General features: G+C 36.3%; 2 protein-coding genes and 1 pseudogene across 29 annotated transcripts; 2 read left to right on the forward strand and 1 right to left on the reverse strand.

Annotated features, from left to right (window-relative positions):
* Window positions 1-43,901: 43,901 nt before the first annotated feature.
* LOC107007522 (factor of DNA methylation 5-like) lies at window positions 43,902-56,684 on the reverse strand. Of its 14 annotated transcripts, none has more exons than XR_003575616.1 (6): window positions 54,644-56,681; window positions 53,633-53,892; window positions 53,254-53,298; window positions 45,713-45,826; window positions 45,233-45,393; window positions 43,902-44,090 (listed from the first exon to the last, which is right to left on the reverse strand). XR_003575616.1 is itself a non-coding variant. In XM_015206172.2 (4 exons), the coding sequence occupies exons 2-4, from the start codon at window positions 54,812-54,814 to the stop codon at window positions 53,011-53,013; spliced, it is 279 nt and encodes a 92-aa protein (XP_015061658.1). In that variant the 5' UTR covers window positions 54,815-54,864; window positions 56,342-56,663; the 3' UTR covers window positions 52,703-53,010. The 14 variants fall into 14 exon arrangements, 1 of the variants encoding a protein (XP_015061658.1); XR_003575617.1 differs by having other exon boundaries at window positions 45,233-45,350; window positions 45,799-45,826; window positions 54,644-56,680; XR_003575615.1 differs by having other exon boundaries at window positions 45,799-45,826; window positions 54,644-56,680.
* LOC107007521 (protein TPX2-like) lies at window positions 45,847-51,992 on the forward strand. Of its 15 annotated transcripts, none has more exons than XR_003575602.1 (11): window positions 45,849-46,671; window positions 46,806-46,865; window positions 47,982-48,023; window positions 48,128-48,252; window positions 48,444-48,685; window positions 49,427-49,984; window positions 50,678-50,797; window positions 50,890-51,056; window positions 51,145-51,253; window positions 51,340-51,393; window positions 51,485-51,992. XR_003575602.1 is itself a non-coding variant. In XM_027913511.1 (8 exons), exons 4-8 carry the CDS (start codon window positions 50,971-50,973, stop codon window positions 51,741-51,743), a joined length of 369 nt encoding a protein of 122 aa, XP_027769312.1. In that variant the 5' UTR covers window positions 48,697-49,520; window positions 49,810-49,984; window positions 50,678-50,797; window positions 50,890-50,970; the 3' UTR covers window positions 51,744-51,992. The 15 variants fall into 15 exon arrangements, 3 of the variants coding, with proteins under 3 accessions (XP_027769312.1, XP_015061656.1, XP_015061657.1); XR_003575608.1 differs by having other exon boundaries at window positions 51,666-51,992; XR_003575601.1 differs by having other exon boundaries at window positions 45,848-46,671; window positions 51,145-51,393.
* An 8,387-nt stretch (window positions 56,685-65,071) lies between the features above and the next one.
* LOC107006180 lies at window positions 65,072-71,334 on the forward strand (annotated as a pseudogene).
* The last annotated feature ends 755 nt before the right edge of the window (window positions 71,335-72,089 follow it).

Consider the following 72,089-nt stretch of genomic DNA (forward strand, 5'->3'; position numbering starts at 1 on the left):
TCTCATGAGACGGAAACCCCACATTTAGAAAGTTAGTGTTTCTAGTAACAATATCCTTGACCCTTAAATATGTGCCCACATAGGACTCTAGCTTAGTGGATCCACCTAGATATCTATGTACGAAAGGTTACACTTTAGGCAAGTATTAACCCTCTCTTTTCAGTGTGGGAGTAGAAAACCGGATTTCATGTAGCTTACATGGTCTAATGTCGGTTATTGGAACATTGTTTGCTAATGTAAAAGTAAATGAACAAGTTAAATGTATGAACTCTTATTAGGGCTTTTGTTGAGGGGTTTTCTACATAGTGTGAGGGAGGTTATGGTACTTCTCTTACACATTGCACTTGTGGGATCCTAAGGGAGGGTCTTCGTAGTGTTCTTTTATGAATATGAGATTATAAATACATGTATGAAGTAGGTTGGTCATTATGATACTTGGCTTAGACTAGGATTATGGGGTTCTATTCTTTGCATTACACAAGTATAGCTTCAATTGTCTACATGTTGGGTTTACTTATAATGATTATTTTATGAATATAGTGTATTTAGTTGGTAAAAATCATGCTTTTGACTAAAAATTCCTTTTATGCATGCATTGATTATTTTATGCATAAGAGTCATATTTAGTACGTGTGATGTACTAACCCATGTTTTCTTCTGCTTTTCCCAAACAATGTAGGTTTGGGCCATTTAGTAATCAAAGTTTAATATCAACGATACTTGGAACATGCTTATCCAACTTGGTGATTCCTCAAGTCCGAGGACGAAGCCGCATATTCTAGATTTATAGTTTTGTTATGTTTTAGAGTCAATATTGTAATGTCTAATTAGAGATGTTCTCATTGATATATGGGCTAAGTCCCAATTCTCTAAATTCCTTTGTTTAGATGGTATGAAGTGACAAGTTTGGATTCTATTTTCATACATGAAGCAAAGTTGAACTTCCAAAGTAAATTGTTTTAAATTTTTCATATTTTTATAGTATGATACATGCTATGACGAATGCTAAGGGTTTGTCTAAGTCCTCCTCAAGGAAGAAGATGCCGGTAACGTCTAGAGGGTCCTTCGCGATCGTTATAAGCTTGGTATCAGAACCAGATTGAGAATAATGTAGTATTGATGTAACAAAATACCACGTCAAGTAGAGTCTTGTTCATGGGTGTGAAGCGTGCTTTACTTGTGAATAGGAGGCTATGAGATGCTTAATAACTTTTACTCTTTTGATTATTCCTTAGTCGTGCCTAAGTGTCTTAACTCTATCTACGCCTTTTCTTTTAAACCTTTTCTTGTTCTTATAGGTGATAAATACAAGAAGGAATAATGCTTGAAGGCCGAGGAGGAGAATGTGAATAAGGCAGTTCCCTCTCAAGCTCCTCAAAACCCTCAAATTCATATTGAAGAAAGGGATATGTCTAATTTTGAGATTAGGGCGACTATTCATTGCTTGACTTAAGTGTTAGCCACTAAAGTTGTTAAGGATACTAGGGTGAAAGTGAACCCCAATTCTAATACTACCACTTCTAGAGTTAGGGATTTCACGAGGATGAATCCCCTACTTCTTTTGGCTCCAAATTGGAGGAGGACCCGCAAGGGTTCATTGATGAAGTGTTCAAGGTTCTAGATTATATGGCGGTGTCTTCTAAAGAAAAGGAGGACCTAGTCGCCTATTATATCATATATGTGGCTCAAGTTTGGTATGAACAATAGATGGATGAGAGACCCGTTAGAGAAGGTCCGATTACTTGGGCTTCCTTCAAGACGACCTTCTTTGATAGCTTCTTTCCCTTCGAATCAAGGGAGAGGAAAATGCAAGAATTCATCAGTCTACGTTAAGGGGGTATGAGTGTGAAGGAGTATAGTCTCACGTTCACTCAATTGTCAAAACATGCTCCTATTAGGGTGTCACATACTACGGCTAAGATGCAAAAATTTGTTATGGGGATATCCGATCTTGTGGTTAATGAATTTAGGTCGACTATGTTAATTCCTAGCATGGAAATTTCTCGTCTCATAGTTCATGCCGAACACTTTGAGGAGCAAATGCTTAAGAATGTTTGTAGGGAATTGAAGAACAAAGGCAGAAGATGGAAATTATTCCAAGGATAGGTTGAGGTGCAAGATAAGCAAAGGTTCAAAAAGTGGATTTCCAACCAAGACCCTCCTAACATTCCAAGGGTCAACAAAGATAAAGTGGCTAACCCCAAGCCTATGTTGAGAAACATAGTTGTGCTAAATGTGATAGAAAACATGAAGGCAACTGACTAGTCGGCACAGGAAATTTCTATGGTTTTGGTAAGAGTGGACACATGAATAAGGACTACCCTATGATGAAGGCTCGAAGGAGGGAAACTTCTCAAGCACAAGCAGGTGATCCCAATTTCAATGCTCCTAAGAATAATCGCTTCTATGCTCTACAATCCTGAGGTACTCAAGAGAGATCTCCGGATGATGTGACCATTGTGTTGCAAGTATTTTCAATTTGTGATTATGCATTGTTAGATCCTGGTACCAACTTGTCTTTTGTAACCCCTTTAGTGGCCATGAAATTTGATATTTTTCCCGATGTCTTAGAAGAATCCTTTTCAATTTCCACCCCAGTGGGTAATTCCATAGATGCTAAAAGAATCTTTATGAGTTGTCTCATTTCATTGTACAATAGAGCCACGTTGGTTGATTTGGTAGAACTTGACATGTTGGAAATTGATGTTACTTTGGGGATGTATTGGCTACATGCGTTTTTTGCTTCCATTAATTGTAGATTCGAGTAGTAAAATTTCAATTTCTTAACGAACCCGTTTTGGAATAGAAGGGGAAAACTTAGCTCCAAAGAGTTGAATCATTTCATCTCTTAAATCTTGTAAGATGATTGCTAATGGGTGTCTCTATCATGTTGTTATAGTCAAGGATCTTGAGTTCGGGGCTCCTCCATTAGGTTCGGTCCCCGTGGTGAAGGATTTCCCAGAAGTATTTCCCGATTACTTACTTGGAATTCCTCCCAAACTGGAAGTACATTTCGGTAATGACTTATTAGCGGATACAAAACCCATCTCAATCCCTCCTTATCGAATCACATCGGTTGAATTGAAGGATTTTAAGGTTAAACTAAAGGATTGCTAGGGTTTCACTAACCATGAATATCTCCAGAGGGTGCCCAGTATTATTTGTGAAAAAAAAAGATGGATCTCTGCAAATGTGTATTGACTATCAATAATTAAACAAGGTCACTATAAATAATAAGTGTCCACTCCCTAGGATTGACGATTTATTTGATCAACTCCAAGGAGTGATCTTCTTTTTAAAAATTTGACTTGAGGTTGGCTTATCACCAACTTATGTTGAGGGATGTCAATATTTTGAAGACGTCTTTTTGCACTAGATATGGTCATTTTGAATTCCTAGTGATGTCTTTTGGTCTTACACATGCCCAGTGGCTTTCATGTACCTCATTAATTGAGTTTTTAGAAGTTATCTTGATTTGTTTGTGATACACTTCATTGACGACATCTTGGTATACTCTAAGAGTGAGAAAGAAAATATGAACCATTTGAGGATAATTTTGCAAGTCCTCAAGGACAACCAACTCTTTCCCAAATTAAGTAAAATTAATTTTTGTTGAGGTCAGTTTCGTTTATTAGTCACATAGTCTCTTGTGAAGGTCTGGAGGTTGATCCAAGGAAGATGGATGCGGTCAAAAGTTGGCCTTGACCTTTGAGTCCTCCGGCATCCAAAGCTTTTTGGGCTTAGCCGGATACTATAGGAAGTTTGTTGAGGGACTTTCATCTATTACATATTCATTTATGGCCTTGGCCTAATAGAAGTCCAAGTTAGAATGGTCGGAATCATTTTAAAAGACAATATTCCAATTGTTGAAAGACAAGCTTACCACTGCTCCGATTTTTGACCCTATCGAAGGGTACCAAAAAATTTGTTGTGATTGTGACGCTTCTCGAGTAGATTTGAGTTGTATCCTCATGCAACATGGTATGGTAATATCCTCATGCAACATTGTATGGTAATAGCATATGCCTCTAGAAAACTCATGGTACATGAGATGAACTACCCAACTCATGACCTTGAACTAGCGGCCGTAGTGTTTGCCTTGAATATATGGAGACACTATCTCTATGGGGTACATGTTGATGTGTTCTCCGTTCACAAGAGTCTCCAGTATGTGTTTAATCAAAAATATTTAAATTTGCGTCCATGAAAGTGGTAAGAACTTTTAAAGGATTACGATATGAGTATCCTTTACTATCTCGGCAAAGCCAATATAGTTGCGTATGCTCTAAGTCGAATGTCAATGGGTAGTGTAGCCCATGTTCCCGATGGTAAGAAGATTTAGTGAATGAGGTACATAGATTTTCTCATTTGGGTGTTTGGTTAGAAGATTCTCCAACAGGAGGATCTATGGTACATCGTGATTCTGAATCATCTTTAGTGTTGGAGGTGTAATAGAAGCAACACCTTGATCCCCTATTGATCGAGTTGAAGGAATTGGTTCTTAGTAAGTGCAATGAAGCATTCCCCCAAGGGGGTACGTAAGGTTGTGTCTGCCAGATATGGATGACCTAAGAAGTCAAATTTTTGATGAGGCTCATGGTTCCTATTTTTCCATTCATCCGGGTGCCAGCAAAATGTATCTTGATCTCCAAGAGGTCTATTGGTGGAATGAGTTGAAGAAGGATACAAAGGAATTAGTGGCCAAATGTCCGAATTGTAAATAAGTCAAGGCCGAACATCAAAGGTCGGGAGGGTTAACTAAAGATATAACTATTCCTAATTATAAGTGGGAACACGTAAACATGGATTTTGTTGTGGGTTTGCCTCGTACACATAGGAAAAATGATTCCATATGGTTTGTAGTTGATAGCTTGACAAAATCATCCCACTTTATTCCCGTCAAAGGTACTTATTTGGCGTATGATTACTATAGGTTGTACCTTAATGATATTGTGATTTTGCATAGGATTCCTTTATCCATCATTTCGGACAGAGGCGCCCAATTCACTTCTCACTTTGGAGGTCTTTCAAAAAAGGGCTAGGTACTCAAGTGAAACTTACTACAACTTTTCACCTACACCGGATGGCCAAGAGGATCATATCATCAAAACACTAGAAGATATTTTTAGAGCATGTGCCATTGATTTCTAGGGTAATTCTTATGACCACCTACCCTTGATATAATTCTCTTACAACAGTAGCTACAATTCGAGTATCTGTATGGCACCATTTTAAGCACTTTATGGTAGGAGGTGTTTCTCTCCGGTTGGGTAGTTTGAGGTTGGTGAATTTGAACTTCTTGGCCCCTACATAGTATACGGGCAATGGAAAAAGTTCAAATGATAAGGGATAGATTGACAACCTCCTATAGTCGGCAAAAATCTTATTCCAATAATAAAAGGAGAGACCTTGAGTTTGAAGTAGGTGATTGGTTTTACTTGAAGATTTCACCCATGAAAGGGATGATGAGGTATAGAAGCTAGTGGGGAACGTCGCTTATGAGTTGAAGTTACCAAATGAATTGGCCCCGCTTCAACCGATATTTCATGTTTCTATGCTCAAGAAATGTATAGGTGACCCGGGGTGTATTCTCCCATTAGAAGGTTTAAGGGTGAATAAGAACCTTTCTTATGAAGAGGTTCCAGTTGAGATCTTAGATCGTCAAGTCAAAAGATTGATGAATAAAGAGGTTTCCTCCTTAAAAGTCCTATGGAGAAACCAGCTAGTTGAGGGTGCAACAAGGGAGGCCGAGGCCGACATAATGACCCGCAATCCTCATTTCATTCCTTTTACTCCTAGACAAGATTGAGGTTAGTAGTTGCTCTTAAATAATTATAAATAGAGATTCATATGTGATGATGACCATGACATGAATTCCTCGTATGTGCATATCCTTGTAGAAATTTATGCTTAAATTGACTTTTCTTGACCTATGACTCATAGTTAACTTGCACTTGTAGGTAGTGTGCCATATTTTCTTCATGAGAATCGTATTGAACATTCTTGATGTCGTTTTGAGAAGAAATTTCTTGTTAACTCTTTTATGTTCATATTGAACTCATATGTAATTTGAGAAGGTAGTTCCTCCTTATGTGATGTGAATAGTGAGTTTTTATATATGATGCATTGTGGATTTAGTTCCTACTTGTTTATGCTAGGATATTGTGTTGAATGCATTTGAGAATTACTCCTATGAGTTGTGACTCATTATTGTAATGTTGTTGTTGGGCTCCTAGTATTGAGTCTCTTTGTTTTCCCTATAGGAGGTTTAAGGTGTCATTAAGGGATAAATGTTCCTAAGGGGGAATCGTAACACCCCGAGAATTTGATGACCTAGACTAGAGCCTCACCTATTGAATCATGTCTAAAAATAATCTTTCCAGACTAAGATTAATGTAATAAATTTGAGTTGGAAGTATTCGCTCCTAAACGCCAAGGGAAGACCATGACGTTCGATGAACTAGCAACCTAAACTAGTGTAGTGCTAATGGTGTTAGGATGCTTAAAACGGGTATCTAAGAAGTTGATCATGAGAATATGAAATGAGCAGACATAGGTGCTTAAAAGAGGTCCTAAGGATTAATTCCAAGGGACGAGCGCCCACCTTTGAGGGACAAGAAAAATCCAAAAGCCCAGGCTGCCCCAAAAAGGGAGGCTACTACCTCAACCATCACGAGCATGACAATGGCTCGTGGTGATGACCACGGCCACGTGAGAGGCTCTTGAAGATGCCTTAAACATGAAAAGGGATTCCATATTTTCTTAGCTACTGTACAAGGCATCAAAATCCACTTCACGACTCGTGGTGCTCTTGACGGAATGGAAGGTTTGGTTGTAGTAATGCCTTTAGAAATTTTGGGAAGAGGGGCATTTGGAGAGTCTACTTCCCAAAGCACCACGAGCCACTTGATGGTCCATGTTTCATGTTCACGGGCAATAGGGCTTGGTCGTAAAGGTTACCGAGAACTTTTTTTTTATGGAAAGTTGGCGGAGCTATTATCGAGCACTTCACGAGCACTACCATGAGCCTTTGAGCTTTTCACTGCTCGTGAAATGGGATGTGAAGGTGGGACGAGTTCTTACATTCATGTTAAAGTTGGACTTCCTTTTTTAATGTCCAACTTAATGAGGGGTATTTTGGGTATTTTGGGTATTTTGGGGGCTGCCTTATGATTTTAAATTAATTATCACTCATTTCTCACTTCAAAACCAAATCCCAAATTGAAACACAATTACTCCCACTTCTCAACACATTCTCTCACTGCCTCAACCTCCATTAAAGACATATTGAAGTTCAAAAAGAATACCCAAATCTCTAAAATCTTATTCAAATTTTGTAGATAAAGTCTCTCTAAGGTGTGGTTCCTTTCACTCTTGGGATTTCATTCCAAGAGGTCCCTCCAAAGGTGTTTTCAAACATCCCCAAAATTAGGGTTTTCTCCCTATTACGAATCAATTGTGACGATGTATGGTTAATTTATTTTATTTATGTATATATTAATGGTTAATTCTTATTATTCACTCAATATTCCCATGGAACCATGTTCTTCCAAATTTCATGAAAACCTTGAATTGATATAGTGGTGAAGATGATAAATATGTTATTTGACTACATTGATGTTAATTACATAACTCTTCTTGAATTACCTTGTTTGTGTATTGATTATGCATCATTGGGTGATTGAAGTGTAAATTCCCATTAAAGGGCAAGAAGGTATGAATGTTTGTTCCTTCTTGAACTCAATTATGTGAGATGAATTACTTGGATAGTAATGATGTTGTAGAAATGTGTTGTGGTGGTGCTGATGCCAATGTTTCCTCATCCTAAACCCTATATACTTGAATTATCTATGATGTATGAATCTATGGTGTGTTAGGTTGCTTATAAGATTGAAAGGTAATTATCATGATTATAATGAATTCTTTAAGTGAAAGGTTTACTCAGTTTCTAGTGTGTCTAAAGTGAAAGGACTATTCTAACGTATGATCACATGTGATATATTATGATGACATGTTCATATAAGGGTCTAGTAAAGGCTCATGTGAACCTAATTCATTACTAAAGGGAATAGATGCGTAGCACCAAAAGGTCATGTAAATGAGATAAGGGTCTCACATTTAGTGTTCGCTCCCCACTTGGATTTCCTCACGTTTAGCAAGTCCGAGTTCCAATATAGGTGTTATGTCATGATAGTGAAACCATAATGTTTGACAAGTTTGGGTTTATAGTAACAATCTCCTTGACCGATAACCATGTGCCCAGATAGGACACTACCTTAGTTGATCTACCTATATAGCTATGTACAAAAGGCTACACCTTAGGCAAGTGTTAACCCTCTCTTTTCGATGTGGGAGTAGAACATCGGATTCCATGTAGCTCACATGGTCTAATGTTAGTTATTGCAACTTTTTCCCTAATGTAAAAGTAAATGAACAAGTTAAATGCATAAACTCTTATTTGGGATTTTCTTGAGGGGTTTTCTACATAATGTGAGGGAGGGTATGGAACTTCTCTTACACATTGCACTTGTGGGATCCTAAGGAAGGGTTCTAGTAGTTTTCTCTTATGAATATGATATTATGAATGTATTGCTCGGGTTGTCAACATATTAGGTTGATATCATGTTAGGTTGGTGTAATACCTCGAAAATGACTTAGGTAAAGCTAGAGCCTAAAATGGTTGTCATGATGGTCTAAGGTCATAAAATGGTATATAATGTGGTATTGAGGAAGTTTCTAAATATTTAGGTGCATTGGAAGTCAAACGTCAAGGGACGACCAAGACGTTCGACGACTAAGTTATCTATGTTCCTTATACGTTGTTATATGCTTATATGTGTGTTTTATGAATTAATGAGTTCCTTATATGATTTATTATAGTTTTTATTAAAGTTTCGTGAAGTTTGGAGGTTAAACGTCCAAGAACATCCATGACGTTTGAAAGGTTTGCCTTGAAATGACCTTGTGCTTCTTGACATGTTTTGTTGAGTTTTACGTGTTCGTTTTGGATGAAATTCATGTTTGTGGTCTTAAACTCATATATGAAAATATTTGGGTTGGAAACATCTGGGTGAATGTCCCCAAGAACCAACCATGGGTTCTTGAGGAAGGACCTTTTCCTTGAAACCAAGATTGTCCAAGTCAGCCCAAAACGACAGAGGCAGTTTACGGCTCGTGGGCCCGTCGAATCCCCGTATATAGGTGTATTCAGTTGAAAATTAGGCATGGGAGAATTCTATTTAAGGACCAGCCTCAGTCCCAAACCACGGACCAACAGAACGGTCCGATTGTTGAGGGATAGTTTGTTGGAGGCCATCTTTCAATGGTCTCTCTCTTGTGCGTAGCTTATTATTAACTCTAGGGGTGAATTGGTAAATTCAACCCACGTCCAAATAAGAGAGAGTAAGTTCACTTAGGGGTGTTTTGTGTATTTTAAATATGTTTATAAGCCTTTAACACTTCGAAGAGTTCATTCTTCAAAATCAAAACCAAAATTCCCTTAGAAATTCTCTAGAACTCCATTGGAGCCAAAACTCAAGGAAGGGCTTGTATTGGAGGTTTGAGTGGTGATTCTTCATCAAATTGGATGATTAGCTTTATTGAGGTATGAGTTTTGATCCTTGAAACTCTATTCATCAAGGAGCGCAACTTCCAAAGAATTTTCTAGGCGTTTTCAAAGATGAAATGTTCAATTTCATGATCTATCCATGGGTTCTTCCATTAAAGGTTTAAAAGCATTTTATATTGATTTAGTTGTTGTTAATTATATGATTTTAACTCAATTAACCTATGAACCCATGTAAGTGATGAGCCCTAGTTTTTGACTATTTTATGGGTTAAGTGACTGGGACTTAATGCATGAATTCTAGTGTAGTTTTCTATGGGCTATTGAATGATATAAGAATTGTATTAAATTGATGTATAGGTTGTATTAGATTGATAATATATATTTAATTAACCTAGATTCATTGAGTATCATAGTTAATGTATTGAATTATTGGTTATGGCCATGGGTAAGGGCCTTATGATATTGAATTGGAAATGTAGCTATGGATTGAAGTGGTGAGAATGGATTGGTGGTACGCTGACCTATTTCTCTTTTTTTCATGTTAATTAGACTTCAATTATGTTGTGATTGGTATGGTTCACTTATGGTGGCGGTGCTATTTTTTTTCCTTATTTGTAATTGATGTGGCCTTTTAGGCATTACTTTATGTAATATGATGATCATATCCTTGTCGGCACTAGTTGTAGTATTATGATGATTTGTGTAGTTGATTTATGTGAAGTATGAGCATATATATCTACATGTGAAGTAATGTGAAAGTATGTGTTCCATCTACGTATATTACGAGATCATGATAGACTTTGACTATGTGTTTATGAGTGTAGTCTTAGAGTTGATGCATGATCGTTCCTACTTGACTATATGAGTCAATGATGGCTATATTGATGATGTTATAGTAAGGTATAGGATGACATAAATATGATAAGGGTAATTCCTAAGTGATTCAAAGAATCATATGCCATATGAAAGAAAGTAAAGAGTTTGTGTCTTGTTTTGGTAGACTTGTGTCCCTTACTTGATACGTGTATGAATGATATATGAATACGAGATGTATTGACTAGGTAGTCTTAGTGCACCCTTTTCATGTATGAATGAATAATATGTGAGAACTCAAATGATGTTAAGAAGTTCATGTACATGGAACCTTAAACCTAATGGTAAAGTTAACAATGTTGAAGTCGAGAGCCGTAATGGTATCCTTGATGAAAAGGATGATGGAAATATGGTTGATTGTCTAGAACGATATCATATTATCCTTAAGAAAGTCATGATGAGCTATCTATGTCGCCATTATAAGGAAGCCCTAGTGGACCTCTTTGGTAGGGTAAATGAGATTGGGTTATGAACTAAATATGGAACCCCTTTATATAAACCTTTAATGTAAATGACTCTATGATAAAAAAGGCTAGAACCGAGTGATTATGTCGGACGAATTAGCTATACTTGAGAAGGATAATATAGTACAATGTAGCTCTATTTCAGAATGAGAAAAGAGTGCATAAAAGCCCTTCATATTCCTTAACCATGTGCCTACATGGGATATGTCCTAGTTCTACCCTTGGCAAGTAGAACACCCTCACCACAGTATGTTAGAACTCCAGATTCCATGTCTAGGTATCATGGTCTATGTCGATTATTGCCTAATCTCATCATTTGGGATACCTACTAGCATTAGAGAAGTTCTATGAAGTTTAGGTGGTAGTATGGGACTCTATCTAGACATTGCAAAATAGGCTTTGAAGATGTTAGTTATAGTTCGTAGGTTCTACAAGACCATTAATTTAATGTCCTTATGTGATTAAGGAGTCTCAAATGAACCAATGAATGTAATTACTTAAGTAAAGGAAGCATGTTAAATGAGTGAGTACTTATCAGGAGTAGTTAAGGATTGTCTAGTTAAGCTGTGAAGGGGGCATAGGAATGGTCACTTCGCATCCACCTAGATAAGTCTTAAGAATGACTCTAGTTAGGGAAGATGGTTGATTAGTTGGACATGATCTAAGCCTTTGGTTGTATTAGGGATTATTTAGGTAGTCTTGAAGAAGTTAATCATGGATGTTATCTTCTCGATTTACTTAAGTAAGTCTTTTGATAGACTTTGAAAGGAGAATGTCATATCATCTATATGTTGATGTATTAGATGAGAATGATTCTATCTTAGGTAGTCTATAGGATCTCCTAAGTGTGTGAAGGGATTGTATGGGCAGTCTCTTCACAACTGACTCAATTGAGACTTAGAATCACGTTTTTGTAGAAGAATTTCATGTTCATGTGATTGATGTATTTGTAAGTATGTGTATCTCATTGTAGGTTGTCTTAAGGATCATTTAGGTGTGCCTAGAGAGGTTGTATGGGAGGTCTCTCTTTGTCTTACTTATGTGAGTCTTAGGATAGCTTTTAGTGAAAGGATAAAATGCTAAAAATTGTCTAAAGTGAAGATAAGGCACTTCAATGTACAATGAAGGAACCAGTGAATTTGTTTACTGTAAAGTGACCTTTAAAATGTACTTAATTGCTTACATGTTATCTTATGTGTTTCTAAGGTTTTAAATATTATCTTATGATTATGGTATGATGTTTTAATGAAAAAGATGCATATTTCCAATAAATGTTCATTTTCTTGATTTTATGCATTATGTTGTACTTAGTACATGTGTTTGTACTATTTCCATGCTTTTATCTATCTCTAAAGTGATTAATAGGTGAAGGTGATTTTGGAGAGCTAAGATTGTATTAGAAGATCGCTCAAGCAAGTTGAAGTATGTCCTCATTTGACTCGAGGGCATAGATGTCTTTTGTGTCTCTTATTTAAGTATTTTAGTAGACTAAGTATTTTTATATTCGTATTGTATGGGCCGTATCCCAAACTATTCTCGTGTATAAGATTTGATTAAATGAGACTTAGTATTTCCTATGAGTTTTCTATGAGAGAGTTTTTAAAGACTTATAGAATGTTCATGAAAAGTTTTAGTTCTGTATTACTTTTCATATGTTTATATGCAATGAACGATACGAAAGTGATTGTGCAAGACCTTCGAGAGGTCAAGTACGTTGGTTGCACTCTGAGAGTGACATATCTTCTAGGGTGTGGTCTCGGTATGTGATAGTTGGCTTATAATGCTTACTTTATGTGTATAGTGTATTTACTTGGTAAAAATCATGTTTTGACTAAAATGTCCTTTTATGCATGCATTGGTAATTTTATGCATAGGAGCCATCCTTAGTATGTGTGATGTACTTACCCATGTTTTATTCCCTTTTTATCAAACAATATAGATCCGGGCCATTGAGGAATCAAGGTCACATGTCAAGGATACTTGTAACTTGCTTCTCCAAGTTGGTGAGTCCTCAAGTCATATGACAAAGCCCCATATTCTAGCGTTCTAGTTTTGTTATGTTTTGAAGACAATATTCTAATGTCTAATTTGAGATGTTCTCAATGATGTATGGGCTAAGTCCCAATTCTCTATATTCTTTATTTAGATGGTATGAAGTGACAAGTTTAGATTCTATTTTCATATACAAAGAGAAGTTGAACTTCCAAAGTAAAAGTTTTAAAATTTTCTGCATTTTTTATTCTATTATACATGTTATGAAGAATGTTATGGGCTTGTCTTAGTCGTCTTTTTGGACGAAGACGCCGGTAAAGTCTAGGGGGTCGTCCCCGGTCATTATAGGTCTATTGTTTATGATTTAATGATGATAGAATTGAGCTTAGTTTTTTTTGTATTGTTGATTCTATGGTCAATTATGCTATTATATTGTGAACTATTTGAGATGTTAAGGAATGGTGATCTTGGCTATTGGAAGAGGGTAATTTGACCTAATTCCCTTATTTAATGTAGAATTGCTATTGATTGGTATGGTCCACTTAGGTGGCGGTGCTTATGTTTTATATATGATTATGATCTTGGCCTTGTCAGAATTATTATGTAAATTGTAGTAGTATCTTGTTAGGGTATATCTGAAGGTATAATGTGAAGTTTGTTATATAACGTAATGTTACTATGTAAAAGGTGTTATGCCTTACATTAATATATAAAGTGAAGTTATTATGTGATATATGTGTGTATTGTGTACAGTTCATAATATGAAGGTGTTCATGTGATCTTGAGGTGATCTTTTATATGGCTATGTATATTGTTAATGAATGTATATTTCCTCTAAATGTTGGTATGGGATGATGATAGACTATGAAGAGTCTCTAATGTTGATACAGTATCTTGTTTAGGTATACCTAGTTGGCCCAACTTCATGCATGAAAGTTATGATGAATGTGATCTCTTGACTTGGTAGTCTAAGGTACCCTTGTCATGTAAATACTAATGAATAAAAGTCTAGGATCGGTAGACCTAAAGTAGTTACCCTTCTATCAATGAAAAATGTGAAACCTTGATTATGAAAATAAGGATAATAATGTGAAAACATTGAAAATAAAAAGAAGGTTAATAAAGAAGCCTTGAAGTGGTAGACCTAAATTGTGCCCTTCTTGAGTGGAATGATAAACTTAGAGATAGGTTCGGCGGGACGATATGAAACAATCTTTAGGAAAGTTATAAGAGTTATCGTAGTGAACCTTAATCCATATACCCTTGTGGATCCTTTCTTGGTTGTGGTACTTTGAGTTGTTAGGAGTTGGAGATGTGAGAACCAAGGCAAAACACCGAGTGGATATGCTTGAGGTAGTATCTCTACTTGATTATGAGACTAGAGTACAAAGAAACCCTTTATATATCTTAAACCATGTGACAACATAAGATATGTCCTAATTCTACCTTTTGCAAGTAGAACACAGTGTGCGGTCTTATTACACCGGATTCCATACCTAGCTAGTATGGTTTATGTCAGTTAATGCCTATTCTCATCATGTTGGATATGCACTCTAGTATTAGATATGTTCTACAATGTGTAAATAGTGGAACGGGACACTATTTACACATGGAACGAGTAGGCTTTCAAGACACTAAAGTGAGTTCCCTAGGTCTTCCAAGACCATTGTGTGAAGTCCCCTAATTTTCTAGATTTCTCTTAAATGGCCTCAATAAATATTGTTCATTTAGTGAAAGTATGTTGATAGAAAGTTTTTGTCTAGGGCGGCTTTGAGGATCACTTAGTTGTGCTTGAAGAGGGTGTACGGGCGGTCTTTTCATGTCTTACTTAGGTTGGTCGTAGAGTAACCTTAGGTAGAGAGTCTAAATGATGAAAAGGCTTACTTGATGAATATGGAATAAAGTTCTATATGTTGATGTTAGATTATTACGGATAAACGTGATTTTTGACTTGTATTATATCTCTTAAACTCTTATTATTAATGTTTTTATCAAAATGCCACGAAAGCATGTTTCTATAGTAAATGCCCCTTTTTGCATGGTTTTGGCATGGCTTCAATACTTAGTGCTTAATTTTTTAACCCCTTCTTTTTACTTTTTGACTAAAGTAAAGGATTGGAAGTCTTGGTATTCTATGGATGATGGATAGGTTTATAAGGGTTGAAGATGAAGTTTTGGTGAGTCCTCATCGATTCAAGGACAGGACTCACATGTACGTTTTATGTCTTTTAGTATTTATTTCAAGTCTTGCATGGGCTTAGTCCCAATGTTGTACTCTAAAGTATTAGATGGTTTAATGAGATATTGTAATGTTAGATGTTTTTAAAGTCTTTCGCTTTCTCATTAATGAAAGTATTATTCATGTGTGAAGAATGTTTTTAATTCTTACTTATTTTGAGTATCATATGCAATGAATAATCCATGAGTCTAGTATGAGACCTCTGAGAGGTTGAATAAGCTGCATCGTGACTAGTAGGTGCTCTGGGTTGTGAGATTTCCTAATCAAATGTTGACGATTTGCAGCTTTGTAGGCAATTGAACAAGCCAAACACAAAAAGTTAAAAGAATGGCCACAAATAATAAAAGAAGTGCAAAGTGACATTGTTGCTCACCTAAAATTAAGGGTAAATTGCCAAATGAACACGACCTCACCCGAATTGATAGCGCATAACACTTTTATCTACCAAAGAATGTTGATAAACTCAAGTATAAAAGGTGATGGAACTAACTAGAACATTGATCATTATGTCGATCTCCCAAAGTGGAAGTGTCCAGGATAATTATATAATGCTCGAACAATGAACTAAGCTAGAACTAAGTGATTTTCCATACGTGAAAGACGGACTTGATTATGTTGTCCAAATATGGTTCAAACACATGAAGCCTAGAGCATCACAAGGTGAGTGACGAGAAAAGGGCCATTAGCCAAGAGAGTTTGGCAAGACCAGCTAATGTCTTCGAGTATTTTATGAAATGGATTTTGTTCGAAATTTTGGGGAAGTTTAATTTGACTAAAGGATACAATTTTTCGTGAGTTTGACTCTTAAGTTCAAGTGTGGGATTTTTTAGTTAGAATTTTAGTATATTTTACTTTTCAAAGAATACTTTTTCTAGTTTTTTGGGGGTTTTACAATTTGAAACTTCAATTTGATAAATTGAAGTTATATTCAAAAGGGGTTTATTCTTAACTTCTTTTTTAAAAGTTACTCATGGATTCTTTCATGGAGGGTATATTTTCTTTACCCGTATTGATGGGTTGTCAAAAACCCAAGATCAAGGGGTTCTTTAATGGAGCAATGTGTTTATTCAATGTGGTGGGTATTGCGATATGCTCTGATTTTTACTGTTCATACATGAATTTTCTCTAATTACCAAACCTTAAAAAATGATTAAGAGTGGAAATTTTATTCCTACTTTCCATCTTCGGTTGATGCTCAAAATTGTTTAATTTTAGTGGATAATTAGTTCAATACTAGAAATTTAGGTGTGATATTTATTCCATGATTGAAAGACATGTTATGGGTAAAATTTACTTGCCCTAATTCTTGAAAGAGTTGATAGAGTAAGGTATAAAGTTTTTTAGGATTGGCATTTAGATGAGACCCAAAAAAGATTTAGAAATAGATGCTTTAAGATCGACTATTATCTGTTGAATAGTTGAAGATGGCTTTGCCTTTACATAAGTATACATCATAATAGAGCAGCACAATCATTTTTATGTGACATTGATATCCAATCTCTGCACCCCTAGATTGATTGGTACCTCTTGATTTACTTTCATTTTAGCTTAATTGTAATAATTGATAACCAAAGTTATGTATTATGTTGGTGGTACCATTTACCTAATTATTCTTAGTATTCAAAATGTGCTAATTTAAAGTCCAAATCACTGAATATGGAATTCTCTAAGATAAACTATTCCTTGTGGGATTTGACCCGGACTCTTAATTGGATTTTGTTCTAACAATGATGTCCCACTATTTTATTTGGTTTCGATTGGAGAATTTGAGTCTTTTCATAATTGGTGTCGCTGCTAGGGTGTGGTTTTTTTTTATAATTCTCATGATGAAACTAGATTTTCATTTGGTTTATTTGTATTGGAGTTGTTGTTTTATGTTGTTGATGGTTCAATAGTAGGTTGACAAGAATAAGTCACCATGGGAGCGACAATGAAAGTTCCTATGATCAAAATGACAATACGGGGGATCTAAATGACACACCTATTAATTCCATTCAAACCACGAGAGCAATCAATATATCTCCTACAACTTGAAGGATGATGTTTCACATCACATGAACTATAGCCTGATTTCTGCAAATGAAAGGAATCCTTGTGTGCCTAGCTCGTGACGATCCCCATAAGAACCTTAGAAATTTCAAGGAGGTGTGTGGACCCTTTTTTAAGAATATCTCCCAAGTGTATTAGTTTCACAAGGTTTAACAACTCAAGTGGTCCCTGGATTTATCCATAATAATTCATCTTTATAGTTAAAAACTCTTCAAAAATCCACAGTATGAGAACCTGTGATGTCATTCAACACTATAAATATTTCCCTCCTAATAGTAGTCTTGGCAACATAAAATTTAATCATTTTCCTAATTAACTCTTTTAACTTGTCAAGTTTTATTTTTGGTTGCTCATGAATCCTTTCTCTAAAGACAGTAGATATGAACTTCGCATTACACAAATAATTTGTAGTTGTGTCGTTACAACTATCCTTTAATTGTATGTATATATCATGATATCATGTTTACTTTTTAAATAAATCCATATGAAAGCCTCGGACAACCTTCTCGGCTTCAAACTTTGACTTTTCTTGTCTTATTCACACACATCTCTATGTAAATTCTTTTGTGACCACATTTACTTACTACTCTTCTAATTTTTTTCACATCTTCAAAGACCATGTCCAACTGCCACACAACTTTCTTTGAAGTAGTATCATAAAAAAAATATTGGTTCTTACCCTCTTCCTTCTCTATAAGTTTACACAACTTAATAAATTTTCTCTTTGAGACTCAAAAACTTCATCACTAAACTCATCACCATGTATTTCATAATTCCCATTGTTAGAAATTGAATAATAATGTTCATACACTCCTAATAATCCTTGGAAACACATTTTTACCAGTCTATATTTCATAAAAACCTAGATCTTGTCTAGATTCAACTTCTCGTAGCTCTGTAATATCAGCTGGAATACTTTCTTTTCTTTTTCTCCTTTGAGAACACATCTTTACATCCATCAGCTCACCAATTTCCTCATGTGCATCAATACTAAAATCCTTCTCACCATCTTCAAGAAATCAACCTTTGAACTGAACAATATTATCACAACAGAAATCATACCCTAGACGTGACATGACATACAACACACTAAGACGTCATGTACCATCCACTTAGCATACATCATGCATGTCACACCATGAGCTACCCCCAAAATGAAGACACAAGACCAATGATCATGAGTGACCCCAAGCGAAATCTGTTGGCATAATCATGAGCGACCCCAAGCTAACCCTGTTGGCATATTCATGAGCATACTAAATATAAACTGAACAATCAAATAGTGTGGAAGCTAAATCATAAAGTAAGTTAGAAATGATAGGGATTACCTATATTCTACGTGAACATATGAAAGCTAAGAGTTTGAATACAAAAGAGAAATCAAACTCTAAGACTAAAGCTAAAAAAACTAAATATGCATGAAAATAAGCCTCTAATGACTAGAAACTCTTCTCAGATATGCGTACCACATAGCCTTCTTTTAAGTCAAAGGCGTCCAATGAGAGGCATTTGAAGAAATTCACAAACCTTCTATAGTAATTGTCTAAACCTAAGAAAATTCTAATATCCAAAGGATTTAGAGGTCTATCCAACTCTTTACTGCATCCGTCTTCTTGGAATCTACCTCTTTACCCTTAATTAAAACAATATGGCCAAGGCAACCCACGGATCTTTAAAAAACACACATTAGCCAAACTTCGCAAAGAGTTGTTGGTCCTTTTAAGATTTTTAAATAGGATCCTAAAATGTTCAATGTGCTAATCCTCTCTTCTCGAATAAATAAATATATCATCAATGAAGATAATTGCAAACATGTGATGACATTCTCTAAACACCCTATCATCACATCCATAATTGCTACCGCAACATTAGTCAACCCAAACGACATTACCTAAAACTCATAATGACAATACCGAGTTCGAAAGACGTCTTTGAAATATCATCTTCTTTCACTCAATTGATGATAACCCTATTGAAGATCAATCTTAGAGAAATAACTCAGTGGATGAAATTTGTCAAATAAACAGTCAATCATTGGGAGAGGATACTTATTCTTAACGGTCAATTCATTTAAGTGAAGATAATCAATATACATATGAAGAGAATCGTCCTTCGTTTTGACAAATAAGATTGGAGCACCCCATGGAGAGATACTCAGTTGAAAGCCTTACCCAACAAATATTTCAATTGCTCATTCAACACCTTTAATTCTTCCAGAACCATACGGTAATAAGGAATATATATAGCTTGCGTGTCTTGGAAAAGGTCAATATTGAAGTCTTTTTCCCATTCCAGAAAAGTATCGGGAACACTTCCAGACACTCACTAACAACAGGGAATGACTCAAGAGTAGGCATTTTGAAATACACGTCCCTCACCCTAACTAAATGGTAAATGTAACCCTTATAAATCATATTTCTAGCTTTATGACAAGAGATAAACTGTCCCTTAGGCATACAATTTCCTCCATGCAACTATAGTACAGGCTCATTTGTGAGTTGAAACTTGACTACACGAGTTTTATAATTAATCAAAGCGTAACATGAGTGTAACCGATCTATACCAACAAGATCTACTTCCATTACCTCCTTGAGGCTTAGGGTTACACACCATATATTTTTAAAATTAGGAGGACCATTGGAGGAACGTTAACTGGGAAACCTTTGTCTAAATCTAGGGGGACCATGTCATCAGACCTAGCATGAGAGAAATTACAATCACCGGTCTTAGCCCTTTTGACCTCTCTAGATTTATCCTTCACTTTCTCCTCTTCAATTTGTTGTGCATAAATAATGATACGAGAGATTTCCCTATCATTAATGAGTGTGGCAGTATGACCTCCTTAACCACCATTTCGGACACACTCGATATGAAATTACTCATCCTTGCCCTTGAATCGGCAACCATTGTTGGAGAATAATTAGACAATTGTGTGAATTGTAGCGCATATTCCCTTACAACCATTGTTGGAGAATAATTAGACAATTGTGTGAATTGTAGCGCATATTCCCTTACACTCATACTTCCTTGACAAAGGTTTATTGAATGAAGAACCTTATCTTTCCTCATCTCAAGGGGAAAGAACCTATAAAGAAAAAAAACCTTAAATTTCTCCTAATCAAAAGGACTTGCATCTTATGGTGTCCCTTCTCGCCAGTGGTTTGACTAAATTTGAGCCACACCTTTAAATTGATAAGCGGACATTTTTCCATTTTCCATTGGCACAACTCCCATTATCATAAAAAACTCATATACCTCATCTATGAATTGTTGAGGATCTTCTTTAATCTTCAAATCATGCAACTCAAGAGAATTAATCCTAGTGAAGTCCCTCACGCTAGAAGTTGTCATACTCAAATTTCTGTTCATGGAAACCACAGCTTCTGTATTGTCTTGGGTCGTCAAATCTTAAGACAAAACATGGAAATCATCCCTAAGCTCCGCATTAGTCACTTTTTCAACCAAAGGATCGACTTAAGAGTAATGAAGGAAGTGGAGTTTGATAAACATCATTGACCATGTTATTCATAAATGTGGCACGCTTCAAACTCATGAATAAGACTTTACTCGACATGGCTTATGACACAACCTAGGATCATTCTAAACTTTGTTCTCTAATTACTATGTTAGTTACAATCCAGGGGTAACCCATAGATGTAACATCGTGTATAGAAATCTGAAGGACCCATACAAGCCACTTAACTTTCAAAACATAAGAAATAGAACAATAAGACTAAAACAATACTCCAAGTCAAATAGTTTTATAAAAGAAAACAATAAGACTAATACACTTGTCTCAATATAGCCATCTAGGACAAATCGAAATAAATTGGGCCTAGCCCATGCATCATGTCAAAAATGAGAAATACATGAACCAATTGAAATAATAGAATTTATCCTCGAAACATGAGGACTCACCATAGCATGGGAATCTTGATATGTCGTGACTCGATTTCTGGAGTCATGATGACACTTACTATACCTAAGTAGTAGGTGATATACCGTGGTTCCAAGGTATTTTTAATGCTTTTTCCTTAAGTTTAGTGTGTGTCCAAAAGCCTTTTTGTATTGATTTTTATGTAAGTTTCTCCGTATTTGCAGGAAATCTGTCCAAAGATGAATGCTAAAGTTTTTGAGAGACAAATGCAGAAGACACAACCTAGGGAGCTTATGACGGTCCGTCCAGTCTGTGACGGTCCGTAGGTGGCATCATAGTGAGGAGAGAAGCTGCTGAAGGAAGATGGGGAAGTCTAACCTAGTGTGGGATTACGGAAGTCCATGACGGACCGTCATAGCCACGATGGTCCGTCCTGCTGGTTCGTCGTAATGATCAGAGAGTAGTCCCAGTACCCAAATTCCAAGAAGTTAAAGTATTATGGAACGGAGACCCTCGATGGACCGTAGTGCTCGAAATGGTCCGTCATACTTGTTCGTTGAGGGTAATGAAGAAATAAGCAAAAGAGTGTGTGAAGTATGGGACGACGGAGGCCATGACGGCCCGTCGTAACCACTACGGTCTGTAACGAGGTTCGTCGACTCAGACACGTTTGGACAAAATTCAGTAATTAGAATCCTTCTTTTATTAGCTTTTTGTTTTTATTATAAATAGTTCGAAAAACCTCATTTTTGGGGTTAGACTTTTCGATAATTGTTAGACTTTTCGATAATTTTTAGTTCTCTTGTTCAAGTATTGAAGAATTAATTTCAGTAATTGATACACTTTTTCTGGAATTGATTGTTGGTGTTTTGTTGATTAATCAAGTGAATTTCTGGATTTTATTCTTTCTCATTAAAGTAAGTGCATGAATTCTTATATTAATATATGAATAGTGTGATTATGACCATGGGTAACTAAACTCCATAACTAGGATTTTGGGAACCATGGGTGAATAATGAGGTAAAATCTAACTAAAATAGCAATTCTAGAATAGTGTCTTGCATGTATTGATAATTCTTTCGTTTAGAAGTCTTTTTAACGGATGGCCAACGTTAGAACTCGCCCTAATGCTACTTGTCGGACCAAGGATTTAGAGATACATAATTTATCACTTTACATGCAAGATACTACGAAATAATTGTTATAGTTAGAATTATCAAGTTAGGAACCTGTGGGGAACACTTAAGCCCTAGTTACTTTTCATTAATTTAGGAATAAAAACCCCCTTTTTGTCTTTTTTTTCTAAGGAAATAGTTGACTAAATAATAGTAATAATAGAATAAAGTTAAGTCTGAACTATTTTCCTCATGGGATCGATCCCAACCTCATTAGTTCGGTTCTTTACTTGATACGACCGCTTTACTTCTTATTTGAGAAGTAAGATTGAGTGTATTAGTAGGTAAGCAAATCTTTAACAGAGAACATCAAGTAATAAGTGTAAGGGAAGAAGATAGTGAAAACAATAATCTAAACAAGGACATCAAAAAGAAAACCACCACAATAAATATATACAGAATTCCCTCCCAGGAAGTAACTAATACACAGCTATCTAAAAAGGAATACAAGTCCCAAAAGATGACCACAACAAATGGAGTTTGAAAGGTAACAACACTAGCTAAAACAAAAGAACAAACAAGACAATCCCAAAATGCCAAGTGCTCACCCTTGTCTCCGAGTTAGAGCTGCAAAGAAGGCCGGAACTAATCACTCCTAATGACTGGTAATGGGACCTGCATCACGAATTAAATAAAGAGTGTAGCATGAGTACCAAAAACAATTGGTATTCAGTAGGAATCAAAGATCAACTGAGAAAAAAGGGTAAACACGATAATAAAGGATATAATCTAGACACAAAGAGGTCAAAGACCATACCAAAAAAAACTAAATAGAAATTAGTAGTTTTAGAATCTAGCTGGACAAAAAAAGAGTTTTTAAAGTGGTTGTGTGATAAATTCTTCTTCTCCCTCATTCAAGATATTATTTAAATTAATATATTACGGAATCTAATAAGTTAAACTTAAATTAAAGTCAAAAGAAAAATTTTATAAGGTAACTGCTCGCTTTAAAATCAAAAATGGATTCGATACAATTCACCAGAATCTAAGAAATGATCAAATTAGAAAATCATTTCTATTTCTAAGTACGACTAAACTAAACCTAACTGGACTCCATAAGCTTAGAAGGTACAGTCATGCGTAAGTTTAAATAAAACCTTAATGAACCTTATAAGTCCGACAGGTACACAAAATAGCTAAGTATATTAGAAAGAAGAAACCTAGATCCTTGCCCAAAGTAACCACGACAATCCATCATACTCCATGCAGAAAGCAGTGCACTTACATCCCGGAAAAAAAAGAGTTACCCCAGGGGGCATCTTACAAAACAATCCACTTAAAGCCTAGCTAGAAAGAGGGAGCTGAGGGGTGAGGTTGATATCATAAGTTGTCCTACAATGCAGTTAGCTCCCAGCCTAACTAGAAAGCGTGACCCGGGACACCCATCCTGTGGCACACTCCCAGCTCATCTAGAAAGAGAGGCCTGGGGGTAATTCCCAAAATCACAGCGTCTACCCAGACAATGATATCCTCCTAGCCCATCTAGAAAGAACAACCCAGTAGTTGTGGTATCTCCAATAGGATCCGATCCAACAAAAGCAATCACGGAATGTTCTCCACTCTAAGAAATTACATAAAAGGCTCTGATTCTATAATTTTTTCATCCCATGCCTCAAGTGATGCACTAAACCTTCGAGAATCCGTCAGAACCAAAGAATTAGTGAGAGAAAATAAAAAAATTCAAGAAGCAGCGATAGTGCCCAATATAAAGCTCAAATTATCAGACTCAAGTCTGCTAGTCCAGTCTATAAGGATGCCATTGGAACGACGTTGATAGAAAGTTAACTCTATCTAGCCCACACGGGTAATAAGTCTAATGCAACAATAGTCTAACCAAGACTAAGGAAATTATGCTCACAATTAAGGATTAACAAAACATACATTAACATTTAGAACATGAGCATGCAACTCTACTTAACCGGTGAAGCTGGCACTACACCTTAAATATGGCCAACCGAACCTAAAACAAGGTATCTAATCAAAGTAAAGTAATGAACTTGTACCACCCTGAAATTCACTCTACAAGTTTTTACACAATTAAGCGCAATCTAATAGAAATGCAGTTGTAGCCTACCTAAAAGTCGACCCCGCACACTTCATTCCACCTTGGCGGAGCTTTTTCTTTTAGATCGACCTTTGAACGGTTACTCTATAAAATGAAGGATCACAATGTTGGTACGCCCATTTTGATACCAGAAACACAACAAATTGAGATGGATTGATTTAAGATTCAAAAAGGAATCACGAACCCGCATCGAACTATTCAAATTTGACTCAGCAAAGAGACCCAAAATAGTACCCCCAAACTTGTGTTCCAAATGGAACACATTTTAATCAAGGTTAAAGAAAATACGCAGTAGTGTAAACTAGGAATCACAAGAATCGAAATGTGCCTAGTCCTCTTTGAACATTCAATAACGTAGCCGCTATATTTCACAACACATGGGACGTTGAAGCACCCTAAATCGATCTAAAATGTGTGAGATATGACCAAAACAAAAAAACAAAAATAAGAACTCGAAAACGGCAATGCAGAAAGGTTTATCGCAAAATTTACCTAAAACAACATGCACCTCACAACTTAGGAACACTCTACAGTGAAGCCACCGAAAATAAAAAGTTTTTGCCTTCAAATCACCTAATTAAGTTGAGCATTGAGGGAGATATGAGGTTTTTGAGTTTTGAAAAGGATTGTTCATTTTGTTGCATTTTATAGCATATTTGTTTTGCATTTTTTCCCGTAAACTTAGAAACTTCGGCAGGGTGCTCCAAACTCCTTAGGGACCCCGTGCTTGGAAACAAGATAAGAAATCATGAAAAATTCAATACTACAGATTCAATGGAGTATTCAATTATTTTATACGATGTCATATTGAAAAAAGTGGGTCCCACACCCAATTGTCATTTTATGTCAAAAACCACAAAAGGATTTGGAAAAATCTGGAAATATTCGGGACACAAAGGAAAGGTCGATCCAGACGAAACTCAACATTCCGAAGTTAATCGCATTGACAGAATTGTCATCCAAGACCATTTACTCAAAATGTTGACTAATGTCAAAGTTGGGCTTAAATTTAAAGTTAAAATGGCTAATCGCAACAACTCACACAGAAAACCTCGAGAGTTATGCTAACCATGCAACTTGCTAAAATGAACCTTCCAAAATTGATAGAATCATCATAATTTTATTCCAATATCATCTTGTTGAAATTTTGATCGAAGATGATCATTCAATGTTTATAAACTCCAAAAACACAAAACTCTCACAACAAACCAAACAAACAACCAGGTGACCGAACTATCAGTCCCATGAAGTCACAAATGAGTTTGGGTCGCTGCATGAAAACTCCAAACGACACAAAAAAGAAAAATCACATAAATAACCAAGAGGGTCATTACATCATCCATAACTAAAACTGACTTTCTTTAAGAAGTATTTGAAGGCTCAAAAAAGTCCGGAAACTGCTCTAGCATCTCTTGTTCGGTCTCCTAAGTATCCTCCTTGAATAGACGATGTCTCGATCCTTAACAATAGGAATGTTTCTCGACCGCAATCTCCTATTTCTTGCTCCTCTACAAATTTCAAATAGTCATCAAACTCTATTGCATCACAGTGGAGCACATTGGACTCATCAGGAATATACCGGCGTAACTTAGAGATATGAAAAACCGAGTGGATGGCTGAAAATGATGAGGGTAGGGGCAACTCAAAAGCAACCTCCCAAACTATCCAGAGTATATCAAAAGACCTAATGTATCTAGGGTTAAGATTTCCCCACCTCCCAAACCTCATCACACCCTTCATTAGAACCACACGGAGGAATCCCCGATCACCAACAAGAAATCTTAAAGGTTGATGCCTCCAATCTGCATAATGTTGGTGCCTACTCTTCGCCGTCCTGAGTCTACCTTTAATAACTCTCACCTTCCATCTGAATGCTAGAAGGATAGTTGTTTTTATACGCAAACTCCGCCAAAGGCAAGAAATAGTATTAAAGACCACCAAACTCCCAAGCGAAATCTCAAAACATTTTCTCTAGGACCTGATTAGTACACTTCGAATAGACATCAGTTTGCGGGTGGAAAGCTATGCAAAGGTCAAACCGAGTGCCCAACACATCCTGAATGGTCCTTCAAAAGCTAGATGTGAACTCAAAACCTCAACCTGATATAACAGAAACTAGAACCATATGAAGTTAAACCACCTCCCAAAGGTAGATACTAACAAACCTCGTGGCACTAAATAAATAATAAATATGAAGAAAATGTGCTGACTTGGAATCAATCAACGATGACGCAAATACTATCAACGCCTCTAAAAGTCCATGGTGGGCCAGCCACAAAATCCATAGTAATGTTGTCCCACTTCCGCTACAGAATGGGTAATCTCTAAAACTCACCACCAAGCCTCAATTGCTCGCCCTTTACCTGATGGGAGCTCAAGAGATCGCAAATAAATTCAGGAATATCTCTCCTCATGCCATTCCACCATTAATATTGCCTCAAATCACGATAAATCTTTGTTGTTCCCAGATGCATAGAGTATCTAGACTTATGGGCCTCAAAAAATATCAACTGTATCAGATCCCTAAATCTTGAAACATAGATGTGGCTAGAAAATCATAGCACTCTATCAGGATCAAAGGTAGCAAGACCACCATCACTTACTAACACTCAATATCTAAAGGACACCAAGGACTTATCCTCAAGTTGAAAATCATGGATCCTATTAAGCAATGAAGACCAAAACCCCATATTGGCTAATACGCATCTAGAATCTGAGATATCCAACTGAGTCATGCTATTAGCTAAGAACTTAATGTACAAAGCGAAGGGTCTCTTTCGTCAACATATAAAAAGGCTACACTACCCATACTCATCGCCTTCTAACTAAAGGAAACCACTACCACGTTTTCCTTGTCGGGATTTTAGAGGTTAGAGAGGTCATAGTCTTTCAGGATCTCAATCCAACAATGCTGCCTCAAATTAAGTCCCTCTAGCTCATTATGTACTAAAAGACTCATGTGATTGGTATGGATCTCATATCAAACTCCATACGAGTAGTGCCTCTAAATCATAAGTGTAAAAATTACAGTCGCCAACTCCACGTCATTTGTGGGGTAGTTTTTCTCATGGATCTTAAGTTGCATTGATACATAAGGAAAAACCTGGCCCCACGGCATCAATATACAACCAAAATAACACCAGGTGCGTCACAACCAACACTAAAGCCATCTCCCTCAACATGAAGAGTCAATAAAGGAGCAGTGGTCAATAACTCCTTGAGCCTCAAAAACCCAGCCTCAACATGAATCAACCGGGTCAGAAGTGCTGCAAAGGTAGAGAAACCCTCCACAAATTGTCTGTAGTAGCTTGCTAGTCCGACGAAGCTCCGAATCTCAATAACTGAGATGGGCCAAGCCCATTCATGAATAACCTCAATCTTCATCAGATTTACCATAACACCCTTCTTGGAAAAATCGTGCCCTAATATTGCACAGAGTCGAACCAAAACAAGCACTATGAGAACATGGCATAACGCTATTGGTCTCTCAAACAATAGAACACAACTCTGAAATGTTGATCATTATCATCTTGACTCTGTGAGTATATCAAAATCTTATCAATGAAGACATGATGAATGAATAGAGATAGGTCCTGAACACGCGTGTCATGAAGTATATAAAGGAAGCAGGTGCATTAGTCAACCTAAAAGACATCACAATGATCTCATAATCACAATAACGGGTCCTAAATGCATTCTTAAGGATGTACGCTACCCTAATCCTTAATTGGTGGTAACGAGACCTCAAATAAATCTTAGAGAACATTGAAGCTCCCTGTAGCTGGTCAAATATGTAATCAATCCTAGGTAGAGGATATCAGTGCTTCACCGTCACCTTATCCTACTTTCAATAGTCAATGCAGATGTGCATCGTACCATCCTTGTTCTTTACAAAAAGAAACGAGAGCACCCCAAAGTGATTCACTAGGTCTGCTCAATCCCTTAACCAAGAGGTCCAGAATTTGAACACTAGGCTCCTTGATATCTAGGGGAGCCATCCGATATAATGGAATAGACATAGGTCGATTACCAGTTTAAGCTTAAATGAAAAATCAATATCACGCTCTCAGGGTAGGCCATGTAGGTCGGTAGGAAACACATCTAATAAGTGATGAACAATAAGAACTGACTCCACTGGACGGACCTGCCTACTCATATCAAGCACATAAGCCAAATAAATACCATAAGAATCCTCTAGCAACTAGCATCCTAAAGTGAATTAAAGATATAATCCCTATTGGTCTGCACTACGCAAGCCCTGCCACACCACCGAATGAATACTAAGAATGGATAAGGTAATATTCTTAGAGAAGCATTCTAAAAAAGCTTGACAAGGGAATAACCAATCCATGCCCATAATCACGTCGAAATCAACCATGTCAAGTAATAAGGTCATCCAGGGTGTCACACCTCTCATATTAACAAAAAAATATAGATATCCCTAATCAACTATTTAATACTCACCCACAGGGGTTTACACACGAAATAGCGCTACTAGAGGCTCATAAATCATACTTAAGTGAGATGCATAGTAAATATAAATATATGAAAAGGTAGAGCTCAGATAAAATAAAGCCAAGATGGGCTACTAGCATAAAAGAATTGTACGTTTGATCACATCGTCTTATGTCTTAGACTCCGCCCTCGTTGAAGCTGTATAGAAATGGGAATATTTTATTCTTCCTTAACCATGAGACCTATTAGTCACCTGCCTCTCTAGGGACAACCCCATAAAACCTGATGACTACATTTACGGTCCTGAACCTGACCACAACCTCTAGTTAGAGGTGATGGTAATGGGGAGCTGCCTAAGGAGCAGGAGAAATCTGACTATGTTGAGGGTAGTCCTTGGACTAATGAACCATCTCACCACACTCATAGAAACCCTATTAATGGTGACTCCTAGAAGAAATGTCCACCATTAATTGAAAAACTAGACTGAAATAGCTCACGTCCCTAACTCAAACTTGCCTTGCTCCGACCACTATATGATTTTTGAAGGCATGCTTGGGTAGGCTGTCTAGATTGAACCTATCAAAATTGTCATTTGATCATGTCATGATAATCCCTAGACCTAGGGTGGGAGTCAGTGTAATTGCCCTTGTGCCTAGCCCTCTTCTCGCTGCCACCTTGTGCATCACGACGAAGATTCTCCGTAGTACATGCATGGTAAACTGCATCTAAAAAATATCAACCCACAGAAACTAAGGACTGGTTCTCAAGCTGAAGATACAATCTCAACCCACGAATAACGCACCAAACTCTCTCCTCCTCTATAGGTAATATCCTCTCAGTATGACGGCATAAAATATGTATCCTAGTCTCGTACACTTTCACTGACATAGATCCCTTCCCAAACCTGCAAAAATGATCCCTGAGGTGGTCCTTGATGCTACATGGTATAAACTTGGTAAAGAAGGCCTTAGAAAACTTATCGCATGGCACTTGTGGAGATCCAACTTGCCTAGTATGCATTAACGTGCGCCACCACTGCCTTATGGGCCCATCTAGCTGGTAAGAAATGAAGTCAACCCCTCTAGACTCCGCTAGACCCAAAGTGTCAAGCCTCATATGATAAGTAGTAAGAAACTCGTGGCCATCCTCACCCACACCCCTAGAAAAACTCACTAGTGTAAATGTGAGAAACAAACAAACTATCTTCTGGTGCTCGAGTTGCATAGGTCTATCCGCTGTTAAGGGCTTTGCTCACTCAGGTGGTACCTAGACAAGAGACTCTCTCACTGTAGGCTGATCCTGCGGTACTAATGTTGGTGTAGCTGGGGAGGGTGCTTGCTGCATACCTCCAAGAACACCAAAGAGATGTGCAATAGCAGCCTAGAGATATAGACTCAAAACTTATCTTGGTGGTGGATAGGTTAACCCTGGCCCTACCGAAAGATCTGGTATATGAGCTTTTGAAAGGTTTGCTACCTTCTCTTGAACATCCTCTTTTGATCTCGGGGTCGGTGTCTACCCTAAGCTGGAGCTCCTTCTTCAGTCCCAGGTGCATCAACCCCGACCACTCCACCTCGCAAGAGAGTCATCCTGCAAAAGATTGGAAAGAGTGAAGTTTCAAGGAACCAATATGATATATGTTGCACGAAAGTGAAACAAAAGAGAAAATCCTCCTAGAGACATCATATAGGCTCCCGAAGATAAGTTATGGACGTCTCTGCACTAATCCGAAGGAATCTACTAGACATTAGCTCAGTACAAGTGGTATTGATGAACCTCGGGCTTTAATACCAACTTTACACGACTTGATTTATCGAGTCATGATGGCATCTACTATACCCCACCAGTACGTAAACCAACTCGTAACCCAAGACATCAAGTAATGAGCGTAAGGGAAGAAACTAGTGAAAACAATAATATAAAAAAGGATAAAATATGCAAGTCACCAGTACAGAGGTATCTAATAAGGAGTACAAGTCCCAAAAGTGGACCACAAAAAAGCTTGTCTCAAAGACAACAAGACTAACAAAGATAAAAGAAGTAGATAAGACAAACACAAAACACCAAGTTCTTACCCTCATCTCCGAGTCACAACTGTAAAAGAAGGCTAGAACTAATCAAAATATATATTTAGAGAAATCCCTCCAGAACATGGAGGTCACTAGTAAAAAATTATCTAATAAGGAGTATAACTCCAAAAAGTTCACTACAACAAAGCGTGTCTGAGAAACAACAAGAAAAGCGAAGACAAATGAAGGAGAGAATACAAACCCAAAACGCCAAGTTCTCACCCTTGTCTCTGAGTCATATCTACAAAAGAAGGATGGAACTAATCACCGTATTGGGATCCCCATCATGAAGTATATACAAAGTGTAGCATGACTACCAAAACAAGAAGTACTCGGTAGGCATCAAAAGGCCGAGTGAATAAAAAAGGTAAGAACAATAAGAAATTAGATACTTCGGAAATAGAGAGGTAAAAGTGGATACAAAAAGAAAGCACACGCGCATATTGGAAATAAAATAAGTACAATTAAACTAAACCTAACTGGAGCCCTATAAGACTAGAAGGTAAAATCTTGCGTAAGGTTAAGTAAAACCTTAAAGAACCCCCATAAGCCCAACAGGTACACAAAATAGCTATGCCTATTGAGAAAGAAGAAATCTGGATCCATGCCCAAAGTAGTAGAGACAATCCATCAGAATCCACCTTGTCAGCACTGCACTCCCAGCCCAGCTAGAAAGACTGACCCTAAGGGGCACCTTCCCAAAAAGTCCACTCCTGGCCCACTAGAAAATGGGACCCAAGGTGAGGTTAATATCATGAGTCGTCCTATCATACAGACAGCTTCCAACCCAGTTAGAAAGAGACACCTGGAACACCCAGCCAGCAGCACGCTACCAGCCCAGCTTGAAAGAAAGGCCCAATGGCGGTCGCCCAAAATCACAAGTCTACCCTGCTAGCAATATTCTCTCAGCCCAGCTAAAAAGAATAACCCTGAGGACATGGTATCTCCAATAGGACCGATCCAACAACAGTTATCGAGGAACATCTTCCACACTATTAAATAACATAAAAGTCTCCAAACATATACTATTTGAATCCCACGCCTCTAATAATGCACTAAACATTAGAGAATGCATCTTTCACAACACGTGAGCACCCCCGAAGTCGTAACACAATGTACTTACCCCTAAAAGAGTCTCATACTAACTGTTAGCATAATAATAACATTAATATTAAGACTTTAAGATATACAATCGAAGTATTTATCATAAATTGCAAACAGAATTCATTTCTAAATCTTTTTTGTCTTAAGACCATATATTTAACACTCAAGCATAAAATTATTTTTGATGCAGCGCACAAAAAGTTTAAATAATAATGGTATATGATGTAAAGTTAAGTGGATGTTGTCCTTGAAGCTATGAGGACTCAATAAGATGTTCGATCATTTAAATCTTGAAGCTTTATCCTTCAATAGAAACTCAAAGATCCAACCCTATATTTGGTTATAATATTGGAAATATGCGTCAGTACAAATGTACAAAGTATGAAAGCTAGCACCAAATAGTAAGCACATCTCAAATGGTTAGTCAACATAAGACATATGTAAGACTTTAAAAATAAAAGACGTGTTCTAGAGCCTAAAATAAGTTTCATAAGGTTTAGACACTGTTTTAAGGTACATTTTAATGAATATACGTAATTAAGGAAGTCTGAAAATCAAAAAATCCAAGAACGTCCATGACGTCCAGAAACTAGTTCAATGAGGTACTAGTGTGCCTTAGCCTATTTGACTAGATTTTAGGAGTTGAAAAATGATAAAAATTGGTTGAATGGTGTCTAACATCTATTAAAGTTGATTCACAGTTGAAACGTCCAAGCACAACTCCCCAAGGGCTAACCAAGGGCCCTTGAGGAGAACCCTTGCATTTTGGAGTCAAAGACTGCCTGGGCAGTGTGCACCCATGAGGGGAATCAATGGGGCGTAGATGTCATCCCTCAACCAACGCTTAGACATTTTGGATAATTTTACATTTGGAACAGTCTGTGAATCAAACTACGGAGCGCAGCACATAGGGGGAACAGTGACCGTCGACTCACAGACAGACCGTCAATCGGGGTCTCGCCTGTGAGGGTTGTGATCTTCTGCATTTTATTAATTGGGTTAAATTAATTGATTGTGTGGTTAGTTAATTATTTAGGGGTTTAGGGAGTTCTAATTAAGTTAATTAAATACCTATATAAACACCCTAACCTAATTAGACTAACCTAAACTCATAATTCCCAAACTCAAAACTCGCTTCCTTCTATCTTCTTTCTCTCTCCCAAAGAAACCCCTATTGAAGACCAAGCTAGAGGTGGTTCAAGTGATGATCAGGTTAGATTTCCTCCATCTATATTCATCAATTAGAAAAGTATGGGATCTCTTTCACCTTTGATACCGTGTTCCTCAAAGGGTTCCATCAAATTGATTTAAAAAGTTGAGTTTTCAAGTGGGTTTCATCCGATCTCGAAATTGATGTTATGAATCTATTTTTTATGATTTATTTTGGATACTATGAATATATTAACGTGTATTATAACTTAAATATGATATACCTTGATGAATTGGTCTAGTTTGTAGAAGATGACCTTTACTCCTAAACCATAGGTTGTGATCTTAATATGAATTATGTTATATTGGCTAAATTGAAATAATTATTGGTTGAATTACTATTAGATGATGTTGTTGTATCAATTACGACTAAATTAGGATGAATCATAGTCCTTTCATGCTAGTTCTTGAGAAGTTGATCTAGGTTCTGAAGTATGTGATGAATTTGACCTAAGTATCTTATCTTAAGCGATGAACTAGTGATAAATTGTGATATAGTGATTCAATTGTCATTGTTATAATATTGGTTATGGTTATATGATGATACTACACCCTAATTGGGTTGAGTAAGGGTTTGTGGAAAGACCTTGATGATGACTTATGAAGGAGACTTGGTAAGTCTTATGATCTCAACTCTTTACTTTTATTGTGGTTACTTGTGATTAAGTGATGATGTTACATTGAAGTATACCTTATGTTAAGATTGATAGGGTTGGTATGATGTGGAATTGAAGTGTATTGACTATGGTTTGTGAGGTGTTGACTAAGATGTAAATGTTATAGGATGCTGATGATTTACCAATGTGCCTTATTATGAAGTGATATGAAAATGTTAATGTGCTGACCCCAACTATATGAATTGTATTGAAAGGACAATACTAATGCAATTCTTATTGAGATATGATGATGACGATGTTTATACAAAGGTTAGAACCTATGACGTACATTATGTTATGATGATAAATAAAGGCAGTAAACAAATTTCAAAAGGGACTTATCTTAGTACCGAGTGAACTTGACAATGGGAGGTGATGACTTTCCGTACAGGAAGATTCACCCTATAGTTCCACATAAGGTGTTGACTCTCCTATGAGGGATACTCATCCATTGGATTCCCATTAGAGGAGGCCCCAATTTCCAAGTGTTATGTAGTGGGATTAACCTATCTCTTAGTTCTTGAACTATGTTTCCCCCATAGGAAGACTAGCTAGTGGTTCAACCTAAAGAGCTAGGTTTATGTTTGGTTTTACTTTGGTCGATAGACCACCTTCCTTCAGTTTAAGGTTTTACAACACCGGATTCCACACTTAGATCTTGTGGTCTATGTCGGTTAAGGCAAGTGTTTCCTAAAATAAAATGAAGTAATGAAGCACAAACCAACTAGGGTGACTAAAGAGGTTGACTTAGCTTAGGTAGGGTTACGGGACTCTACCTATGCCTTGCACTAGTTTGCCTTCAAGGTAACTTGAGGAGGTTGATATTATGTATGTATATGATTATGATGATACATGATATGTATATGATGAACTTGCACATTCTTGATACTATATGTTTATTTGTGTCACCATGAATATGTGTTGGTCTATATTGTTAAATTATGATGATATGTACTCCTAAATGTCATGCTATGTGAAGTGGGATGTTGTTCATGATTCTTGTTGGGTTACTTGAATAAGGTTATGGGGCTTTCCTTTGTCATTGCACTTGTTTACTTAATAGGGGTTCATGGGTAATTGTCTTACTTTAGTTATCTTATAATGAACTCCTATTCATGCTTGTGGTTATTTATGACTTCATGATAGAGTTACTTGACTATGTATTCAATTACATGATATGCATGTTGACTTGACTAGTTTTGATGTTTTTGGTATTGTGATTTACATGCCCATGACTTAATGACTATGTCTTATTGATTTGGTATAGTCTTGTTGAATGTGCAAAAAGGCTTTCAATGTAAATTGCATACTTAATGAAATGTCCTCTTTTAGCATATTTTCATGATATGTGTGCATATGGTCTCATACATTGTACAAGTGGTGTACTAACCCCATTCTTTCCTTTACCCCTACATTTCAGGTTACGTTCATTGAAGACTTTTGAAGACGACTTTGAAGAAGATGTGAAATTCTTGATCATCCAAGTTGGGTATGTCCTCACTTTCCGAGGGCAATGTCACTGTCAAGCCTTTAATGTTGTTTTTTAGTTTCAGACTCTTATGCTCTTTCCCTTTCATTTGGATATTAAATATTGTATGACCTATATGTGGTTTGTTTCATTGATGTATGGGCTAGGCCCATTTTGATATGCTCTTATTAGATGGTTATGAGATGAGTTGACTATCTGAGACTATGTTATGTTCTATATATTTATGTTAAATAAAATTAGAAGNGTAGTAAAAAGTTTTAAATTTCCGCTAATTTTGACCTATGAATGTAATGATGTAAGCTAAGAGGATAGTCTTAGTCCTCAAAGAGGACTACGATGCTGGTTATGTCTAGGGGGTATTCCCGGATGTGACATACTTGGTATCAGAGAATGAGGTTGAATATCTTTGAGTCGATGTCTCTCTCAACCACCTCGATGTAGGTTTGTATTTATAATTGTGAAGCGCACCACACTTATGAATAGGAATCTACTTGATGCTTAGGAATCTCTCACTTTCTTTGAAGTCGAATATCGTGCCTCTAGAGATTATCTCTATGTGCTTTTGCATCTAATCCTCTTATTGATTATAGGCAACGAATACTAGATGGGATGCAGTACAAAGACTAGAGGGAGAGATTGCTAATGTGGGAGCTCCTCCCCGTGGTGATCAAGTCTCTCCTCTTGATGAAGATATGACTGATGACCAAGCTCTGCTCGATCCTCCTTTGACGGATGGTGCCATCCAAGCTTCTCTTCTCCAAATGGCCCAAGCCATTATTACCCAAGCACAAACGCCACTACTCAAGCTCAAGCCATGACGGCCCAAGCTAATCGGGAGGTTGTATCTCGAGTAAACCAACAAGTAGCTACCATGAACTCCCATCTAAGGGATTTCACTAGGATGCATCCCTCGGATTTGTATGGGTCCAAGGTTTAAGAAGACCTCAAAGAGTTCATTGATGAAATCTACAAAATTCTCTATGTTATGGGGTTGTCTACTAGTGAAAGAAGGTCGAGTTATCCACTTACCAACTCAAAGATGTGGCCCAAACTCGGTATGTTCGATAGAGGGATAATAAGCCGTTAAGTGGTGGACAGGTGACTTGGGAGGTGTTCAAGAAGGATTTTCTTGATATATTCTTTCCTAGGCAGAAGCGGGAAGCTAAAGTGGTGGAGTTCATCAACCTTCGTCTAGGAGGTATGAGTGTGCTTGAATACTCCTTGAAATTCACTAGTCAAAATATGCTCCTTCTTTCGTTGTCGACTCTAGAGATGAAATGAACCATTTCGTGTTGCGAGTGTCGTATGAATTGCAAGAGGAATGTCATTAATCTATGCTACATGACAATATGAACATTTCTTTTCTCATGGTTTATGCTCAACAAGTGGAAGAGGCAAGGGCTAAGAGGAAGAGTAGATATGCCAAGAAGGCACGATCTTTTGATGGTGGTTCTTCAAAAGGTAGGATTGAGTTTCAAGACAAACCTAGGTTTAAGAAGTGGGCTTCAAATAAAGTTCCTTCCAAGTTCCTCAAGGTTAGGGATGATAGGGTTAAGCCTAAAAAGAGAAGAGATACTAGTTCACCGAACAAGAAGCCTACTTGTGCCAAGTGTGAAAAGGGTCATCTTGGTTAATGTCTAGTGGGAACGGGCAATTGCTTTAGTTGTGGTAACAGTGGCCACAAGGTTAAGGATTTCCCTAATTTGAAGGGTCAAAAAAAGAGTAGTTGTCAAGATCAAGCAAGTGGTCCAAATGATGCTCCGAAGAAGAATCACTTCTTGCTCTCCGCTCGAGAGTTGAGCAAGAGACTTCTCCCCACGTGGTGACCGGTATGTTGAATGTCTTCTACATTGATGTATACGTTTTACTTGATTCGGGCACTGCATTATCTTTTGTTACTCCCGTGATAGCTAAGAAACATGATATCTTACCCGACATTCTAAATGAACCTTTTATGGTGTCTACCCCCATGGGTGAGTCGGTTGTTGCTAAGGGTGGCAGCGAAACCGATAATTCCCGGTTACCGGTTCGATCAGTACCGGTTCGATACCGGTTAGTAAAGGTATAGACCGGTTCTTTCCGGTTCCGGGACAGGTATCGGGATGGAAACCGAGATTTACCGGTGTTTCTCGGTTTTGGAAATTACCGGTCCGGTCCGATCCGGTCTGGTCAATTTTTATTTTATTTTTTTAAAAAAAAATATATTTGTTTATAGCCTTTGGGTAACGTCTAGTGGGCCCCCCAATGGCTATTTGAGTCAAATTTCAGCCAATGGGAGTCCTACCCCACCCCAAACTTTTTTAATACCCTAAAGTTATAAAAATTACACTTTAGCCCATTTTTTTTACTTATTAATACCCCTAAATTTCATTCTTTTAAATCACAAAATCATCTATTCATCTTCTACTCTCTCAACCTCTACTCTCTAATCTCTAATTCTCTAATATATAGTATCTCAAATTCCGGTGTTGCCTTATTTGGTTTTTGGAAATTAGATTTGGAGCTTCAAAATTCAATTTTTAACTTTCAACATTCGGCTTTCGGCGTTCATAAACATGTACTTTTTTAAGTAGACGTTCGGTACATTCGTTCCAACTTTTATTTTACATTTCATTTATATTTAAATAATTATTTATTTATTTTGTGATTTATTATATGCATCATTTTTCGTATTATATAATCTCACATTTAATATTTTAATATGGATTTCAATAAAAATATTATTCAAAAAGGAAAGGGGAAAAAAGTGCATTAGAGCGTGTAAAAAATATGTGTAACTTTACATCCTCCGATAATGCAAAAACCGGTAGTTCTTCTAAATCAAAAACTAAAAAATCTACTATATTAAGAATAAATACGGATGATTATACATATGTTGATGATACGGTTTTTAATATTGATAGTAATTCAGGATTAGATCCTTATCATGAACACTTACAACGTCGCTTTGGTAATTTTGATGACGATTTGCCTAGTGATAATGATAATGATATTGATAATTATACTGATACACCTACTTTTGATGATGATGATGAAACTGAGCCACCTACGGCTACTAATACTCCCAGTCCCGCTCTCTTTCGTTGTCCTACCCCTGTTCCCCCCGTACATCCTAGGCCTAAGGTAGAACGTGTTAAAAAATCAGTTGTTTGGCAATTTATGACACAAAACGAAGATAAAACACAAGCTATTTGTAATAAATGTAAACATAGATTAAATCATAGAACTTTTGGTAAATCTGGCGGGATGGGACATTTGAGTAGTCATTTAATGTCTTGTGGTAAAAATGAATTTTTGCATGCTAAAGCGGTAGCAGAAGCTAAAAAAATGGTACCCCCCTTCCTGAAAATGTAGGAGTAGGCGGCTCTAACATAATGCAAACACAATAAATCCGTCGTATGTTTCTGGCTCTAGTTTACCACTTTCACATAGTAGAGAAAAAGATCTTGAAGACCTAGCTAAAATGATATGTGTTATGGGTTTGCCATTTAGTTTTGCTGAAAATCCAGGTTCTATACATTATAATCAAATTGTATATAATCCAAATTTTAAAGGTTTTGCTAGAAATACAATAAAAAAAGTCTGCATTTGATTATCATGCACAACATTTTTAATATCTTTGTTGTTTATTTTATTATAATACTTGTAAAATATCTATTACTTCTTATATGGGTCGTAGTGTAAAAAGTAACGATTATTTGACTGTTACTGCACATTGGATTGATGAAAATTGGTATATGCAAAAAAGAATTTTAGGTTATAAATGTTGTCAAATGCGAAACCGGTAGTTATATTGCTCAAACTATTTTAGATATTTTACAAAGTTATGGAATATGTGATAAAATAAGTAGTATAACCTTAGATAATGCTTCAAGTAATAATGTTGTTGTTGAATATTTAAAACCTACACTTTGTCCTTTCTGTGGTGATAATTATCATATTAGGTGTACTGGCACATATATATAATTTGATAGTTAGAGATGGTGTACATATGTATGATAACGGATGTACGAAAGTTGAAAATGCATGTCATTTTATATTTAAATGTCAAGTTAAGTCTAGGCATAAAGATTTTCAAAATCGCTGTTTCAAAAATAATCTTCCACCTAGAAAAATTCCAAAAACAGTGGCTACTAGATGGAATACTTTATATGAAATGCTTGTAGTCGCTTATGAATATCGAATACTCTTACAAATGGTTTGGAATGCTCATAATTCTGATATGACATATAGACTAGATGATAATGATTGGCGTGATATAAATGAACTTATAGATTTCCTAAAAGTTTTTTACTTAACTACAAGAAGAATATCTGTACTTTATAGTGCATCAATTTGTACTGTTTTGCCTGATATTTGTACGATTTCTTCTAAATTATATAAATTTGAAAATAAGCCAAGATTTCAACAAACAACTAAAAAAATGATTCTAAAATTTAAAAAATATTGTATTCCTATTCCTCAAATTTATTTAACTGCATGTTTGTTAAACCCTCAGTATAAAGATGTAGGTGCATCAAAAACGGTTAAAAAATGTATTTTAACTTAGATATTAATGATGTATTAGAAGAAATTCCTAGTTGTCAACAAGTTAAAGATAGCATAAAATTGAAGCTAGAAAATTATATGATTTATGTAATGCTAATATAAATTTATCAAGTGAAAATGAACCTCAAAGCTCTAGGAGTAGATTTGATGAAAATAATATTGATGATTATTTACAGGATTATCTTGAACTTTCTCACGATAATAGAAATGATTTTAATGCCTATGTTAATCAAAATACAGAACCTACTGAAGATATTCTAGCATGGTGGAGAAATTGCGGCAAAGGATTTCCAAAACTACAACCGATGGCTCGAGATATATTAGCAATGCAAGCGTCGCTGGTAGCTTTGGAAGGCGTCTTTAGTGCAGCAAGGTTTCAACTTGGAGAACATAGGCATTCACTAGCAGCCGACAGCTTGGATATATCGGTATTATTTCGAGATTGGATTAATGCCGAGAGAAAAAATTTGGGTCGTGAACCACTACCGACCAAATCTCAAGATGACGTTGATGAAGTAATGCAGGATTATAGTGACGACGGGATTGAAGCAATGGAAGATCTTTTTATTCAACCATTTCCCGAACATGTTACTAAAGAAATGTTGAATGATTTACGAAGGGATTTATATGGTGGCGCCAACTATTAGTAAAAGTATGATAATTCGAGATTTAATTCAAACAGAACCCTTCCTAGAAGATGGCTGTGTAGATTAAATCTTTTAATACTCTACTAATATTTTTGTAAATGTAATTGTAATATCAAATAAATATTAATAAAAATATAAGGTATTCGCCTTAATTTGTTTTTTAATATTGTTGTATTAAATTTAATATTTAATATTGTCAATTTTTAATTTTATAACTTTAAAGTTTGAATTTAAAAATTTCAAACTTTAAGAGTTTGAAATTTAAATTTTATAACTTTAAAATTTGAATTTAAAATTTTCAAACTTAAAAAGTTTGAATTTAAAATTTTCAAACTTTAAAAGTTTGAATTTAAAATTTTCAAACTTTAAGAGTTTGAAATTTAAATTTTATAACTTTAAAATTTGAATTTAAATTTTCAAACTTTAAAAGTTTGAATTTAAAATTTCCAAACATTAAAGTTTATAAAAATTAAATTTGAAACTTTAAAAGTTTGAAAATTTTAAATTTAAACTTTAAAGTTTGAATTTAAAAATTTCAAACTTTAAGAGTTTGAAATTTAAATTTTATAACTTTAAAGTTTGAAATTTATAAAAAAAAATTAACTTTTAAAGTTTGAAATTTAAATTTTTAATTTTTTAATTATTATAATAAAAATTATATTCAATTAAAAAAATTAAATCTTTAAGTTTTAAATAATTTTTTTTTACTACCGGTCCGTCCAGGTTACCGGTCCGGTATACTACCAGTTCCCTTCCGGACCGGGATGGAACAGGACAAATTTTACCGTTTTACCGGTCCGGTCCGGTCCCGATTTCGGAATGGTACCGGTTCGCACAGTACCGGTTCCGTCCCGGTTTCGGAACTTACTGGACCGGTTCACCCGGTTCCGGTACCGCTGCCAGCCATAGTTGTTGCAAAGAGGGTGTATTGAAATTGTCCTATAATGTTTCCCAATAGAGTTACTTATGTTGAACTAGTAAAACTTGATCTGTTTGATTTTGATGTCATATTGGGTATGGGTTGGTTGCATGCATGCTTTGCCTATATAGATTGTAGAACAAGGGTGGTGTAGTTTAACTTTCCAAATGAGCCCGTTTTAGAGTGGAAGGGGGGAAATTCTATTCCTAGAGGTCGTATCATCTCTTGTTTGAAATCTTGTAAAATTATCTCTAAAGAGTGTTTATACCATATAGTAAGATTCCAAGATTTAGAGTCTAAAATTCCTCCCATTGAGTCAGTCCCCGTAGTGAGCAAATTTCTGAAGGTCTTTCCTAATGATATTCCCAGTATTCCTCCCAAACGGGAAATTGATTTTGGTATCGAATTTTTATCGGATACAAATTGTATTTCACTTCCTCCTTATCGGATGGCTCAGGACGAATTGAAAGAGTTGAAGGCTCAACTCAAAGATTTACTAGACAATTGCTTCCTTAGACAGAGAATTTCTCCATAAGGTGCTCCGGTATTGTTTGTGAAGAAGAAGGATGGTCCCTTAGGATGTGCATTGATTACCGCAAACTCAATAACGTCACTATTAAGAACAAGTATCATCTCCCTCGAATTGGCGACTTGTTTGATCTACTCCAAGGGGCAAGCTACTTTTCTAAGATTCACTTGAGATTAGGGTATCACCAACTTAGGGTGAGAGGTGAGGATATATCAAAGACGACATTTCAGACTAGATATGGTCACTATGAGTTCTTAGTAATGTACTTTGGTCTCACAAATGCCCCGCCGGCATTTATGGATCTCATGAATAGAGTGTTTCGAACTTACCTAGATTCATTTGTCATTGTCTTCATTGACAACATCTTGGTATATTCGAAAAATGAGGGTGATCACATGGATCATTTGAAGGTGGTGTTACAAGTTCTTAAGGAGAACCAATTATTTTCCATGTATAGCAAATGTGAGTTCTGGTTGAGGTTGGTGGTGCTTCTTGGTCATATCATATATAATGAGGGAGTTGAGGTTGATCCAAGGAAAATCGAGGTGGTCAAGAATTGGCATAGACCATTGACTCCAACCAACATTAGGACTTTCTTGGTTCTAGTAGGTTATTATCGGAGGTTTGTGGATTGTTTTGTGTCCATTACATCTCCCTTGACTATGTTAACCCAAAAGAGTAAGAAATTTGAGTGGTCGGAGGCATGTGATAGAAGCTTCCAAAAATTTAAATATAGGCTTACTTCTGCTCCGGTGTTGACTTTACTAGAGGGTACAAAGGCCTTCGTTGTATATTTTGATGCATCCCGAATGGGTTTAGGGTGTTGCTTATGCAACACGGGAAGGTGGTAGCCTATGCTTCTAGACAACTTAAGGTGAAAAACAGAAACTATCCAACTCATGATCTTGAATTAGTGGTCGTAGTACTTGCCTTGAAGATATGGAGGCATTACTTGTATGGTGTTCATGTTGATGTGTATACCGACCACAAGAGTCTTGAATATGTGTTTACTCAAAAGGAGTTAAATCTCCAACGAAGAAGGTGGTTGAAATTGTTGAAGGATTACGACATGAGTGTTCTCTATTACCCCGAAAAGGTCAATGTGTTTGCAGATGCTCTAAGTCGTTTATCCATGGGTATTGTGTCTCATGTAGATGAAGCCAAGAAGGACCTAATAAAGATGCTCAAAAATTGGCTATATTGGGTGTGACGTTGGAAGATTCTTCAAATGTAGTTTTATGATCCATCATAACTCCGAGTCATCTTTGGTAGTTGAGGTGAAGTCCAAACAACATCTTGATCAACCATTGATGGAGTTGAAGGAATAGGTTCTCGGGAAGCTTAATGAGTAATTCTCATTAGGGGGGAAGGTGTCTTTTAGTTATTAAGGAAGGTTGTGTCTTCCCTATGTAGATGGTTTGAGGAAACAGATCCTTGAGGAAGCTCATGGGTCCCCTTACTCCATTTTAGGCCTACGACCACCCTAATAAAGTGTAGCCTAAACTAGCAAAAAGTGTGGTCTTTGATAAAAGGCTACACTTTTGGACTTTAGGAAACGCTTTTTAGGGGGTGGCCAAAAGAATAGTAACCTTTGACATTAGGGAACACTTTTTAAATGTAGCCATTACAGCTACACTTATAAAGCGTAGTCAAAGAGGTATAAGGGCACGCTTTGTAGTGATTCATTAGCAACACCTTTTTATATTATACAACACTTAAAAGTGTTGCCTTTTCCTTATTATTGGTCACATTTTAAAAGTGTTTCCTTTTATATATCATCTATAACAACACTTATAAAGTGTAACTTTTCTTGGACGTCCTACAACAACACTTTTAAAGTGTGGCAATGTTTTGTAGAATTTTGTAGCCACAATTTTTTATTTTTAATAATAATAATTTTTATTTGCATATATTAGATAATCACAAAATTAAATATACAAGTGATACAAAGCACAAAATTAACTGATAATTAAATTGAAGAAATATATTTCAGATAAACTTCGAGAAACATGTTTCGTACAACTAGTATCAATAAATTCCACAAAACCAAATGCATTCAAATACATATGACAATAGTACAAAAACTCTTCGTCGTTCACTACAATAGATCGAGTTTACTTTTGGACTTTTGGACACAATTCAAATTCAATTATCGGCGTTTTCCTGCACATTGTAAATAAAATTACAAGTTAGTGACATAAATCATGTATTTAATATACTTACATTCACAGTAACCCAAGCCAATTCATAACAATAAAGTTATGGAAGTGCATAATTGGAGAGTATTCACTGTAAAAATGACAACATTTAGTCTTTCATGTCCCTTATACGCGTCATAAAAGACTATTCTGGTATGAATATTTTTTATGCTAAAAACAAATCGACTAAATAGCTAGAGACTTAAAAGACACTCTTCACAACTATTTTTGTTCACCGAAGTAATATTGTAAGGCTCCTATCAATTTTAATAATACTAATACTATAAAAAAGATAATGGGTAAGCTAGTATAGAGGAGAATGCAATAGGGATTATTATCAACTTATTGATCACTGATTGATAAATATGCGGTAGGTAGTTAGTTTGGTAGATACTCTTTTTGAAGGATGCTGAAGAGACTGAACAATACATTAGGAGATAAATCAGATTAAATACTAGGGAAAATTACCTTCACCACTTGATACATAGACAAACAAAACAAGGAATGAGTTGAATGAAGAAAAACTAGACAAAGTGGAGTTAAATGCTTTTTTTGTTCCAGAATCTCAAGGGACCAACAACATTTCAGAATTCTGATGCCAATGTAACCTAGAAAAATTATGGCACAACCAGAACGAAATATGTCTAACAACGAGAGTATATACGATACATCAAGCACTATATTATTCAGTAAAAGTAGCACGTCTCAGAAAATAGCAGATCCCATAGAATACCAAGATATTTCGTCATTCTAAATGACTATTAGCTTGAATCAATGTAGAGAACTAAAGGTAGAGCTAAATTAAAATGTGCATCGAGTTCCACAAGTGATAATATACACATTTATTACTTTAGGGATAGTGTAACAACAACACTACAACACTATCTTTTTTCTCCCTTTGACAACTTCAATAGCTAGAATCCTAATGATTATAACTTACACTTACATATTCTAGCATGTGTTTTGTTTCACAGTAAAAAGAAGTACTGCTCTTTATATTTACAAACATGCAAAGCTATGAAAGTTTAATAATGAACCGAAAATCGCACTATGATATAACTAAATAAGATACTTATCTGTAAAGGGATCTGTCGGAATTTTTATTACCTACAAATTACTTGGATCCATGTAAAAATGCAAAAGAGATTTCTTTATGGGATTCTTCTTCCATATGGCAATGTATAGTTGTGGTCGAACCTTAAGAATAGTCACCAGTGCCTTCAACCTGCAATAGGCAAACAAGTAATAATGCAGCAGCAACCATTATCCTGGCATTGAAGATAACACAATAGTTATACAACTTGTAAAAACTGATAATCTTTCAAGTTTAAGAGATAAAGTAGCTTACTTTTACCACAAAATAGAAGTTAATAATTTGGAAACTATAGATTAAGTGGAAGCCCCAAAGTACAGTAGAAAATATTCAAGGAAAAACTTGCTAAATTGGGATCAGAACTCTAACATCCTTGTTGGAGTCAAATGGAGAATAGAAGATTGTGAATGAACCTATGGATGAATATCACTTTACGTTGATTAGAAATGGTGATAAAATAAGATCATAAAAAAAATAAAAAGTTCAGATTTAACTCAAGATTTTGACTCGACTATAACTTAGAATTTTTTCCTCATTTAGTTATGATCTTCTTGCTTCAAATAAATAGTCTTGGTTGAACCTTAAGAATTGCCACCAGTGCCTTCAACCTGCAATAGACAAACAAAGAATAATGCATCAACAAATTTCTTGATTAAAAAAATAACGGATTTACAAAACCATGTAGGATTCAATACAAAGCCAGATTTAGGCGGTGAATTTGGCGGAAATATTAATGGTTAATATCGTGGGGAAAGTTTAACCATAAATGGGCTGGAACAGTGAATAACAAAAAGGTAGTCACATAATTATAGGATTCAGAACTAGATCCCACACACACTATACCATGAGGTTAGAAAGTTAATAGTACTTGCAGGCACTACACCATTTTAGGTCTACAGCCACACTAATTCTGAACTAAGCTTTTAAAGTGTTGCCTAAAGTATTTTTGGGAACGTTTTTAAAGTGTAGCAATATTTTTTAACTTTTAACAACGATAATATTAGCAACACTTGAAAAGCGTACTTTTTAATGATATAAGCTACACTTTGTAAGTGTTATTACAATATGATACAATTGGCAACAAATTTTTACATATATGGCCATACTTTTAAAGTGTACTATTTTTATCATTGTAAAAACAACACTTTATAAGTGTGGCCCTAAAATTTTCACCAAAATTTTATATTCCCTCCAATAATTTTAACTCTCCCATTTTAATTGGCCATAAAAATAAACATTAATAATAAATTATAAAAATATTAAGACAAAAAGATGCTCTCTTTCACTTCACTGTAGAACGCGTCAAGCTGAAGAGAGAGCTGAAGAACTGATCAAGTTGAAGAACTCATCTTTCAATATGGGCATTAGATTGTCAAGAAAGATGTTATATTTCTCGCTTCAGCAGTTCCACGAAGTAACAATGTTACCATCATCTAATTGGAGTCACTTTCAGGTAGGGTTTTTACATATTCACACATATTTTAAGAAAACTCTAAATTTTTTACTATTTTGAATTTGAACGCGCCTGAACAACACATTGAAGTTGGGTCGGAATCGAATATCGAAATGGTGTTCGATTCTATGCAGAAACTTGATAAAACAATTGAGGAAGAGGTTGTTAATTGGAGGACAAAGCTAATGGAATGGGTATTTTCCTTGTTTCACTCTTTCTTTTAGAGCTGTTACAATTCAAATTATTTTAGTGTCTTGCACTGTGATTTTTGTGTTGTTATTTTTAGTCTTTAGTCTTAATTATGGTATTCTTGTTAAGAGACAAAGATGAAGATTTTGATTTTGTTATGTAGTTGCTTTATTTCAAGAATTTTGGTGTGCAAATTTTTAGGTTTTTTTCATGAAATTATTGTGGTCAAAATACTTGAGCAAGGGAATTGAGTTTTTGTGTTGAACATGAAGTATAGACTAAGTGGATATGTGTGTAATGAATGTTTATATTGAGTTCAGATATTGTTGGACAGTACTTTCAATAACTGGAATTGTTGTTAAATGTGAAATTACCAATTTTATATGCATATGAAGTTCATTTAGAAAATCTTATTACATTTTTTTACCCGTTTTCAGCATCCCTAAATGGTTGTTGGGGAAGAGTAAAAACTAGATGATAATGAGCAGCCTAGTAAGATTATAGTTGTTTTTAGAAGTTACCATTATAGATTTAAAGTTGTTTTTTGTTTCTTTAGAACTGACCAATGACCATGTTACTCATTAACATAAGTTGTTGCTTTAGAAATTAGAAGTGGTGCTCCTTGATGTATCATTTGTAAAGGGCTCAAGGTATTCCAATAGAAAAATTGATAATGCCAAGTGTTGTTCCTTTAACGATTCTATGATATGACACAGTTTGTGCTACTCATTGTTAAGTCTACAATGGTTACTGTTTTTGGTAATATAGAATAAAAAGCCTTTGCAAAATTTAACCCTTTGTGTGCTATGATTCACTTTGATGATGGCACTTTGCACCCGGAGTACAGATCAAGCTTGGCTGTCAGTTATGTTTTTGAGATTCGTTATCCCTTCACTGATGCTCATTCTTTTATTTCTGGTGGCTTAATCAATGGAATTAATGGCATGCCTTCATGGAGCATTTATATACAGTATGACACCGTTAGCAGGTGTAAAAGGAATCCAGATCATGTCTAACAAAATAAAAAGATGGAGTCACTGTTGCTATTACTTCTAAGATATCCAATTGTAGGGAAAATGTAGGAGTTCTTATAATGTTTGATCCTGAGCCTTTATTTGCAGATGATCCCTGTCTGATGTGTTGGTGAATGAATCGCCAGTGTGGTGAGTACTCAGAGTTTCCTTCTCATTCTATTGTATTCTATGAAATAGTAATTTGTCATGCACTTCAATATAGAGGAATTTTTTAACTATTTTGAATGAAACAGGATGCTGACAGTCATAGGTCTATTGATGTGGCTGCAAGAATGGCCCTTGTTGAATACAACACTGAAAATATTGATTCACCCATTTTAACCGTTAAGGATGCTGTTGAAAAATCTAGCTTTTGGGTGTAAGTTACCTCCACAGTCCATTTAAAGTACTCCTTACCCTCAAATCTTGGAGTGAGTTTTCATCGTTGTATGAGGTTCATTCTGTTTAGTGATTTAGGAGAAGTGAGACACTTTACAACGAGAAGTTATTGAGTTATATTAACTATTTATTTAGAGAACATGTTAGATAACACCATACTTCTTGTTCTAGGCAACACTTCTTCCATTAATTCTGCAAGAGCTGTAATGGAAAGGAGAGAACATGTATACTTTGATTTGCCTTCAGCTGGTGCAATATTTATGCGTTTAGAGCTGCCCCAAAATGAAACTTGTTCGATGTTGTTTGAACTCCCCATGTACTTTCGCTCGCCTTCACCTTAGGAAGAAAAGTCATGATCTTGAACTCAATCCCCAACTAGATGACAGTTAAGGCCAAGACGAAGGTCATCTAAGGTAAGGTTGGTTTTTTGTTTACGTATAAGCAAGTTGTTTTCTAGTTTTGTTTTTGCCATGATTCGGTGATGATATGTTGGACGATGTATTTCGTTTCTAACCGAGGGGTATTTTGAGCTCACTGGATAATTTGGTACTTCCACAGTGTCTAAGCAGTTTAGTCGAGATGGTTCTCTATCGTAATTTTGGTGGCTTTGACAGAGCTTGTTTCCTACTTCGGTGTTCTTTCTTTGACATCTATTAGTTACCTTTAATCAATTGCTCTGCTTTTGGATTTTATGATACAACTTTTGACCAAAACAATTGTATATATTTACCATCGAAAAGACAGAGCATTCAATGATTACAATACACTTAAATTCGTTACAGAACTAAAATAGTCATCAACTTGATTTTTCTAGCATTCTTTACTTTCTAATCATAATCAAGAAAACTACCATTTACCAATATGGTTGTGCTTCCAGTACAGAAATGGAGCAATTAAAAGAAGGTGCAATTGATCTTTTCTGCTTCTTTGTAAAATTCAATTCTATGAGACGCTAACTTTCCATGTATCTCTTCTACTTTATATGCAAAGATTTACTGTACCCAGAAAGTGAAATCAGTGAATTCATGTGTTTCAAAAAGCAAACCTTTAATAGATGTCCCCTTTGATTCTCAAATTCAAAATGAGTTGAATCAATTGAAGAAAAGGGTTAAGACCCTTTGTTTAGTAGTAACGATATTTTTCTTTTGCTGCAGTAGAAGACACTTCATGGCAGAACTAGGAGCAGCTGATCTATTGCCTATTCATCCTTCACATGCTTCTGATGTTTCATCTCCTCCTGATTCCATGGTAATATATATATAATGCTTCAAGTTTTTATCTTTTATTATTCATATTTCGTACTTGATTAGGACAGATTTGTTTATATATGTTATATTAGGTACTGGCAACTTTCTTATTTTTAACACTATTAATTTTTTTATATTGGAGTAGTGTTTTTCTTCATTTATTGTAATATATTTGAATATCTTTAGACTAAACCTGATTTTAGGAGCTTGTATGTAGTCTATATTAAGGAATATTTTATCACGTAACATGCCTATGTATTTCTGCTAGTTCTGGCATCATGTTGTTGCAGGATGAGTTAGAGACAGAACTTAAAAGAATTAGAAGAGCAACTGCTTCAACCTGTAGCTACAGTTTCTGCTGCTCCAGCCCATGTTCCTGCAGGAAGCAAGCTGCTCGGCCCGTTCCTTAGAAGCGTACAGCTGAAGAAGATGAACTTGCTGAATGAAGTTGCTTTTTGATGAAGTGTATGGACCCTCTTAGCTAAACATTTTTATCTAGCTCACTTGAGTTTATCTATTATCAATACTCAATTCGTCATGCTATTTCTTTTCATTTTTCTACATGATTTATTTTTTAAGAAAAAAATGATCTAAGTTGACTCTTGTTATGATAACTTTGCACTTTCTAGTAATAACCTGCATTTTGCTTTCTTGATTTTCTTTTGCGGGCTGGGTCTTTGCCTCCAAGTTTATCAGTTGAATCATCATCTCCATATTCTACTAGTATATCTCCAAAGTTCAGTTAGTTTGTCAGTCTTGGCAGTGATTTAACCCCCATTTAAGAGTTTATTAGCTTTATAGAAGCAGTGTTTTTACTAGCAGAACTCCTAACTTAGATTCGACTGGATATACCATGACACTGGGGCCTTCCCAAAGTGTAATTAGCATATAGAAGTATTTTAAATCTTGGTCTGAACAGTCACAATTTCAGAAGTTAATGTCTTCCAATAGTTTATTTGAGTTGGATATGATGCCAGCTATAAATTTCAGCTTTCTCTGTATTCCGAACCTAGAAATGAAAAGACTATACCAAGAAACACCAGACCAAATCCTTTCCATTTCTCCATAGAGGTGTGTATATTTTTTGTATGTTCGTGTTTTTTTCCTTCTTATCGAAATGATGCAGCTCCTCATGGCTAAGCTTTTTCTTGAATCTAGGAAAGAGGAGCAGAGTAAGAGAGGAGACTATTCACTGAACTTCTACAGAAACAGATTGAAAAAGAGAGGTCAAGAGTTCCTAAAGAAACTCCATTTCTTTACACAACTGATTACCCAATGGTATGCAACAACACACCAACTATTATAATATCTGTTTTGCAGTACACCCCTCTTTTTCATTGGAACTCATTTCTTATGTATTCAATTGGCAGATTCCACCAAAACCATAACCAAAGCATTGTACAAAACCAGAACCTTTCCAACTAGAGAGTCTGGTCAGGCATGAAAGACAGATGCAGAGGGAATTTGAAGAACGGCGAAGATTGGAAAATGAAGAAGCAATGATGAGGACTTTTATAGCGCAACCAATCTTGATCGAGTAAGACCCCCAAAGAATGACTATTTTATGAACTGTATCTTTTCTTCTTGGGAATTTGAAAGATGAATAATGTTTCGTAAATATATAGGGATCCAATTCTACATCCTGAGAAAGTACGTAAGCCCCTCACTAAAGTTCAGGAATTTAATGTACACGTGGATCATCGTGCACCAGATAGAGCTGAGTTTGATAAGAAGGTAATTCTTTAGCTATTCACGTGCAACTTTCTCTTAGAGCTAAGCCTATATCCACTCATGTTGTGTAAGCTTTTGCACATATTAAGGAGAAAGAAATGATGAATCAAAGATACAGAGAGGAGGCAGAAGCTACAAGAATGGTATGCATGTTATAAACTATGGTGTTATTTCGAGCAACACTAATGATTTCAATAGACTTATTTTTATGTCTGGATGCATTGTGGTGGTTAGATGGAGGAAGATATGGCTCTGAAACAACTACGGAAAACCTTGGTGCCTCATGCAAGACCTTTGCCTAAATTTGATCATCCTTTCCTGCCACAAATTTATTGAAAAATTCATGCTATTCTTTGTTTTTCTTCTTTACATATTGAAATTTGGAACAACTACTGAAACTTTTTTTCACACACAGGTCATCCAAACAAGTGACAATCTAAGATCCCCCAAGTTTGTTCTTAAAAGGCAAGAAAGGAGAATATACCAGCTATAAATTGTTGGTGTGTTAATTTGGCTTGCACCATGATGAAAGCAAAAACGATCTCACAATCAAAACAAAGAAAGTAGCATTGTGTATTTTACTATGTGGATATGTTGTGTCTTATCTCTTCAGATCAAACGTCTAGTTCACCTTCACATTTCTGGTTGTGATGTCGTAGGAATATATTGTTGTGTATTTGACTATGTGGATTTTAAATCTATAGCTTTGATTTATTTATTGGCTAATTTTGAGTTTTAGATCTATTATATTTTTAATTATGTGATTATTAAATATATCCAGATAATAATTATTATTCCTAAAAATGAAAAATTGTGGCTACGAAAATTCTACGCAACATTGCAACACTTCAAAAGTGTTGCTATAAGCATATCCAATGTGTGGCTTACTAGTTATAAATTAAATATTTTAAATAAGAAAAGCTACACCTTATAAGTGTTGTTTTAGATGAGATCTAAAAGGCAACACTTTTTAAATGAAACCAATAACAAAGCAAAGGCCACGATTTTAAGTGTAGTATAATCAAACAAAAGGTGTTGCTAGTGAATCAGTACAAAGCGCGCCCTTTATACCTCTTTAGCGACGACGCTTTTTAACTGTAGCTGCTTTGGCAACATTTAAAAAGTGTTGTCAAAGGTTACGCTTCTTTTGGCCACCCCCTAAAAAGTGTTGCTGAAAGTCCAAAAGTGTAGCCTTATATCAAATGCCACACTTTTTGCTAGTTTAGACTACACTTGAGTGGTGTAGCCATAGGCCTAAAATGGTGTAGTGAGGGTACAATTTACGACAAACCGTAGTTGCTGGGTAAGTGAAGTCAAATGATCATAAAACATTGGAATTACATACACACACCATATGACCCAATCTTACTCGTAAAGGCAATCAGAACATAAGTGAATCAAACTACATATAGTGCTTTTACTTTAGCTTACAGCCTTCCAGACCCACACTTCCTCACACGCAGACATGTTTTAATTGCTAGGTGCAAGAGCAATTGTTACACAACGGTGAAATGTATTAGGAAATCCTCACAAAAAGACTCCAGAAAAACTAAAGAACCTTAACAAAATAGGAAAAAGAAAAAAGAACAACAAGAACTTGAAGCTAATTGGCAAAGTTCCTTTTGAGGAAAAAAAAATAATATTTTTTGTTATACGTTAGAAAAATCCAACTTTATACAAAACAATATAGCAAATTGGGCGCGAGCATATACATTCTACTTCAAACACAATTCAGAAAGGACGCATCTTTGAGACAAAAATTACATTCCAAGCAAGATACTTCGCCTGTGCATACCCACACAAAATACTACCTTTTCCACTGTCTGCAGATATAGTAAATATACTCACGAATCAAGATATAATGGCAAGGGTAAAACATGTAGTGCTAGATATTCTTAGGGAGGATAATCATATCGAATTGAGAGTCACACACACATACGAAAAGTTATATTTCTTCATAAACCTAAGACATAAATATATGAAATGTGAAGAAAAGAAAATACCTTATGATGGCAAAATTGCAACCCTTGTATAGCTTCTGCTTGAATCTGAAAATATATGCATATGAATAAGTGCAACCCTTTAATACAAGATTCCAATACAATGGCACATAAAAAGTAGATCTGGACTCGTGCCCAAGACTATTACATAGGCTTTTTATAGCCTTGTGCACAACAATGCAACAAACAGAGAATTCTAAATCATCAAGACCAACAATTCAGACGAGTGATTGACATTTGAGACCTCAAGAACTTTAGAATTTAAGCATGAAGAGTAAAAACCAATTGAAACAATCAAATGTAATGGATCAATATCATCGTGAGAGAGTGAAATCATCTAGACGACTTAAACTAAAACTTGAATCATTTAGAGATAAGCTACCTGGAATGTTTGAAACAAGTACACATTTGCTTTCAATTATCTCCTTTCCCTGTATGGCTTATGACCAACTGATAGCTGCTTGGCAATACCTTTCTTGGATAAAACAACTCGAGAATCTCCCACATGTTCTACTATAAATATTTGACTACTTATGAGCATTGCAATAACTGCAGTTGACCCTCCTTTGCCCAATTCAAATGTTTCAACATTTCATATTCCACAAGACAAAACTCGATCAAGAAGAAAGACAACTCCTCTAGCTGGTAATTATAATCAAGAATATAACTATATTAGTTTAGAGATTAGTTTAACTTTAGTTTAACTTATCAGCTTGAGCAGCCTTGAGAAATCTTCTCATAAAAATAGATGGACTTGGAAAAGACAAAGTGTACTGCAAAGTGGTGAGCATCAATTTCTCCTACAGTAAAATTAATTAGGAATAGATTTAAATATCAAAATAACTGAGATAATGACATGAGTATTTTAACATTTCAAGAATGTCTTTTTTTTGTGTAGGTTTCATATGAAATAATCACAATCCATGCACAAGAGGAGGCAACATTTCCTCGTATTTGCATGCTATTGGATTTACTTCAATGATCGAGTTTATTAGTACACCTCTCATATTGTTCAGAAACTACCAGCAACAAAGTACAAAAATAAAGTTCTTGTAAGCTGAAAGAGGGAAATCACTAACTTTAAATGATGAAATACCATTGGAATACACTTTTTCTTCTTCAACAAGCCTTAAGACATTCTCATAAGCTTTTCTTTGTTCCAGAGAGGCAATTTGAAGTTCTAAATTCCTCACATCATTCTTAATTAATATAATAAAGCTCAACACATTATAGTTCAAAAGACTTAGGGGACCAGAAGCTTGAAAGTTACATCCTACCCACTACCCACATAATATAGGCACAATGGAGTGCCAAAATAATGTAAGCCGCTGCGTCTTTATCATGATAAGAGAAACATTTATATATAGGTTTAACTCATGCTGGAATTTGGTACCTGTTTCTTCTCCTCATCAAAATTTTGCTTTTCTCGCTCAGTTAAAGCTTCACGTTTATACAATTCTCTGCCCCAAGAATCAAGCTTCTTCTTCTTGCTCTCAAGCTCTAAGCATAACATTTCTTGCTCCATTAGAACCTTCTGTACATTCTCACGTGCAAGGTGTTGCATCTTTCGTGATTCTGCACCAAGTACACTTAACTAGCGGAACTTTCTATTACCTATGAATATCCAAAAAGGATCTCTTTAGCTTCTGATCTTTGTTAATCAATGATCTAGTGACACCATACTAGTTCTCAAAGAAAATGTAAGATGCATAAAGTTAGTTACATATTAAATAAAACTATTTTAAACCATATATGAATTAGCAAAAAAATATCTTTTGAAAAACTACAGGTAGATGCTAATAACGATTTAGAAGAGGAAGTTTGATTATTTTCACTTGAACCGGAACCAACCATTAAATGAAACTCTCTCTTGTCATTAATGTCCACTGAAAAAATCCCTAAGCATCTGTATAGTACTTGTTATTGTGGAACCAGTAGAATTCAAACTTGGAGCATTTGCTTAAGAACCAGAGCTTAACTTGTCTCCGTTCCTATCACTTTTTGACACACTAGAGCTGACCAAATAAACCTCATTAGCAGCAACAACAACAGAGACCCATACTACTGCATATCGGTCGAAGGTGCCATTGGCTCGCAAATCATTCCTAATCAGTGACCAAAGAACTTCTGTTGTTTGATCCTTCTCTCTTAAGTCCTTCACCATTGGCCAATCTGGTAGTGGAAATCAACTGAAGACAGTCCACTCTAATAGCCTAATGATGCACGAACTGGAAACAAGTGAATCTGATTAAAGTTGCTCTGATTCAGGGGCATCAACACTAATGGCTAAGATTGATCAATTTCAGCACGAAAAAGTTATGCCTAAAGCTTGATCAATACATGCAGTGTCCGAATTAAGACTCTCGTTACACTCTTTTAAAATTGAATACTTCTTTTTCAATGGACGATCACATTCAATAAAAGGTGGCGGTAAACTAGCACTTAAAGGAAATAACCTTCAGAGGTCTTCTACCTGTAGCTCATAAGATGGAAAAAACAATTGTGTCAGAAAGGAAACGCCTTGAAACATAAAAGAGGGGAGTCATTGGCGGTAAGCAATAGAAACAAAAAAGAAAGTGTCTTTTGCCTGTCTACTAGTGTTTCACACTCAAGCGCAGATACGGGATTGTTTATTCAGACACACCCCGACCCTCCACACCAAGGAAGAAACAAATACATGCATATATGTGTGCATGTCAGTGTGTATAATAAACTAGATAGTAAAACTTGCAATTGCAAAAACAATCATTTTTATTAAGAAAAATATCACTCCATACAGATTAGACATCAAGATAAAGTTATATCCAGGACAAAATGAGTTACCTCATATGCAACCCGTTTAATAAAGCAAAACTTGCAGAAATTTTGAAATCATTTAAATGGACAAAATCAGTTACCTCAGCTGATGCATCTCTCAGTATATTAATTAAAATGACGCTTTTCTAAGAAATTTGATCTTTTCAAGAAGAGAGGAAAGTTGTGGTTAAAATGTTGGCCAAGTCATCAAATCATTTGTAGTTCATTGTCACTGTGAATACAGAAAATTCAACTGATTAGATATTTTCTCCTTTCTATCTACAGCAAAGACTACCTGGGATAAAAAACAATGCAATACACTTGTCATTAATGACTCTTATGAGCCAAGTTACTAAATCTGGGATTCTCCCGTTCCTCCAAATCGCTACAGCAGCTAGATTCTTCGATTCCTTCAAATCTGAAATTCATTGAATTGTTTCTCTAGTCTCTCCCATATAGGTGAGACTATTAAGGAAATCTCAACCAAAAATCTTTAAGATTATAATGGAGAATTTTTGGGTGGAAATCAGAAGGAGAGAAACTAGGGTTTAATCTTTTAGGGCAACTAGCAGAGCATTTTAATTGGATGCAAAACGTTTTGAGGTAGAGTTAAATATAATGGGGGGAATACTTTTTTTTTGTGAAAATTTCAGTAAAATTATAATGCCACACTTACATAGGTTTTAAAAATTATAAAAGTAACACATTTTAAAAGTGTAGTGATATGTATAAATATGCATTGCTAATTGTATAATGATGTGGTTACGCTTACAAATTGTAGCCTATACTATTAAAGAGCAAGTTTTATGAGTGCTGCCAAAATTACCGAAGCTAAATGATAAAAACTAAGGATATGCTTTAAAAGCATAGTCAAAAATATTTTAGGCAACACTTTACAAGCGTTGTCCAGATTTAGTGTGGTCATGACCTAAAATGGTGTAGTGAACTAAGATGTATCATGACCTTAGGAAGTGTTTTGGTGGGAAGATTTGAAAAAGGACATAGCGGAATTGGTTGCTAAGTGTCCAAATTGAAAACAAGTTAAAGTCGAACATCAAAAACCGGGTCGTTTACTTAAAGAAATTCAAGCTCCTACTTGAAATTGGGAAGACATCAATTTGGATTTTGTGGTAGATTTGCCTTGGACACAAAAGCAATATGACTCTATATGGGTGATTGTGGATAGGTTGACCAAATCCGCTCATTTCATTCCCATCAAGTCTACTTATTCGGCGGAAGATTATCCAAGAATCTTCATAGCTGAGATTGTGTGTCGCCGTGGTATTCCGTTATCTATCATATCTGATCGGGGTGCACGATTTATATCTAGATTTTGGAGGTCATTCCAAGAAGGGTTGGGTACCAAAGTAAAGTTAAGCACCGCTTTTCATCCCCAAACGGATGGTCAAGTGGAGTGTACTATTCAAACCCTTCAGGATATGCTTAGAGCTTATTGATTCAAGGGAAATTGATATAAGCATTTTCCCTTGGTAAAGTTTGCTTACAATAATAGTTTTCATTCATCTATATCCATGTCTCCTTATGAAGCCTTGTATGGTAGGAGGTATAGGTCTCCTATTGGATGGTTTGAAGTGGGTGAGTCTTCACTTTTGGGTCCCAATTTGATTTATAAGACCTTAGAGAAGGTTCATATTATAAGGACCGGATGCAAACAGCCTATAGTTGGCAAAAGTCTTACGCTGATCATAAGAGAAGGAAATTAGAGTTTGAAGAAGGTGATAAAGTGTATGAAAATTTCTCCTATGAAAGAGGTGGCTAGATTTGGTAAGAAAGAGAAGTTGATTCCTCGTTATGTATGTCCCTACGAAATCTTGCAAAGGGTTAAGGTTGCCTAACAATTTAAGCTCCCTAGTGAGTTGACTTCGCTTCATTTGGTTTTCCAAGTTTTTATTCTTAAGAAGTGTATCGGTGATCCCGAGTATATTCTTCCTATTGAGGGTCTTGGTGTGAAGGATAACCTCTCTTATGAAGAAGTTCCGATTCAAATCCTTGATAGGCAAGTATAGAAATTGAGGAACAAAGAGGTGGCTTCCGTAAAGGTGTTATGGAAGAATCACCTAGTTAAGCGTGCAACATGGGAGACCGAGGCCGACATGAAGTCTCGTTACCCTCATTTATTTGATAACTAAGGTTACTTGTTCTTACTAATTATGAAAATAATATCTATAATTGAAGTTGCTTTGATTTTTAGTGAAGTTTTGCAAAATGTGCATTTTGGATGTCATTATAGTGAATATTACAGTGAAATTATGCATTGGACTGGAAAATTTGCAATTCTTATTGTTTTTGAGTTATGTTGTGCATTTTGACATTCTCACGATCCGAAAGTACCCCCTAGAAGTTAGGGAGAACCCTTGGGTCATGACCGGGCATACTTGACCCTTTGGGGTCTTGCACAAGCCTTTTAACTATCGTTCATTACATAAGAGATGAAAAGTAGTGCGGAATTAAATCTTTTCATGACATTTAATATAAAAAGGAATCTTTTATAAATACTAAGAAAATCTCATCTTCACAAGCCAAACTTAAAGACACGACATAATTAACTTAGGGACACGACCCTGTACATTTGAAAGAAATATAAGTCTCAACATAAAGAAACTAAGAAGATAGGAATTATGCCCTCGGATATATGAGGAAACAATTTGTCTTGCGAGGAACTTTCTCAAGCTTTGCCTTGTAGACTTCAACCTTGCTTTCAAAACCTATACTTATAATAGAGTATAGAAAAGTATGGGGTTAGTACAAAGCAATGTACTAAGTATGGCATATGCAAAAACACGCAAAAAGAGACATTTTAGTAAAAACACATTTTCATGCCAATTAAGTGAAACATTCATGAACATGGAAGTGAAACAACAAAATAATCATCATTTAACACTTAGAGAAGAATTTCCATAATTTTAACAAAAAGGAGCATTATTGTAAACTTCCAAAATATTACAGTGAGTTCATTTTGAACATTTATAGTCAACTACCCTAATTCTAAACAAGTAAACTTCCAAGGCCAAGCAAAGAGGAAGTGAACTCATTTCCCTAAGAGTTTTCCTGACTAAGGATTATCCTAAGACTTACCAAGGTAAGACATGAAGGAAGTACGCATATGCCTCCTTCAATACATACCAAAGTGATCCTCAAAACTACCCTTTTTCGGCTTACTCACCTCGGGAGAACAAGACCCACTCAATGACAAGACATTAGAAGAACACTTAAACAACCCACCAACACTTCCCTTTCGAAATTCCTACTTAGTGCAATGAGTAGATGGCGTCACATACCACCACCTATCCTAAGTAGGACACTCTTTTAGAAGGCTTGGCCCCAAGACTACTCTTTCGAAAGGTCTACTTAGTGCAATGTATAGATAGCGTCCCATTCCACTACCTACCCTAAGTAGTATGTTCTTTTGGGAGTCTTAGTTCATCCAATTCAGACAAGGCTCACTAAGACTTCCCTTTAGGAATGTCTACCTAGTGCAATGGATAAATAGCTTCCCATTCCACTGCCTACCCTAAGTAGTACATTCTTTTAGAAGACTTAGCACTTTCATTTCTTTTGTGGGAGGCTAGCTTAACCGACATAGACCATGAGAGCTAGACATGGAATCCCGATATTAACCCCTATCGGATGAGGGATCCTCACTTTCCTAGAGTTAGGTTGTTCTCTTAGCTTTTACATGGTTTTCCCAATAGCTACACTTACATGGGCGCATAGTTAAGGGATAAGGAGATTGCTGCTACGTAACTCATTCTGTACTAACGAGGAGTACTCATCTCAAGAGGTACATCTCAACTCACGAAGTGTAACCACCTCTTTTTCATATCCTCTCGGTGCTAGGCATAACTTCCCACGGATTCTCAACATTATAAACTATACGTTAAGGATAACTAGTGAGCACTACATCTCAACTCACGAAGGACATTCATCCTCCAACCTATCTTATAAAGCTCTTAGGATGTAGATGGGTTGCTACTAAACACTTCAACTCAACTCACGAAGCGTGTTCACCACAAAACTCCCCTTTTACTTAAATTATCTTCATTCATTCAAGTGTGTGTGTGTGTGTGTAATGTGAGCACACCTTGCACATAAGCATCATTTCACTTATATTAACGTCTATACATGATTTAGACCTTGATTCATCAAATCACACACTTTACATGCTTCACATAATCATGTACTTCACTTAGGCATACTCTCTAGCCTACTCACATAATATCTTCAATAAGCACATTTAACAAGAATAACATCATTTCACATAACAATCGTTCATGGCCTCATTCACAATAAATAAGTAAGTTCACATTCATATAAGTCAAATAAACACCGCGGTCAAGAAGGTTGACCATACCACTCAAGAGCATTTCAAAATTAAGGCTAAACAACATAACCAACTTAACCTTTTATCCAAGCTTCCATCACCTATAACACACACACACACACACACACACACAGACACACACACACACATACAAAAAAAAAGAATATTATAATTCGAAGACATTTACAATAGAAAAGCCGATCAAATAGCAATAAATAAACAATCAAATTAATAAAAAATAATAAAATAGTCTTAATTGTTTTATATTTGTTATCACTTAGCAAGTATATTATTAAATAATAATGAAGTGACCTTGATTGCTACTTGTAACCCCCACATAGATTGCATGAGATACGGCCGGGACCCACATCTGTGGACCTCGAGGGATGCCTAACACCTTCCCCTCGAGGTAATTTGAACCCTTACCCCGATCTCTGGCTCGTTGACCTTAGCTAGACTTAGTTAGGTTAGGTAGGTGCCCTAACGCGCCTTAATTCGTTAGGTGGCGACTCCAAACTCGAAAATCCCAAAAGAGTTGTTAGGTCGTGCACAAAACCCGTTTTTGCGAAAAAATGGGGTGCGACAGAATGGCGACTTTGCTGGGGATATTAGGTTCTTACCATTACGTGTTTCGTGCTTATTTATGGGGGGTTTATTTCATTTTGGTCATTTTATTTTTTGTTAGGTCCTTACCATGTTTAGTTTATTTTGTTGCCTTATTTACTGTCTTCTCTCCATGTTCCACCCCTTTCCCTTTTCCTTAATTGTTTATTACCATGTTTCACCTCTTCCCTTTTCCCTTATTTACTTAATTACTTGTTTAATCCCATACCCTCTTTTCTTATTTGCGTGATTTTTAATATATTGATATGTTTAAATTCCTTTAGTTATTCATGCTTATTTATCTATTTATTGTTTATAAACTGCCTATATGTTACCGCTTTCCAATATAAATGCTAAGTGTTTATTGCTTTGCTAACTTGCATTCCGCTCATACCTCCCCCAATTGGGACCCTCTTCCTTTTTTTTTATTTTGTTCTCATGATGTTGTGCCTTTGCACCTTTCACAACTACTCCAATTCTATTCAAATACCCATTATAGAGAGTCGGCATATGCGTGGACGTAACGGATAATTTTACTACCGCGAAACCACAAGCCTCTCGCATAGAATTTCTTTCAAGTCCGTGTCAAGCCAACTCTTAGAAGTCCTGGTTAGGTCATACATGTTGCTTAAGCCCTAGGTGGTTTGACCCTTGGTGTCAATCCACATAATTAGTAACCACCCTCTCGTCTAAAGTGCGCTACACTCTTTAGACAAATTGCATACTTATGTGTCAACGTGATCATAATATAATTAAATCAAGCCAATTTTGCCAAAATGGAGTTTAGAAGTTGTTTATTGTTTTATTTGCAGAGTCATGGATGAGTATGAACCCCCAAACCCTCAAATGGTGAAAGCAGTGAGTCAGAGATTTAAGACCTGGTGGATGGATATAAGGAAAGGGAGATTCATCAATTGTTGGGTGGCCTCACATTTCTTATTTTTGTCGTACCAAACCCTCACCTGACTAGGGCACTACTAGAGTATTGGGACCCTGTGAGGATGGTGTTCAAGTTTACAGATTGTAACTTGACATTGAAGAAATTAGCGGTTTCATCGACCTTCCATGCCATGAGTGTCAAATGATGGTACCTTATAAGCCGTCATCAAGGGAATTTCTAAAAAGAATGGGGATGAAGTCTAATCCAACTTGGACTTCTTTAGACCTTGGGTGGACTAGTTTAGACTTCTTATACTCACGATTCGGACGAGATGATGGCTACTACATTTATGACTATGAATTTGAGTGCTCCGTTGAAGAATGGGAAAAGTATCGTATGGATGCCTTTGCCATCGCCTTATTGGGATCCTTGGTTTTTCCTAAATCAAGAGGAAGAATCGATACATACCTAAGGTACGTGGTTCGAGACCTAGCTCAAAGAGGAGGCGAGCCTAGCAAAACCATAGTGCCCATGATCCTGGCGGAGATAATGAGGAGTCTGTCAGCATGTGTTGATGGTAGAATGTTCTTCGAGGGTGCAACCTTCTACTTCAGCTATGGGCTATCGATCACTTCCACAAGCGATCTGACGTGGTAGATACCTATCTTGGTCTAGGCAACGAGATTGATAACCATCCAAGAAGGTTGGCACATTTCGCCGCGCCTGTAGGATTTGTAGACTGGCAGATATTTCTGATGAGCTTGAGAGCCACCGAATTCAAAGGAAACTTCATTGGTTGTCCATGACTAATGTCATAGTAAGAGGGGACGACCGATATTTCATCGAACTTATTGGCTTAAAGGGTGTCCAACCATATGTGCCTCTTCGAGTACTTCGCCAATTTGGGCAAACTCAAATCATACCACTCCGATCTGACATGGAGCCATTTAAGTATGATTTTGGACTAGATAAACCACAAGTGCACAACATACTTCGACGATGGGAGCGTGTGTTGACCATTCCAATTGGTGCACGACAGGCTTTATGCACGCATGAGTATTGCATATGGATCTTGATAGAATCTGAAGTCCCAATATCAAGTGGAGAAGGATACCATGGGCTTGCCGATGAAAGAGAAAACATATGGGCACGGAGTGTGTTGAAAATGACACAAGAAATCCCTCCCATCACAAGAGGTCAATTGGCCCCAAGCTCTTGGAGTCGATACCTCCAAGATTTCAGAATTTAGGATGATTTTCCCCAAGTTATCCCTTTTCCCTTAGTTTATTTCAGTTTTTTTTATTACGTATTGTTTGAATTTTATAATAAATGAAATTTTTGTTTCTTCTAATCTAAACTCCAAATTGGCAAATAAGGCTTGAATTAATTATTGTGCATCACTTATGTGTCGCTTAGGCCTACCTCTGGCTCAACGAGGCTCTTTTGCATTTAGGGCGTTTATCTTAAATAATGTGTTTGATATCCCAATTTATGCAATGTTCTAACTTGGGCTTTATTTTGCTTTTTTTATTTTACCCTTTTCCCATGGTTGATCTGTAGATCATGATTTATCACACGCGATCAAAGGGTTCATTTCCTTCTCTCCCGACTGAGAATTGCAAAGGAAAACTGAAAGCGACTAATGCTAAGGTTATGTGCAAAACTATTGAAAAGAAGTGTCTTCCAGACAAGTGGTATCAAACCTTGAGCAGAAAATAAAGAAGTTAGAAAAAGAGTTGTTGGACATGCGCGAGTGGGCAAAGTTGTTACTATCCGCCAATCCCACTTTGGAGACAAACATGGGTATGTCACCTTTCGCAGGTCAAGTCACTCTCCAAAATAATCCTCCTCCAGATTACTCTACCTCTCAAAGTCAACCGAGCTCCATTCAAATATCTCCAAAGAACATCTACTTTCCAAATCACTCATATCCTCCACAGCATCATGCATATGCTCCTAAACCTCAACACCTTACTTCGCACCCGCATCACCCTTCTGTGCAAGCTCCTCAATACGAAACACCTCTACACCAAGTTCCCTGGCATCATGCGCCTCTCATACCATTTCCAATCCCTCCATATCAAATGTCTCTATAACAAAGGCCTCCTATGCCATTTCGACAACCAACATATCCTGGCCAGAATGCCAAAGTCACTCGACCGCATATCCGCAAAAACCTCTTCAAGGTTGAGGAGAGACTTGACAAAACTTATACTCCTCTGACTGAGCCTATAGGTCAACTTTATAAAAAGTTGAGGATCGCTGGTCACATAGCTCCTATGAATGAAATAAAGATGACTACACGTGCATCGTAGATTGAACCCTCCAAGATTTGTGCTTATCATTCAGGAATGGAAGAACATACAATAGAAGAATGTCATGATCTGAAAGATAAGATTCAACAACTGATTGATACTAAGGCCATACGCTTGGAGGACTTTGCAACAAAGAAAGTTCAGATGTGAACGTACCAACGTCTACTTGATCCAGTTTCTCAAATAAGGCTTGCGCCATTTAAGTTCATGTTCTGACACCCATGATAACATATGGGCAAATAAAGTTGGTCAAAATCTGCCATTCAATTGCTGCTCAAGAATGTTCTCAATATCTCGCTTATGCTCTTTTTGTAATTTGGAACTACGTCAGACCTGATTCCCATTTAAGAGGGGATATGTAGGCGCTCCTATGGGGTTCGGTCTTATCATAAATAAAACTTTCATTTTCCCCTTCTATTGATAGCTGGGGCAAAATTTTTGAGAGGGTCTAAATAATTCCATCAAGACTTCTCCTTGCACATCTCCATACTGGGGCAAAATTTTTGAGTAAACTCAAAAATTCCATCAAAAACATTTCTTCTCAACAACTGGGGCAGAATTTTGAGAGGATCTCAAAATTGCTGAAAATCAAGACCTGGTAGAAAAATTTTTGGAAAAAAAAAATTCAACAGTCGAGCTACAACTACAACAGATCAGAATAAAAGAAGTTCTACACTGGGGCAGAAATTTTGAGGGGAGCTCAAATTTTTTGACAACACTCCGAAGAACATTCCATCAGACACCAAAGGAGCACGCTGCGCCAAATCATGAATACAGATCAACCTCCCCCCTTTTAAACTAACTATTTTTCTTTGAATGTAGAAAATACAGGTATATATACAAAGGAAACTTCAAAAATCAACATACCACAATTGAGCCCGACAAATGACACTCGACCCTTCCAATAAGGCGGACGCCCAATCTACTGTACGCCCTCAAGCAACTATTGTGCTGGTAAATTACATTCTGCCCGATATTGCATCATTTGCACCTACGCCTGAAATTGCATTATGCTCGAAGAACTACATCATTATATTATTCTCGAGATCGCAGAAATGCATCATTTCATGTGCTCGATATTGCATGTGCCCGAAGAAATGCATCATTGCATGTGCTCGATATTGCATGTGCCCGAAGAAATGCATCATTGCATGTGCCCGATATTGCATGCGCCCGAAGAAATGATTCATTGCATGTGCTCGATATTACATTGTGCCCGAAGAAACGCATTATTGAATGTGCCCGATAATGCATGTGCCCGAAGTAATGCATCATTGCATTGTGCCCGAGAATGCATTGTGCCTGAAGTTTGCATAAGCCCAAGATTACATTGTGCTCGAAGTTTGCATGTGCCCGAATCAAATCTAGTCACAAGAGTATCAACAGATGCCAAAAACAGATACACTTTCTTTACTCATAATTTATATCCCAAAGGCGTCATCCTCCAAAGGCATCATCTTTCATGGCCTGCGGACTTCATATCATGGCCTGAGGACTTATTTTACGCATATCATGTTCCTAAAGAGTCATAGTCTAAAGGAATCATACTCATGGCCTGCAGACATCATATCATGGTTTAAGGGTTTAAAATCTGTCTATCATGATCCGAAGGTGTCATAGTCTAAAGGCGTCATTTTCATGGCCTACAGACAACATTTCCATGACCTGAGGACACACTTTGCGTATCATGGCCCTAGACATCATAGCCTAAGACGTCTTTTTTTTTCATGATCTTAAGGCAAACATTCATGGTCAACATGGGAATTGCATCATGTTTACATTTACCGCTTATTTTGATATATATGTTCTAATTACTCTATTTAAGTTATATTACAAGTTACTGATGTGCAGTTTACAAACAAAACCGCCTTCTGAACAGCTGTTCTCATGCTTACAAACGAAGACTGTCAAATTATTCTTGGCTACTCGCACTATCATTTCGCTACTCATCTATCATTCAGGCTACCATGAAGATATCTTCGGATTCAACTCGCCACTGTGTCCTACTGTCTCTTCATCTAGGCTCGTCCGCGTTACAATGCGACATCTAGGCTCGTCCGTCTTACAATGCGACATCTAGGCTCGTCCGCCTTACAATGCGACATCTAGGCTCGTCCGCCTTACAATGCGACATCTAGGCTCGTCCGCCTTAAAATGCGACATTTAGGCTCGTCCGTCTTACAATGAGACATCTAGGCTCGTCCGCCTTACAAAGCGACATTTAGGCTCATCCTCCTTATTGGATTTTTAGGCTCGTCCGCCTCAAAATGACATTTAGGCTCGTCCGCCTTACAACATGACATTTAGGCTCGTCCGCCTTAAAATGACATTTAGGCTCATCCGCCTCATTGGACATTTATGTTCATCCGCTTTATAGAACATTTAGGCCGTCCGCCTTAAAATGATATTTAGGCTCGTCCGCCTTAAAATGACGTTTAGACTCTCCTTACAACCAGACATTCCCGTCTATTTTATTATCGCTATATTATCACATCTGTTGGAGTTTGACGTTATTCTTCAGAGATGGGCCAAAGACTATCAAGGCTTGCACTACGTCTCAAAACATATACGCTTCTTATCACCTCTTGTCATTTATTTAGAACTCATATTTTATCATTATTGGTCATACTTTATCTATTTATAAGCTAACAATTTATTTAGAATTTGCAGATATGATCGATTGCCCCTTGATTTACAATTATCATGTTATCATCTATCACAACAAAGACCCTATCAATTCTTTGCTACTCATACTCGGAACCTTGCTCGAAGGCTGATAACATCACTCTATCATGTTATTCCTGCTTCTCTGTCATGCTCTTCTAGCCTCTTAATCTCTCTTTTCTCGCTACTCTATTCTTATCCATTCAAGCCGATATCGTGCCTTTCAAATACCTTAGCACTCTTGCAATTTTTAAGAGTTTCATTTGTTCTTGAATCTAGAACTACACACGACCTGATTCTCGTATAACCAGAGATATGTAGGCGGCTTAATACCAAAGTCTCGGTCGTACCCTTTTTCAACTCTACATCGTTTCAATTGATCCAACTGATATCTCTCGTCGGTCGGACAAAATCAGCTACTAAGTCAACGTTGGTTGCCTGACAATTCATTCTTCATTCTCAATCAACCAAGGGGCAGCTGTTGACACCCAATTTTGACCGACCTTTAGCCATTTTTAGGAATATTATTCGATTAAATACGTATTTAAAAGTTCAAAGTTTTATTCGATTTTTCTCAAAAAATTATATTTTAGTATGTTTTACTTTATAAAATTATTGTAAATATTATTAAAATATTTTAAAATTATTAATGAATTTCGAATGTTTAAAATTTTAAGTGATTTTCAATAAGTGATTTTCAATTATATAAAAAATATTTTAAGATATGTAATTAAATAGTAATTCTTAAATTCTCCTCCATGATTATTTAAATTCTAGCCTATTCTATTCTAAATTCTTCCAATTCTAGCCACTCCACTTCAAAATTTATTCCAATCATAGCCACTCTTTTATTTCAATTCTAGCCAATTTAATTGCAATTTTAGCCATTCCATATCTTTCCCAATCTAATTTCAAGACTTCATCTTTTGATCTCATCCCTCCATCTTCAAAATAAATCCTAATTAAATCCTAGCCGTCCATCTAAACTAATCCTATGATTCAAATTTAATCTACCTATTCTAACTAAAAGAACCTAATCCTTGAAATTTTTCACTCTCTCCTCCCTCTTCCCCTCTCCTTCTCTCTCACCCCTCTATCCACAGCAGCTCCCTCATCTTCCCTCTCTCAACCGACCCTCCCTTTTCTTTCTCCAGCCGCCCCTCTCTCTCTCTCCCCATGCATTTCGGCGAACCTCCCTTCTCCATAGCCTCCGCCGATCACCCTCTCCTCTTCACCCCACTCTCTAGCCGCCAGACTGCCCTCTTTCTCTCCCTCCATTCTTTCTGGTGGGAATCGCCACCTCTAAGCAATGGCAGCCACCCCTCTCCCTTCTCCTCCATTTCCCCTCCTCTCGTCTTTCTTCCTTTCTCCCTCTCTTCTCCGTTTCCCCTCCTCTCATCTTTCTTCCTTTCTCCCTCTCTTCTCTTTCGCAGGCAAGAGCAGCGGACGACTCCGAGCTCCACCGTGAGCAACCAGCGCCAGGACAACAACCACGCGAGTCGGCAAGCAGTAACTCCGGTCAGCAAGCTCCACCGGCAATCAGGCAGCATCGCGTTTTACCCCTCTCCCGTCACTCATCTGCTCCCCCCTCTCTCTCCACTTCGTTTTCCTCTTCTCCCTGTTTATCCCCCTGTGTCTTCACTTTTCTTGCTCTTCTTTTTCTTTCCTCTTCTCTTCTTTTTCTTTTGCAGGGACCAGCAGCAGCGGAGAGAAGCTCTGACTAGCAGCAACTCCAAGCGAACTCTTCTTCTCGCCGGCAACATAATAAGCTGGACAGCAACAACTCGATGGAACAGTGCAGCAGCAGGCTCCAGACGCACGACAGCAGCAGCTCCGCACAGTGAGCAAGGCAACATTCCAGCGGAATTCAAAAGTCTGTTAAAGACGGATCTGTACAAATCTGTCCAGGTCAGTTTTCGTTTCAATTCAAACCTCATTCAAATAAATTTTCCTAGTTTTGACTGAATTACATGCTCGTACTATGCAAGAATCATTTCATGCTACTATCTCATCGTATGTTTTTTGTGAGACAATTGCTGTGATCTTTCTGGATTTCTTTAAATTAGATATCTCAGTCTTGTTAAATTTCCCTCTAATATCTTTTCTTAGCTAGTGAACTGCTATATTGATCTGCTCATGTTCTAAAGTATTATGGGACTTCTTAGTTTTCTCTCTTCGCTCTCATCAGTCCTTCAAAAAAAGAACAACACAGAAAATTTAAATTCAGAATAAGTATATATATATATATATATACACACACACACACACACACACACACACACACAATCCACCTCTAGTTTGAAATTTGAATACAACTAGTTAGATGTGGGGGGAAAATATTTCAATTGGTAATAATCAAATTTAGTAGGCGTTTAATCATAAATAATTTCAAGTATCATGGTGTATTCAGTTTTGTTTTTTTCTCTCTCGTATTCTACACCTTATCTTTATATCTCTTTTTTTTTGTTTTCTTCTGTTTAATTTTGAACCACTTAACAGGGGCGGCATCAAATCCAGGGCCCTGCTTCAAACTTTCAATAAAGACTTCTCCACTCACGTTGAGAGGTGTGTTTTCTCTCTCCGCTCTGTTTTATGTAACACATTTTAAATTACAAGTGTTAAATTATTTTATTTATAATGTAAAATTTTGAAATGATCTAGCTAGCCAACACGATTGCTAATCGTTGCATCTTTCCTTTATGTTTTGCTCTTTGATAAAAATATGAATCAACTTTATTAGAAAGTGATTTTTTTTATTTTCGATGTACATATTATAGTTTGATTAAATTTGAATTTTATGTCTAAAAATCTTATAATTAGGATCAAAATACTCCCTATTAGAAAGAGAAGTAATAATACATCAAACTTGGCTATTTCAAAGTAAAATTTATATATTTTTGAAATAATATAAAAAATTGTTGCATATATAAATAAAATTTAAAATATAAAGGATTTTCATTATTTTTTCTTTGATGTTTTTAATAATAATTGTAACACATTTTGAGACAAGTATTATTCTTAAATGTCATATGTCCGTAAAAAAGACGAGATCTTTTGTGCTTCTTGAGCACATGTATATCATTTTATTTATTCGCATAGACTACATTGCATGTCAGGTATCATAATTTGAGTGGTAAAAGACAAGGAGCACCATATTTTTTTTTATCATATACTTTAGGAATATAAAGTTTATAGCTTTCCATTTTCAATTAAGTTGCACATAACTTTTCATAAATATCCTTCTTATTTCAACTATTATCACTTTATATAAATACATTTTACGATATTTACCCAAATCATTACGCATGCTTTAATTTTAGGAAATACACTTATATCATTATCAGAATCGAGTGTTATGTAGAAATATTCGAAATTGGTTTGATGGACTTGTTAATAGCTGTGATAATTTGTACATTGCAATCTAAAATTTTGCTCTAAAAAATTCGAGATGAAAGCGTAGCGTATTTAGTAGCATTTGTTTTTAGTTTATTCATGATCTTGGATTCAATCCTTGATATAAGAAAAAGTCTTGCTTGAAACTTCTTTTCTTTTTAATCGGTCTCTCATATCTCAAATCAAATTAATCAAAATATTCAATATTGATATCAAATTTGAACTAATATCTTTTGGATGGACCAAAATTTTGGGCCTAAATCCTTCCTTTTTGATGGCTTGATCCTCTGGCCGATCCTGAGTACTCTGAATACAAAAGTTTAAAAGTAAGTTTATTTTGTAAAATGCAAGGAAACTTGAATGCAAGGTGGCGCTGATCACCGGAGCAGCAAGTGGAATCGGAAAAGAAACCGTCGCAAAATTCATCAACAACGGTGCCAAAGTGTAATAGTAGATGTACAAAATCAGGTCGGCCAAGAAACTGCCTCCGAGCTCGGGCCAAACGCCTCTTTTGTGGTCTGCGATGTCAAAAAAGAATCTGACGTCTCCATTGCAGTGGATTTCACCGTCTCCAGCCATGGAAAACTCGACATTATGTACAACAATGCAGGTATTGAGAGGTCGAAGTCAACATACAGAGTAACACATACTATTCTTGTCTTGAATATTCAAATGAATTTTAATTTTTTTTAGGTATACTATGTTGTACTCCACAGACCATAGCTGATCTTGACCTCGATGCATTTGATCGAGTCATGGCTATCAACGTCCGTGGGGTGATAGCAGGGATCAAACACGCAGCTCGAGTGATGATCGCACGTAAAACCGGTTCCATATTGTGTACATCTAGTGTCATAGGGGTGATAGGAGGTCTAGCGCAGCCTACATATTCGACAACCAAATCCTGTGTGATCGGAATCATGAGATCAGTTACAGCAGAATTAAGTCAGAACGGAATCAGAATCAATTTTGTATCCCTTTGCAATTCCAACTCCTTTCTATATGGATGAGATAAAATTGCATTCCCGAAATTGGAACCTGCAGTTCTTGTTAAAATGTTGCATCGCACTAGTGAGTTGNAAAAGATATGAAGCTTTGTTGTGGAGTTATGGCAACGAGAATGTCACACCCCGAGCCTACACCCTGGGCGGGAACGACATTCGAAAACCATTGTTAGCCCTCAAGAGAACCCCTGGACTGACTAGTTAAATCAGCGGAAGACAAAACCTCAAATTTGACACGAGTAAAACATAATAAAGGGGAAATACGTCATGTCATAACTTTGGCCAAAATGTCACTTGAGTCTTAATAACTAAAAATAACTCCAAACTGAAATACTTTAGACTAAGAAGCCTCTAAAATGTCTAGAGAGGGATGTTGGGATAGACGCCACAACATCCTAAAAGCTAAGCTAATATAGAAATGAAAAGGATGTCCTCCAAAATGCAAGGAGGTTCACCAAAAACTCTGAAGCTCAATTTGGAATCAACGAAGCGTTGGTGCAGATCCTTGGTACCTGCGTCAGCCTCATGAAATGATGCAGGTCAACTAGCATCAGTATATTGAATGTACGAGTATGCGAGTTATAGAGCTAAACAACGACGTAAGCTTGAGGGGATTAGATGAACTTCCTTGACTCTGCTCAACTCAAGAGAATACTTAACTCAAATGGTATACATACATACATACATATATACATACATACATATATATATATATATATATATATATATATATATATATACTCTCAAAAAGATTTTAGTTTTACTTAATACTTTGTTAAGACATTTTTGTCAAATTTAGTAATTTATATCCGTAGTTTATGATTGAGGTGATCTTGTTAAAA

This window comes from Solanum pennellii, chromosome 12, assembly GCF_001406875.1.
Source record: "Solanum pennellii chromosome 12, SPENNV200".
Taxonomy (NCBI): Eukaryota; Viridiplantae; Streptophyta; class Magnoliopsida; order Solanales; family Solanaceae; genus Solanum; species Solanum pennellii.

Excerpts from the sequence above, each read along its gene's own strand:
- LOC107007522 (XM_015206172.2), bottom strand. The coding sequence starts at position 54,814 with ATGCAACACCTTGCACGTGAGAATGTACAGAAGGTTCTAATGGAGCAA. Across the intron at positions 53,299-54,643 it reads TTGATGAGGAGAAGAAACAG|ATTCAAGCAGAAGCTATACA; the intron begins GTACCAAATTCC and ends ATATATTTTCAG. Across the intron at positions 53,074-53,253 it reads TGCAATTTTGCCATCATAAG|ACAGTGGAAAAGGTAGTATT; the intron begins GTATTTTCTTTT and ends CTATATCTGCAG.
- LOC107007521 (XM_027913511.1), top strand. The coding sequence starts at position 50,971 with ATGCAGAGGGAATTTGAAGAACGGCGAAGATTGGAAAATGAAGAAGCA. Across the intron at positions 51,254-51,339 it reads GAGCTGAGTTTGATAAGAAG|GAGAAAGAAATGATGAATCA; the intron begins GTAATTCTTTAG and ends GCACATATTAAG. Across the intron at positions 51,394-51,484 it reads AGGCAGAAGCTACAAGAATG|ATGGAGGAAGATATGGCTCT; the intron begins GTATGCATGTTA and ends TGTGGTGGTTAG.